General features: G+C 34.7%; 3 protein-coding genes across 3 annotated transcripts; 1 reads left to right on the top strand and 2 right to left on the bottom strand.

Moving 5' to 3' along the window:
* Positions 1-28,241: 28,241 nt before the first annotated feature.
* On the top strand, positions 28,242-31,259 carry LOC122592350. The gene is made up of 6 exons (XM_043764553.1): positions 28,242-28,533; positions 28,842-28,956; positions 29,050-29,628; positions 29,701-29,812; positions 30,304-30,365; positions 31,018-31,259. The coding sequence occupies exons 1-5, from the start codon at positions 28,451-28,453 to the stop codon at positions 30,327-30,329; spliced, it is 915 nt and encodes a 304-aa protein (XP_043620488.1). The 5' UTR covers positions 28,242-28,450; the 3' UTR covers positions 30,330-30,365; positions 31,018-31,259.
* Positions 31,260-35,147: 3,888 nt separating this feature from the next.
* Positions 35,148-36,254, bottom strand: LOC122594619 (DNA repair protein XRCC3 homolog). The gene has a single exon (XM_043767054.1). It carries the CDS (start codon positions 36,222-36,224, stop codon positions 35,319-35,321), a length of 906 nt encoding a protein of 301 aa, XP_043622989.1. The 5' UTR covers positions 36,225-36,254; the 3' UTR covers positions 35,148-35,318.
* A 3,997-nt stretch (positions 36,255-40,251) lies between these two features.
* Positions 40,252-46,919, bottom strand: LOC122591445. Its single transcript, XM_043763714.1, has 2 exons — positions 46,529-46,919; positions 40,252-40,743 (listed from the first exon to the last, which is right to left on the bottom strand). Exons 1-2 carry the CDS (start codon positions 46,833-46,835, stop codon positions 40,418-40,420), a joined length of 633 nt encoding a protein of 210 aa, XP_043619649.1. The 5' UTR covers positions 46,836-46,919; the 3' UTR covers positions 40,252-40,417.
* Positions 46,920-72,089: the final 25,170 nt, after the last annotated feature.

Below are 72,089 nucleotides of genomic sequence, written 5' to 3'. Positions count from 1 at the left end.
ATATTACAATAAATAATGAAGAAAGTAAATACTTGTCATATCAAATATATGAAAAGTGGAACAATGAAGGGATAAGTGCCCAGAAATGCAGTCAACTAATGCTCAAAAATTATTGTGTGTACGAACTCTTGGTCAGCTATATTGTGTTCACGAAACTTGTTATTATGTTTATTGTGAACATAAAACGGGATTATGGTTATGTGGGACCGGTTACTTTCACGTTGACCCGTTAACTGCTTACGTGGCATGCACACAATAACATTTTGGGATTAGTTTATGCATACAAGTAAAAAAAACAGATTATTTTTTTTCAAACTCGCCGAAAACTACAAATACTCGCCGGAAAACTTAAAAATCCGATTAAACCTTCGTTTCTTCGAATTAGACCACGAAATTCGCACCAAAATACTCAAAAATCAGCCGCGAACAAACCCTCGGCAAAAATTAAACCGACCGAGACTCGCCGGATAATTCACCAACTCGCCGGAAAAATTAAAATCACCATAACTTTGTTGTTTCTTCGAGTTTCGGACAATAATTTTGAGCAGTTTGGTGTTGGTTTCAAGTCGAAACTCAAAGAAACAACAAAGTTATGGTGATTTTAATTTTTCCGGCGAGTTGGTGAATTTTCCGGCGAGTCTCAATCGGTTTAACTTTTGCTAAGAGTTTGTTCACGGATGATTTTTGCGTATTTTGGTGCGAATTTCGTGGTCTAATTCGAATAAACGAAGGTTTAGTTGGATTTTTAACTTTTCTGGCGAGTATTTGCAGTTTCCGACGAGTTTGAAAAAAAATAATCTGTTTTTTTTTAATTGTGTGCATAAACTAATCCCAAAAAGTTATTGTGTGCATACTACATAACAGTCAACGGGTCAACGTGAAAGTGGTGACCGACAAACTTTTGACCCGGTCACTTTTGCATACTATAGGACTATTGAACAAGTTTCCTGAATACAATAAAGCTGACCTAAAGTTCGTGCACACAATAACTTTTGAGCATTAGTTGACTGCATTCTGGGGCACTTATCCCAACAACGAAAGATTGAAAAGGCGCTGCTTCATCCGTTCCGAATTTCCGATAAGTGATGATAATTCTTTTTTAATCCAATAAAAGGTACATACGTGCGCTTTTTATGGGTTAAGTTATATGTTTTAGTTTTTAGATAATTGTTAGAGTTTACAATATACATAAATAATTACACACGTATATACATAACAATAAAACTAGAAAAAATCGGGGCCCCCTAAAAAATCGGGCCTCGGCCCTCTCAAACATTACAGAAATACAAGATCAAGATGATCTTTTAATACAAAAAGCAGATGAATAAAAGATATAAAGAACTCTAAATAATCGATATAAACTGATTTTTCTCTCTGACCCTAATAAGAGAATACAGCAGAATATAAAGAGAGAGTTTTCTCATAAGTTTCACTTTGGTCCCTGCACATTTAAACAAATACAAATAATACTATAAATATAAAACACATTACCTTTTACCTGTGTGTGGCAGAATCAGTTCTTAAGTGATAAGTTTGTATCTCTAACAGTCCTTTTAACACTTATTTTAGAAGACTTATGGCTTTTTTTTTTGATTTTTTTCACAACAAGAGCCATTTAAGTGTTTGTTATAACTTTTTAGTTTAAGCTTTTAGCTTATAAAAGCCATTTTTAAAAAGCTAAAAAGTATAGCTTTTATAACAAAAGCCAAATGTTTCCCTTCTTTTTCCTTTCAAAAGCCAAAAGCTAATCCAAACACTAAACAATAGCTTATGAACTATTTAAAAAAAGCCAAAAACTGTCAGAAAATAAGATAAGCATCGACAAAATAAAGATAAACATCGACGGGTTCAGCTTCACATCATTTCCCTAATTGTAGATTTCACGAATCCTTTCCATCGAGACATTTAATATATTTCCATAATTAGGGACATTTGTATGTGTATAAATCAGGGATTTTTCCCATTGTAATGATATCACAGAATTCTCTTAATTCATATTTCATACGTCTTTTACTCATCTTTGTTAACATGGTATCAGAGACTATGGTTCGGGTCTCATCATTTACCTGTTAAAACACGTTTTTCTCATCAATCAAAACCCTAGCCACCATGGCAAATGGTGTCGGCGGCTTAAGATCAGATATCATAACTCAATTAGCCAACTTATTGCAACAAAATGTCAATCAACAACCCTTAAATCCAAAGCTGTATGACAGCCTCCAAATCAATATCAAACTAAACAGTCAAAACTACACTCTATGGACTCGAATGATTCGAGTCGTGATAGGCAGAAAATCAAAAACCTTGCTTAACCATTTAACCGAAATACCATCAGATAAATTAACAACAGCTAAAAAGGAAGTTTGGGAACAATAAGACCTAATCGTCTTTTCGTGGCTTATCCAAAATATTGAACCCAATATCGCTGGCAACCTAACCGAGTATCCCACTGCTAAGCCATTATGGGATGCGTTGGTGGTTACATACGGCAGTGGCAAGGATAAGCTTCAAAGCTTCAATCTCCATGTCAAGGCAAACGAACTCAAACAAGGAGATAAATCCTTGGAAGACTTTTGGATCTCTCTTCAATCGTATGGGGAGAAATTGACCGTATAGATCCCAACCCCATGAAGTGCAAAGAAGACATTCAAATGTATACCCAAATCAGATCAGAACAAAAATTGTTCCAATTCCTAAACGGAACTAATCGGAAGTTCCAACCGACAAAGAGGGACATCCTCCGGGTCGATCCATTGCCCACCATTGAAGCCGCTTACGCCATGGTCCGCAAAGAAGCCGCTCACCAAGTTATTTTGGGAGCAACTAATGACGGCCACATCATTGGTACTGGATTTACCATCAAAGAAACCGACGGTGTGGGTTTGGCTACCAAAGGTTTCCACAGGCAAGATGGAAAGAAGAAACCGGCAACCAAAGAAGATAAATCACATCTTCAGTGTAAAAAATGTGGTATGTATCGACATACCAAGGACCAGTGCTTCGAGATCATCGAGTACCTAAATTGGTGGACTAAAGGCCACAAAACGGCAAGCAAAAAACCGATTGTAAGTCCCAATTAATACTAGATGGGTGCTGAAGACACCTCTATGTCAATGGTGACAGTACTTTGCAACACTATCACTTAATCTGGACGTGACCAGTTTAGAGTGAGTAGTGTACCAGGTTAACTGGAAAGTTACTTATTAAGGTGACAGGCAGAATAAGTAAATACAATACAATAATGTAACTGACAAGTATGAAAATATGGTGAGACAATATGTAATTTTCAAGCGTATTTTATTTATTGATTGTTAAATAAAATACAAGGTTGTTGCGGAACCAAGATAATACAAAGATGTAAATATATCCTAACAACCTATGAAATACAATTGATCTATACTTGGAAATTTTCCTAACAATCGAAACACTTAAAGTTGTGAAATGTCCCCTTTTATGATTGAGAGAATATTACACAAAGTTCACCAATATTGCAGAATGTATGTGTTTGCAAAGTTGTTGAAATGCTTGGGCAAGGACCTCTATTTATAGTCGAAGTATGAGCATTAGGATCTCAACTTCGACGTACAAATATGGTTGACAGCACACAAAAGTATTAGTAAATAATCCTTTGTGTGTGCTAAATAAAGTAAGACAAAAGGTTACTTTATTCAAACACTCTACATCTTTGCACTTTTATCCACAGACAAGATTATTGTCCGGTTAAAAGGATGTAGTGTAAAAGGTCCTCCTCGTAATCAATGTAAAGCTTTGTAAAGGCATTTACACTGAGGGATTCTCCAGTTGATTGATCTGGCAAAATGTCAACTGGGCTTCGCTGCCATTGCCATTCTCTTTCTTCCACTTGTTATCTTCGACTTCAATTGGAATGTCTTCAGGTATATGTCTTCAGATCTCAACTGGAGGAAGTCATCAGTTGCATAAACTGTACATTGCAACTGGACTTCAAATATTTCGAACAATTCTTCATGCTCTCCAGATATAACTGGAGAGATCCAGTTTTCAGCAAAACTGGACCTAACACCGATCAACAGAACTCCCGGCCACCAATACCAGTAATCCGGCCACCAAAAATAACAATGATCAACAAAGTGGTTTCGGGGGAATAGCAGCGGCGACCGGAAAAGGAAAAGAGGTGGAAGGGTTTACGGTGGAAGGTAAAGGGGAAGAGGATTTAATTCTTGTTTTTTGTGATAGATACACTTCCCAAAATGGGATTCGTTTTTTTAATAGATACAATTACAAAAATTGGGGTGTTTTTAATATTTACAAAACCAGCCCTCCTACTTCTAACCTTAATCGGTCATATGGCCCTTTTCAAGCCCAACTAAACTTATGCCAAAACAACCTGCTAGTTCTTATAATGGCCCATCGAATTTAAATGGGTCTGCTTATATGGCCCAAACCTATTTTAAAAACCCAAATGGGCAGTGGATATTCGGCTGTGGAGCAACCGCTAAAATGACCTACGAACTCTCAGATTTTACCGAAATATCCAAACCTAGAAAAACCCACATCCAAGTTGCAAATAAACAAAAAATGGATGTAAAAACTGGGGGAACTATACAAATTTCTCCAAACATTAAACTCCCAAATTTCCTTCATGTTCCTTCTCTATCACACAAACTTTTATCAATTAGCCATGTGACAAAGGAACTCAATTGCTCCGTTCTAATGCATCCGACTTTTTGTCTCTTACAGGATATCAGGATGGGACAGATTATTGGGTGTGGCACTGAAAGGAATAGACTATACTAAGTTGATCAAGTGGTTCAAGGTGGTACTGTGATGTTACCTCATGGAACAACCGAATGAGAAACATGGTTATGGCACCGAAGACTAGGACATCCTTCAATTAGTTATGGCCCTTCGCCAGTTTTCCTTTTCTTGGCAACAGATGAGATTGGCTGTTTGTCTTCAAGATCAAGGCCTAATCTTTCTTCAATGTTTTCCTTGAACTTGATCAGATTTTGCAATACATATTCCCAGCCTTTTTCAACCTTGTTCTTTCGCTGCCTACTCTCTAGCAAGTTCAACATCTCCACATGCTCTGAATGACCATACTGATGGACATCAGGGTTCTCAGTGGTTCTTTTGGGTCCACCAAAGTATTGAACCTCAACAACAAAATGGTTGGCACCAGGTTTGATCGATACTTTCACATCAGTGATCTTACCTTTATTGTGCCTTCGACGCTGTACATCAGATAAGTATGTGCGAGCCTCTGATTCATTGGTCAGCTTGATCTTACTCGTGCTCAGTTTGTGAGTAGCAGCTCGAATATCATCAGTTGTGGGTTCAGATGGTTCTACTTAAGTCCTCAGATTTGCATCTCTTGATAAGGCTTTCTGTTTTCTTCCTTTGGACTTGGGTGGAGTTAATACTTTGCTGACCACTTTCTTAACTTGTTCAATCCGTTTGAGAATCCCTTCTGACCTTATCTCTTTAGCCTTTTCCACTGATACATTCAAACACTTGGCATCAAGACCAGCTTCATCGTCTTGGTAGTGTTTGTCCAGTTCTACTTCAAGCATTTCCTTCAGGGCATTGACAATCCTTGGATCTTCTTTTATTTTCTTATATTCCAACAGTTGCAAGTCAAGGAGTTGTGCGTCAGTTACATCAACAAGAGGGGTTGGAATATTTTTTCTTGATTCAAACTGATTGGCCTTCATTTGTTTCTTCCTTTCCTTGACCAGATACCCAACCCTTGCTAAATTCTGACTTTCGCTTTCAGTAACTGGAGGCAATTGGTCAACATTACCAGTTTCCAAAATAGGTGCATCAGCGGCAGGTTTCTCAGAGTCATCAGTTGCAATGGCCTTTCCCTTATCCATATTCCCCCTATCAACCACATCATCAAAAGATTCAATAACCTGCTCACCAGCCTCAGTACTGGTAGCAACAACCATCTCCTTCCCTGAACCTGAAGCTTCAACCAGAGTGCGAGGGATACGAACAGACCTTTCCCCCTTGGCAGCATCTAGTCCTTGCCTAATAGCTTCAAAATCGGCATGACTGGAGGGCAAGCGATCTAGAGGCTGCCACGATTGCATGTTCTTGCACTCTTTGGAGACTCCATATAAGATGCGAACTGTCCTCCATAGATGATTAATCTCTTGAGATTGAGTCATGACATTCCCTCAAGTGGTGTCTTGACTCTTTTGGATTGCTTGAAGTATATTTAAATTATCTAGAGAAAGACCAGTTCCCAGTACTTCCTTTTTAACTTCTTCTTCCTTTTCTTTCCCAGCTTCAGTGGTCAGTTTTGCAATAGCAATTGTATGATCAGATACCTTGTTGGTTAATGTATCCAAACTGCACCTCAACTGATTGATCTCAGATGTTATGGGGGTGAGATCAACATGGGGCGCTGCAGTTTTGGTGATCTCAGATATCACCCTTTCTATCAAGTTATTTTCCCTTTCAACCAAGGTATTTTCAATTTTTCTGACCAACTGAAGTGGCCAACTGGTTGCCAAGCTCAACAACATCCAGACCAGGTTTGTCAACAAGCAATTTGACCTGTCTTTCTAATTCTTTCAACTCAACCTCTGATGAGAGAATCAGCGGCCTGATGCCCTTGAAGAGATGCCATTGGATTGTTTGGATTTAATTTTTTTAATTTGAACTTATGGGGGCACCAACAGCATGAGATATATTTTCGGATGGAACATGCTCGACAGTGAGTAGATTCACATCACGAGAGCGAGATGAAGAAGATGAAGATTTAGGAGCCATTTGAGATTTTGGATTTAGGGTTTTGGATTTAAAGAAGAAAGAGAGAAAGAGATCTCGAATTGTGAATGATTGGAAGAGTAAATGAAAGGAATTTTTGTGCGAAGTAAATGAGAATATTATTTAGTGGGGGTATATATAGGCAATAAAATACTACCAATATATATATACGAAAGATATTTTAATCCCCAAATTTTACAAACAAATTCAAAATTTGATTTTTAGTAATTTTGAGAGTTCAAAAACATTTAATAGCTCCCATCAAACATTTAATGCTATGACGGCTGGTATTCCCACTCACCCATTAACTTCAACAATTCCCATAAAAAGTGCAATAATTTTCAGCAAAAAGTCTTGACACGTAAGACATGTCAGGTGACGTTTGTGAGTACGATACAAACACTCGAGTATCATCACATGTCACAAGTATTGACCAAGTAAAACATAACGTTATGAAATCTGGTTGACCACCAGTTTAAGACAAGACCAAACTAGCATACTGGAGAGATTTTCCAGGTGCCAGTTTCAACTGAGAAATTCACCAGTTGCATTTTTCAAAATAAAACGAATTTTAATTGGAAAAATATTTTGAGTCTTTCCCCCTAAAAATGTGATCCATTTGATCAATGACTGGTCTTTGAGTACATCAAGGCGTTCAATCTCCAACCAATCAAGGATCACCTGGACCATCCTCAACTGGGGGCCTCTCTGGTTTAATGAGGATTTAACATACCTAGTTCACTGATGAGATCTTTAAAAGTTTTCTTATCAAGAGGTTTTGTAAAAACATCAGCTAACTGTTTATCAGTGGGGATGAAATGTATTTCAATGTCTCCTTTCATAACATGATCACGAATGAAGTGATACCTGATGTCAATATGCTTTGTCTTTGAGTGCATCACTGGGTTGTGAGATATAGCAATTGCACTGGTGTTGTCACAAATGATTGGGGTTCTTGTGTATTTCATACCATAATCAAGTAACTGGTTTTTGATCCAAAGAATCTAGGCACAGCAACTGGCCGCAGAAATGTACTCTGCCTCAGCAGTTGACATTGAGACCTAAGTCTGCTTCTTACTGGTCTAACTCACCAGTTTTCCGCCCAGGAAGTGACAACCACCAGTTGTAGACTTTCTATCAATCTTACAACCTGCATGATCTAAATCTGAATAACCCATTAGATCTAACCCTGAGCCTTTGGGATACCAAAGACCAAGGCTAGGGCACCCTTTCAGGTACCTGAAAATGCGCTTAACAGCATGCAAATGTGATTCTTTGGATTAACCTGAAATCTGGCACATAGACATGTTGCAAACATTATATCTGGTCGACTGGCAGTTAAATACATCAGTGAACCAACCATTCCACGATATTCCTTTTGGTCCACTGGTTTACCATTTGGGTCAGAATCCAAATTTAATGGAGCTGAAATAGGTGTGGTTTTCGATGGGATAGAATCATATTTGTATTTTCTTAACAAATCTCTGACATATTTTTCTTGGTTAATAAAAATACCATCCATGGTTTGTTTAATTTGTAAACCTAAGAAAAATGTTAATTCACCCATTAAACTCATCTCATATTCTTGAGACATGATTTTTGAAAACCTTTTACACATTCCATCATCAGTTGACCCGAATATAATGTCATCAACATAAATTTGTACCGACAAGATATTACCTTTTTCTTTCAAAATAAACAAGGTATTATCTATTGCACCTCTTTGAAAACCATTATTAAGAAGATGTTTAGTTAGAGTGTCATACTCGGCTCTTGGGGCTTGACGAAGACCATACAAAGCTTTGTTTAGTCTATATACCCAGTGAGGATGTTTTTCGTTCAAGAAACCTGGAGTCTGCTTAACATACACTTCTTCTTCCAACTTTCCATTCAGGAACGCACTTTTGACATCCATCTGGAAGACTTTGAATTGCAAGTGAGCAGCATAAGCCAAGAAAATTCTAATGGCTTCAAGTCTTGCAACTGGAGCAAAAGTTTCATCGAAATCAACACCTTCTGCTTGACAATAACCCTTGGCAACCAATCTTGTTCCTGACAACATTGCCATCTTCATCCATCTTGTTTCAGTAGACCCACCTCGTTCCAATGGGTTCTTTCTTTAACCCTGGAGGATAAGGAACAAGTTCCCAAACATTGTTTCTTTCGAACTGGTTAAGTTCTTCTTGCATAGCCTCAACCCAGCTTGGATCTGCCAAAGCCTCGTCAATCTTCTTCGGTTCAATCAGTGACAAGAAGGTGACGTTCAAGCATTGTTCACTTGTGGATCTTCTAGTCTGAACCCCACTATCTGGATTTCCAATAATTTGCTCAATGGTTGAGCAACTGTCCATTTAGTGTATTGACTAGGTTGATATTGCACAACATCAGTGCAAGACACCTGACGATCTTCAACAGTTGTGGCAACTGGAGAGGGATCAGCCCAAACTACTTCAACTTCATAATCAGTGTCAGCTGGCATGTTGACATGATCATCTTCAAACAAAGGCATATTTTGAAGAACTGGAGAAGTTTGAACTGGTTCTGATGTTGTTGTGGCACGAACATCTGATCCAATCACCAGTTTCTGTGGTAAATTGAAACTGATGGAGGGATAAAATGGAGTGTCACTGGAGATTTTCTTCTGTGCAACTGGTTCCAAGTCTTGATGACTGGAAACATCTTCTGGTGTAGAAACTGATTGATGAACTTGATCAGATACACCAAAATCAACTGGGTCAACTGAAGATAAATCAAGGCTTGGTCTTTTATTGATTGCCTCATTCGATTCATCGAATGTGACATGAATTGTCTCATGTACCTTTTGGAGTCTATAATTGTAAACTCTATAGGCCTTTCTTATATCTGAATACCCCACGAAAACACCTTCGTTAGCTTTTGCATCAAATTTTCCCAACTGACTGGAATCGTTCAAAATATAAACTGGACAACCAAAATACATGAAAATATCCAATGTTTGGTTTACGATTCCTGAGGACTTCGTAGGCAGTCTTCCTATGTCTCTTGACATAAACTGACTGATTTTGGGTATGACAAGCTGTAGACACTGCTTCTACCCAAAAACTGGTAGGAAGACCTGATTCAGATAACATATTTCTTGCAGCTTCAATCAATGTGCGATTTTTCCTTTCAACCACACCATTTTGCTCTGGAGAATGAGCTGAAGAGAAGTTTTGAGAAATGCCAGTGTTAGTGCAAAATGACTCTAATTCTTTATTGATGAATTCAGTACCATTATCACTTCGCAACTGACACACTTTCTTGGTATATTTGAGTTCAATTCTTTTGATGAGTGAGATGATTTCACCAGGTGCATCACTTTTTGATCTGATGAATACCACCCAACAATACCTGGTGTATTCATCAACAACAACTAAAGTGTATCGTTTACCAGCTTTAGTTTAAACATTCACTGGACCAAAGAGGTCCATATGCAGCATGTGAAGAGGTTCAGTGATACTGAAGTTTTGCCTGGTCTTGAAACTGGCCCTTTTCTTTTTGCCCATCTCACACCCTGGACATCGCTTTTCCTTTTTAAAGGAAATTAAAGGAATCCCTTCCACCAGTTGTTTTCTAGATAACTTATTGATATTCTTGAAATTAAGATGGGATAACCTTTTATGCCACAACCAGTTGGTGTCCTCATCAGCTTTGGCATAGAAACAATGCTCTTTTAGAGCTGGTTCCATGTCCATTGTGTACACATTCCCTTTCCTTGGTGCAATCATCACCACTTTCCAATCCTTGTTAAATATGGTACCTTGAGCAATATCGAACAACACCTTATATCCATCATCACAAAGTTGACTGACACTTATCAGGTTATATTTCAAACCATTAACAAATGCAACTTTTGTGAACTGGACTTGTCCATTGTCAATGACACCATATCCTTCAGTTTTCCCACTTCCATCATTACCAAATGTCACTACCGGTCCATTTTGGACAGTGAACTCTTCCAGCAGGGGCTTACATCCGGTCATTGTCCGTCCAGCAGCGCTGTCCAGATACCAGATATTCTTCTTTCGATCGCCCTGCACACCCAAAGTAGATAATTAGTTATTTTTGTGAACCCATCTTTTCTTGATGGGTCCACCAGACTTCTCTTGAGAAGTCTCTGCAGATTTACTTGGGTTGGAACTGGAGGCTGGAACTGGAGGATTATTTCCAGCTTCAGCAGTAAAAACAATTGGTTTGATGGCAACAACAACATCCTCCTTTTTCATTCCAGATTTGCTCCTTTTTGAGCAAATTGATTTTGTTTTTGCTTTTGCTTCAAAGGAGGAGTTTTAACAATTTGTTCTTCAACTGAAGAAGACGAAGTTCCTTCCAAATTTTTTATTCTGGCAGTACAACTTTGTACTTGCCTAGACAAATTTTGGAGTTGACTCTCCAGTTTCAACAAAAGGTTGTTTTCTTCAGGCTGCTGAACCTTGGACTTGGGTTCAGCTGAATTCTGAGTCTTTGGAGTCTTGGGCTCTTTGGACTTTTGAGGTAAAGGATTATCACCAGCTTCCTTTTTAACTGGAGCCTTAGCCTTTTTGGCTCCAGTTTTGACCTCAACAGGGGTGGTCTCAATGGATTCAGATTTGGCAATGTTAGAGGAGTCATATGGAGTCTCAACTCTAACTGATTCTGGCATCTGGTGAATTATGGGTAAAACAGCTGCCATCTGAAGATCACCAGATTTCCAGGCAGTTTTTTGAGCATCAATGGTTTTAGAAAAAGCGTCATAATTTTTACCGGATGCTTGTACCCAGTATTTGATAACCATGTGTTCCTTTTCAAGATCAAATTTTAATTTTTGGTTATCTCTTTCCAATGCCTCATTTTTCAAATCTGACTCTTTGAGAGCCAACTGGACACTTTGCAAATCATTAATTTGACTTTTCATGTTATTAAACTCACTTAAAACTGTTTCCAAGTATCTTTCACAGTCAGTTCTCATAGTTTCAACAAATAACAAGTCATCATTTAATGATTCAGCAATATCCAGTTTTAGTTCTGTATCCAATTCAACATCATAATCTCTTACCTTCTTTAGAATGATGTCCACCCATCTTCCAGAAACAACATCATCTTTTACCACCCGGTTGTTGATTTCCTAATGCCATGAAACACACATCTCTAATCTCTTCATCATCATCAGATGAGTCATCAGAGAGTTCCCATTTCCCTTCAGTTTGAGCCATCATGCACTTGTTCTTTTCTTTCTCTTTTTCTTGTTCAAGAGACATGAGAGCAATTTGGGCCTTAAGTTTCTAGTATTTGGCCTTATAATCATCAGTTTTGACAAAATTTGGGACAATGGGACCAGTTTGGTTGTTCATCTGACTAGATCTGCATTCCTTCATGAAATGACCTTTCTTACCACACTTATAGCAGATAAGATTGGCCTTATCCAGATAATTTGAACTGGAAGCATTATTGGACCCATTAAATCGATTAGATTTATGCTTAAACCTGTTAAAGGTTTTAGCAATCATGGCTACCAGATCATCATCGTCAGTTTTCTCATAACCATTACTTAGATTTGTGGTAAGGCCGGAGTTCAGTAAGTTGTTTAACATCTCCTTCATTGAATGTAACTGGACATTCTCATCAGACATTAAAGCAGCACAAGGTTGCCCAGTAAGGCTGGCGACCTTGGAACTCTGAGCATGGTTTAAAGCATCTTGCTCAGCTAATATCCTTACAACATCATTATCTTCAGTGAATCTGAAGGCTCCATAAAGGGAAGCAAGAGTATGGCTGTGCAAGGTCTTACCTTGTCTTAAGACAAGAACCATGTGTGCCCATTTGGATGGCAATACATCACAAAATTTCTCAAGAAGAATATCCTTATCCTTTTCCACTACTAAGCCTCTAAGTTGGTTAATTAGGCCAGTAAATCTGGTGTACGTACCAGTTAAACTTTCATTGGGAAGAGCATAGAAGGATTCATACTTCTTGTTTAGTGCAACCTTTCTGGTGACAATGGTGTCATTTCCTCCTTCAAGCTGGAGAACTAATTCATCCCACATAGATTTAGCACTGGGAAACAACACAAGTGTTGGAATTAGTTCCTCAGGGACAGCAGCAAGGATCATGTTTTTCAGTCTGGTATCAAGATCAACCAGCCTGCGATCCTCGTCTGACCAATGTTCCTAAGACTTTTCCCTGGTACCTCTTCTCCCAGTTGGGTATAGAAAAGGACTAACACCACTGGACATGGGTATATATGGTCCATCCTTATTTTCAACATATACCTCTCTATCCCACCAAAATGCAAGAGCATTCTAGCTTTCCATGTACCAAAGGTCTCACCATTCCCATCGAATTTGGGAACTGGAGTATTGGAATAGTGTACATGGACATGGCTGGCTCCAGGTGTAGGAGGAGGAGGAGGAGGAGGAGGATTGGTGTTCAAAGAAGTTGTAACATTAATGTTAGGATTAGGATTAGTTTCATTTTGGGGACCAGAACCATTCTCACCTTCAGCAGCCATCAAGCAGACCTAGGTTATAGAATTGAAACAATTCAACCTGCCTGCTCTGATACCACTTGTAAGTCCCAACTAATACTAGATGGGTGCTGAAGACACCTCTATGTCAATGGTGAAAGTACTTTGCAACACTATCACTTAATCTGGATGTGACTAGTTTAGAGTGAGTAGTGTACCAGGTTAACTTGTTAACTGGAAAGTTACTTATTAAGGTGACAGGCAGAATAAGTAAATACAATACAATAATGTAACTGACAAGTATGAAAATATGGTGAGACAATATGTTATTTTCAAGTGTATTTTATTTATTGATTGTTAAATAAAATACAAGGTTGTTGCGGAACCAAGATAATACAAAGATGTAAATATCCTAACAACCTATGAAATACAATTGATCTATACTTGGAAATTTTCCTAACAATCGAAACACTTAAAGTTGTGAAATGTCCCCTTTTATGATTGAGAGAATATTACACAAGTTCACCAATATTGCAGAATGTATGTGTTTGCAAAGTTGTTGAAATGCTTGGGCAAGGACCTCTATTTATAGTCGAAGTATGAGCATTAGGATCTCAACTTCGACGTACAAATATGGTTGACAGCACACAAAAGTATTAGTAAATAATCCTTTGTGTGTGCTAAATAAAGTAAGACAAAAGGTTACTTTATTCAAACACTCTACATCTTTGCACTTTTATCCACAGACAAGATTATTGTCCGGTTAAAAGGATGTAGTGTAAAAGGTCCTCCTCGTAATCAATGTAAAGCTTTGTAAAGGCATTTACACTGAGGGATTCTCCAGTTGATTGATCTGGCAGAATGTCAACTGGGCTTCGCTGCCATTGCCATTCTCTTTCTTCCACTTGTTATCTTCGACTTCAATTGGAATGTCTTCAGGTATATGTCTTCAGATCTCAACTGGAGGAAGTCATCAGTTGCATAAACTGTACATTGCAACTGGACTTCAAATATTTCGAACAATTCTTCATGCTCTCCAGATATAACTGGAGAGATCCAGTTTTCAGCAAAACTGGACCTAACACCGATCAACAGAACTCCCGGCCACCAATACCAGTAATCCGGCCACCAAAAATAACAATGATCAACAAAGTGGTTTCGGGGGAATAGCAGCTGCGACCGGAAAAGGAAAAGAGGAGGAAGGGTTTACGGTGGAAGGTAAAGGGGAAGAGGATTTAATTTCAAATCCTTGTTTTTTGTGATAGATACACTTCCCAAAATGGGATTCATTTTTTTAATAGATACAATTACAAAAATTGGGGTGTTTTTAATATTTACAAAACCGGCCCTCCTACTTCTAACCTTAATCGGTCATATGGCCCTTTTCAAGCCCTACTAAACTTATGCCAAAACAGCCTGCTAGTTCTTATAATGGCCCACCGAATTTAAATGGGTCTGCTTATATGGCCCAAACCTATTTTAAAAACCCAAATGGGCAGTGGATATTCGACTGTGGAGCAACCGATAAAATGACCTATGAACTCTCAGATTTTACCGAAATATCCAAACCTAGAAAAACCCACATCCAAGTTGCAAATAAACAAAAAATGGATGTAAAAACTGAGGGAACTATACAAATTTCTCCAAACATTAAACTCCCAAATTGCCTTCATGTTCCTTCTCTATCACACAAACTTTTGTCAATTAGCCATGTGACAAAGGAACTCAATTGCTCCGTTCTAATGCATCCGACTTTTTGTCTCTTACAGAATATCAGGATGGGACAGATTATTGGGTGTGGCACTGAAAGGAATGGACTATACTAAGTTGATTAAGTGGTTCAAGGTGGTACTGTGATGTTACCTCATGGAACAACCGAATGAGAAACATGGTTATGGCACCGAAGACTAGGACATCCTTCAATTAGTTATTTACATTATTTGTTTCCGAATTTGTTTCCGTTGAATAAACCAAGTACTTGTGAAACCTGCATTTTAGCTACAAGTCATAGAAAAAATTTTAAACCCAGAAATACAAGGGTAAAAAAAACATTTTTCTTTGGTTCATTCTGATGTGTGGGGTCCAACTCCGATTACCGGAGGTCAAAATTTTCGATATTATGTAATATTTGTTGACGACTGCACCCGCATGACCTGGATTTATTTTCTGAAAAGTAAGGATGAAGTTTATGATAAGCTCACCAATTTCTATGCAATGATTCAAAATCGGTTTCAAAAATCCAATCAAATTTTCCGATCCGATAATGGTGGAGAATATGTGAATTCGCAAATGAAAATATTTTTTCAGTCTAAGGAAATCGTCCATTAAACCTCTTGTCCCCATACACCAGAAGAGAATGGTGTCGCCGAACGAAAGAACCGTCTCCTGTCAGAAATAACAGGAGTGCTCATTATATAATCACACGTACCCAGATCCTTTTGGCCAGAAGCACTAGCCACTGCCATATATCTAATCAGTCGCCTCCCAACCAAAATCCTAAAGATGAAAATTCCATTAGACACACTTTCTCAATATACTACAATTCCTAAACTCCTCACCCTTGAACCTAACGTCTTTGGGTGTACAGTGTTTGTACACATTCCCAAGTCCTACAAGGACAAACTTGATCCGTGTGCTGAAAAATGTGTTTTTGTGGGATATGGGGTAAATCAAAAGGGCTACAGATGTTGTAACCCACAAACTCGTCGCATGTTCACCACAATGAATTGTGATTTTCTTGAAACAAAGTACCACTACTCCCCTTAACATATTGGCCAGGGGGGAACAGAGCGACCCACTGAGTTGGTTAAGTTATAGTACTTCCGTAGGAACTGAGACTGAGATTCAAAATCACAGTACTACATTTGTTAAAGCTCCAAATATCAGTGCCATTCCTGACAATCTTGCCCCTGAAATGATATCTGAAGTAAGTAGCTCTTCTCAAACAAATCCTCCTCAAACAAATAATTATGATGAAGATATTTTCCAATTGGAAAACTTGAATAAAAAATACTCAGGAAAATACTAATGATGGCCAAGGTCCAATTGTTAATAGTGTGTAGGAACGTGGAGAAGAAGTGCAAAAATATGTTCTCCCAGCAAGAACAAACAAGGGAGTTCCGGCAAAAAGATATTCTCCGGAGAAAACCACTAGAGGAACCAAGTATCCAATAGCCAACATAGCAGAAGGGAATCTCTCTGATAGAGCAAAAGCATTCTCTGCAAGTCTCTATTCAGAAGAAATTCCATCAAATCTTGAACAAGCCTTAAAATGAGAAAAGTGGAGGAAGGCCTTAAATGAAGAAATGGAGGCATTAAAGTATAATGAGACATGGGATCAATGTGTTCTACCACAAGGAAAATCACCAATATGGAGCAGTTGAACAATACAAAACTCGGTTAGTGGCAAAGGGGTATACTCAAATTTATGGAATTGATTACTCAAAAACCTTTTCCCCAGTTGCAAAAATGGATACAATAAGGGTTTTGCTATCAGTTGCGGCGAATCAAGGGTGGCCTCTTCATCAGTTAGATGTCAAAAATGCCTTTCTACGCGGGGAATTGAAAGAAGAAGTATACATAGAAGCTCCACCCGGTTTCTCAGGACTTTTTAAACCTGGAGAAGCATGTCGTTTGAAGAAATCTTTGTACGGGTTCAAACAATCTCCTAGAGCTTGGTTCGGTATATTCACACTGCAATGAAGAGGTATGGATTCAAACAGATCAATTCAGATCATACCTTATTCCTTAAAGCCAGAGGAACTCGTGTGACATGTTTAATCATCTATGTCGATGATATAGTTATCACCAGGAATGATGAAGAAGAAATAAAGAGACTAAAGGAGGGATTGTTTACAGAATTTGAGATGAAAGATCTGGGGAGTCCTAAATATTTCCTTGGGATTGAAGTTTTAAGGTCACAACAAGGGATATTCATATGCCAAAAAAAGTATATACTAGATCTTTTATCAGAAGTAGGGATGATCAATTGTGAACCAGCTGACACCCCTATGACGGCTAATCAGAAGTTTTTTATCGAAGAAAAAGCTGAGCTGGCTGATAGAAACAGGTATCAGAGATTGGTAGGAAAATTGATATATCTATCACATACTCGCCCAAATATTGCATATGCAGGAGTTGTAAGTCAGTTTATGCACCACCCACAGGTTGCTCACATGAATGCAGTCTTAAGAATCATTAGGTATCTCAAAGGAACTACTGGACATAGTGTTCTATTCTGACCTAACGGACACTTGAACATTCAGATATATATACAGATGCTTATTGGGCTGGAGATAAAGGAAATAGACGATCAACCTTCGGGTTATTTTTCGCTAGTAGGAGGTAATCTCGTTACATGGCGAAGTAAGAAACAAAAGGTAGTATCATTGTGAAGTGACGAAGCTGAATTCAGAGGTATAGCCAAAGGATTAGTAGAGGCATTATGGATAAGAAAACTTGTGTCTGAAATTGGATTTCCTCAAAAGAAAAGTACTCAAATCATGAGCGACAATGAGGTCGCCTTTCAAATCTCATAAAACCCGGTGCAACACGACAGAACGAAGCATGTAGAAGTCGATCGACATTTTATCAAGGAAAAGATCGAGGCAGGAATTATTGAACTGCCATTTGTTAAATCGTCAGACCAACTAGCTGATATTTTAACAAAAAAGCAGTTGGGACAGATATGTTTTACAAATGTCTGAGCAAGTTGAATATTGGGAATCCCACCATCCAACATGAGGGGGAGTGTCAGAAAATAAGATAAGCATCGGCAAAATAAAGATAAACATTGACGGGATCAACTTCACATCATTTCCCTAATTAAAGATTTCACGAATCCTTTCCATCGAGACATTTAATATATTTCCATAATTAGGGACATCTGTATGTGTATAAATCAGGGATTTTTCTCATTGCAATGATATCACAGAATTCTCTTAATTCATATTTCATACATCTTTTACTCATCTTTGTTAATAAAAACTACTTATAAAATATAGGGATAAGTGCGTCAGAATGCAGTCAACTAATCACAAAAAGTTATTGTGTGCACGAACTCTAGATCGGTTTTATTGTATTCAAGAAACTTGTTCAAGAGTACCATAACATGCAAAAGTGACCGGGTAAAAACTTAGTCAGTCACCACTTCCAGTTTGACCCAAGTTTGACCCGTTGACTGTTACGTGGCAGGCATGTTTGGCTGATTTTATATAATTAAAAAAACTTCTATGTATCAGTTTCTCTATACAAATCTACACGCAATCAGTTTTTCTATACAAATCTAAATACACATCACAAAATTGAATCCCAAACACCAAAATCAATGAAAACAACTAGTTTATACTACGCACGTAAGCACTTGTTTTCCCGGCACACCTTGGCAAACCATTTTTCCATCGATAGTGTGATGCGGTGGCATCATTATGCACAGTGTGTAAGGATGTTGTGGTCGAATACAACGTCGTAGTGGCAGTAGCAGATCTACGATCAGATCTTGTTGGTAAGGATGATGGTCGGATCTTTGCTACCATTTTCTTCTGCAAGATCGAACATGACATGGAAGTAGATATAGATGTTTTTTTATTTTTCTTCACATCTTTCTCTATCTGCAAATACATATATAGATATAGATAGAGATGGGAGAGTGCCATCAACGTCGTGGTGGGGCGGTGGAGGCGGAAGAGAGGAAGAGACATCGGAGTATTTAATAGGAACATTTGTAGGTCAAAATCTGAATACTGGAATAAATTACTTGAATTTAGCCCCTTTGATCACCATTGGCCCTCTGATGTATATGTCATCTTGAAATGGAATGATTTTAATGGAGTTTGTGAGGATGTTTTAGGTGCAATTTGGGACATTTTTGTCGTAAGGATGTTCCAAATCTGAATGAGTATATGACACTTCATTACAATAAATTTGGTGTCCCTCATGTAATTCAAATTGTTATGTAAGTAATCTTAACTTTTGTGTATAAATTTTTTGTCTTCGATTTGTGGGTGGGATGTTTAAAGAGGATCGAATGAAAGATTTGTTCATGAATCATGATTATGTATTCTATTTTGATGACGATGATGCTAGATCTGGGTTTGGATGAAATTTAGAATAAACATACTTAACTTTATATATATACACTAGAACCCGGGTGATATCCGGGTAGTATTATGATAACTGAGTAATGTTACACGTAAACACATGACAACACAAATAACTACGAAATAAGTAGTAATTTAAAATAGAATGCACTAAAAGTTCATTGCAATAAAAAAATGTATATGTACTTAAGCAGTAAACAATGTAATACTTATACTAAACAATCTAAACATACAAACCGTATAAAGTTTCATAAATATCTATTTAATAACATATACCAATGATTTTGTGTTGTCAATGATATGGATTAGGATTTCGACGATCAATGCGATACATTTAAGCCTGGGTAATACACGGATGGTGTTATCATAATTCACATATAGTTTATATCAATATAATTGTTACCGTATAAAATTACTTAATGCAATAACTACTCTTATTTTATAAATTATTATTATGTTAGTTATTTTTTATAACATATATGGGTTAAACCGGGTTCATTCGCTATAATAAATAGAATTACAACGAACCAACTTAAGAGTTTAAAGAAAATATCAAAAGTTATAGATAAATTAAAATACTTTCTACCATAATAAACAAACATGATTTCAAATACTGAAGAGGCTAGCAACGATGGACATTTGAATTGATAGAGAACTAATTTTTTGGAAAAATCTTAACAGATTAAGAGAAACACTCATACAAATAATTAGGAAGTTTTTTTTTTAATAAATTTATGACATCATAAATATCTTTATTTAATGGTAATAGGTGAATGAAAAGATTCTAACCATGCCACATAAGATTATTTTTTGAAAAATTTTAGGAATGGACTTGAGTTTTATATATGAAAAAGATATCTGACGTGGAGGGTAACCGATGCCATATAAGCAAGGGTTAAGTGCTCGGAAATGTAATCAACTAAGGTCGAAAAGTTATTGTGTACATGAACTTACAAAAGGTTTATTGTATACATGAACAAAATCAGAAACGTTATCGAATACACGATTGACCTGTTATTCCCTTAGCCGATAACCTTTTTGAATTCTTAACTACCGGGTGACGTCAGCATGACATCAGCAATTTTGTCTTATTCTTATTCTGTCATTTTCTGCTCTTTTTTTTTACGATTATATATTTTTACTACTTAACTTTTAGGTTTTATCACTTTAATCTAACTTTTTATATACAAGTATAATTTATTTTTAAAGTTTTTAATTTTTATCAATTAACTTTGGATTTTAACATTAATCATCAATTTTTTTTTAATTTTTTTTTCTACTTTCTATCTTTTATGTTAACGTTTTTAACTTATTTATACCACTTAACTTATTGGTTTTTTAACTTTAGTCTAACTTTTTGTATACAAACTTAATTATAGTTTAGTTTTATACGGAGTAGTTTTTAATTTTTATCAATTAACTTTGACTTTCTAACTTTAATCATCAAATCTTTTTTTTTTCTTTACTTTTTATCTCTTATTTTAAGGTTTCTAACTAAACTATAGTAATTTTTAAGTGTCCAAACTTTTAGGTACTGTTGTATGTATAAATGCTTGCATGATACAGTGTCGATCCTGGGTAATGTCACCCTGGGGTCAAAAAACTAGTTTTAACTACACATATTCATCAAAATTTAGAACCATAAGAATTTAAAAACAAAATCGGATCTTATATCTTGATGATGAAAATGTCAAATAAATGAATAACAAAACTGATGAAAAACGATGTCAAACCACCCCACATATTCCTTTTTCTGTATTTTATCATGAAACCGACAAACAAGTAATTCCTTCTACACCCCGCCGCCGAGAGATGTTGTGGGAGATGTTGGTCGTCAACTGTTATTGTCTTTTGGTTTTTCTTCTTCTCTTTGATATTCCTTTTTCTGTATTTCATCATGAAACCAACAAACTAGTAATTCCTTTTACACCCAGCCGCCGAGAGATGTAGTGGGAGATGAAAAAAATTGGAAATTGTAAAAATCTTGATACAATAAATATTTATTATAAGTTCATGCACGCATTATTACATTTTCATGCACTTAACCGGCCCACATCAAGCCTTTAGCCGGTTTCGGTATACAATAGAAAATTAGCAGGGTTCATATATACAATAAACCTTTTGTAAGTTCATGTACACAATAACTTTTCAGCTTTAGTTGATTACATTTTGGTGCACTTAACCCTATAAGCAAAATCCAGCCAGGTCGTTACAATAAATATAGTTTCAGGTTTCCTGAATACGATAAAGCCGACCTACAGTTCGTGCACACAATAACTTTTTGGTATTAGTTGACTGCATTCCGGCGCACTTATCCCAATAATAGTAAAATATAAGCATAAGCTAAAAAATAAAAGTTAGGACAAATACCCCCTAAGAAATAAAATTTTTAAGAAAATGACAAACTGCAGGCACAATTATTTGGCGATAATAAATAACGGAGGAGTATTATATTTTATAGAAACATATATACGAATTAACAAGATTCTAAGAAATGAAATAGTGGATCCTACACAGTCTTATACTAATACACTAATACTAATGGAGAACAATGATGAAAAGCAATAGCCAACATAGTTGTTGTGGTTATGAATAAAAAGAAAAAAGGATGGTCTAGAATTGAAGGAATGAATATTTCTTAATTGTTATTTTTTTTTCTAAATTGTGTGGTCATTTTGAGATGATAAATTTATACATCCAATACCCACTAATATGAGTTGCAAGATCATATGATATCATGTCAGGCTTGTTAAAAATGAGAAAGTTGACACATTATAACCTATTTAAATTTTTTTTTTTCATGAATAGTGAAGTAGTTTGGTTGGCTATTGGTTCAACAGCTAACTTGCTTGCTTTTATTATTATTTTTTATTTATTTCTTAGCTAGTGTATTGTATAGATAACAGTTGTCTTCTTTGTGTTTTATTGATGTTACTTGCCTTATTTGTATTTTTATTTTTTATTTTGATTTATATCATTACTTTTAGACATTGTTGTAAAAGTCAGCGTGTAGAGTCGAGTACTCTCCGAGTACTCGCTACAAGGTTAGGTATCGAGTCGGCCGATTACTCCGAGCACTCCCCGACTTGGCCACTTTGACCCCTGAGTACTCAACGCATACACCCGAGTACTCCCAACTCACTTGTCAACCGACCTGGGAACGATTAGCGACTTCTGCAACCTTGCTTTTAGAGTAGTGTTGTTTCATAACTTTTTTTGTGTAGATGACAGTTGCCTTCTTTGTGTTTTATGGATGTCACTTGCCTTATTTGTGTTTTTATTTTTTATTTTGGAAAATGCTAAATACAGCCCTAAGGGCTGTATTTAACGTGCATAAAAAATTTGTACCTTTCATATTAAAAGTCCGTCCCCTGATTTTCATGGTAAATGTACAAACAATTTATGCAATTTAAACACAGCCCTAAGAGCTGTATTTAGCAAACCCCTTTTTATTTTGATTTATTTCATTACTTTTAGAGTAGTAATGTTTCATAGCTTTAAAAAAAAAAAGCTTTTTGTATTTTTACCATTAAAGTCTTATTTTCGATGATTCATTGTACTACAATGATACAATTATTATTTCGCCACCAAAGTTTTGTGTTTTATGATTTAAGTTGTATTGTTTAACGATAAAAAAAAAAAATTATCCGATGGTAACGATTAGCATATTATAATTATGACCTGCATTAAAGTATATGTCTAATTGTTATCCCCGGCCAACGGCCGGGTATAACACTAGTAAAAGTAACAAAGAAATTACTTTGTATTTCTATTCGAATTATTACTTGACTCGATTAGAAACTTCTATTGAATCACTAATTCTATTGACCTTAAGTTACTTTGATCCTACAAATACAATAATATATTATAAAAAAGAGTTTGCTAAATATAGTTTTTAGGGTTGTGTTTAAGGTGCATAAATTGTTTGTACATTTACCATAAAAATCAGGGGACAGACTTTTAATATGAAAGGTACAAGCTTTTTTATGCACGTTAAATACAGCCCTTAGGGCTGTATTTATCATTTCCCTTATAAAAATCATATATAATAAAAAAACAACGTACGTCAATCAATAAGTTGTAGATTGCACTTTAACAAGAATAGTATACCGTAACAAATAATAAAGAAACGAAGAAATACTCCATCATAGATTCCGTATGCAAAATGTATTATTTAATGGGGAAAAAACGCATATAAGGTTGTCCAGCATCTAAATTTAGATGTGGAACTCCTTACATACTAATATTTTATTATTTTTTGTTTAATGATAAATGCATGAGCCTCATGATTTTTATGGATTAAAAAAATAATATGTGAGTGTTCCACATCTAAACTTAGATACCCGACAACCTTATGTTCTCATCCCCATTATTTAATTGTTGGTGTGATAGGTGTCATTTCCAGCTCACCACATAACTAATCATATGTTCATTGTTTATTCACTATATCTATATTTATATTATATTAATAAACAAATCACTCCCCTTTTTTCAACTCTCTACCTTTAAAATATCCAAAATACTCTTAATTTTTAACACATTCCTAACTCTCACACTAAATTTTTCCAATATATATCCCTAAAAATTTGTACACTCATATTTATCCAAAGTATCTATCTTCTTTATTAATTAATTTATATATTTCCACCTAATATCTCTATAATATTCTTAATAAAGTTATTTACAAAAGATACATTTCTTAACTAAAAAAAAACTACACTACCATATACGTCAAATACTTTTAAATTGATAACCACATCATTACTATCACCGCCACTAGCACCACCCGTTGCCGTCACTATCGCCGCATTACGTGGGTACCCATCTCGTATTTGTTATATTTGATTGAAGCTATTTTATTAAATCATCTCTCCTTACTAATCATTGCTTCAATAAAATTGTAATAGAATAAATAATTATTATTTAATGATAAATTTGTATTTAAAAGTATTACTTCTTCTTACGCTCAACTTTAATATTAAAAAATCTATTCTGAAAAAGTTCAAATATATAATGTATGGCTTTCTTTATCCATAATTGAATAAAAGTTTTGTGAATCATAAGCAGGTTAAAATTTACTTCTATAGTTTCTAATTATTTAAATGATGATTTATAGTCATGTCCTGCATTTTATATAACAGTTTAAAATTAATAAAATGGTGCAAGCTTCTTTTTTTGTTCAACATATAAATCAACAATTTTATTGATGATGAGAAGGTTAACAAGAAGCTAGATTACAAGCAAGAGAAAATTAAACAGAGTTACCTAAGGTCATAAAAGTTGAAACTGTTTCAATGTTTTCAATCCATGATGAGTTTGATAGTCCTCCATATGATCTTGCAACTCATATTAGTGGGTATTTTTAAGTTCCTTAGCCGTGAACCTGGAAGATGGTGATTTGTTGTTGAAGACACAATCATTCCTTATTGTCCAAATAATCCAGCAGTAAGTTAGGAGGATCAGGCTGATAATTTTCCTTTTGTTGAGGGCAATGAGAGGATCGTTGTGTAGTTCGAACAGCTCTTGTGATTGCATGGTTTCGCAAGTGGGAGTGCAAGCTAATATAGCCCCCGAAATGACACTTTGCCTCATTATGGTTCTAGTCCTTTAGACATCTCGAACAAGAGATTAATAAAAGATTTTTTTTCTTTGTAAAAAAGTCATTTAAAAAGGCTTTACCATTATAACCAAAAACTTTTTTTCAATTGGGGTTCTCTAAACTATTAAAATATTACTTATTTTATGAAATATTCATTTTAATCTCATTTCAGATACTTTCTATCTCTTTTCATTTTATTTCATTATAATAGATTTATTTACAAGTACATTTTTGAAAAAATAAATCTAACTGTAAGTACATTGAAAAAACGGATCAATAAAAAAATGACGTCACTAAAAAAAAGTTAAAAGATTTTTGTTGATGGAGATGTTTTAAGTATGTTAACTAAGACTATCGGCATCAGTTCAAATGATGTTCTTACAAACAGTTTTATCGAGAAGTAATGAGAACAATGATAGAATGGATTGCTACCTATGTCTAGATCGCGGATAAATGGAAATTTTATTGATAAAACCTTTTCGATTATAGCCAATATCTTATTATGAATAATTCCAACAACTTATTACAGAGATGGTGCGATTTGACTTTTTTTTTACTCTCGGTTTTACGAGAAATATTCATGATTTGTGATCGGGAAAAAAAGAAAAAAATCTACACTTGTAGAATGTAAAGTTTGGAAATAGAACAATTCCTTCTGTCGTGTATCATCGATTAATGCAGCCTCAGATGCTATGTTTCAATTCTCGACTCAGTATGTCACATCAATTTTACATACATTTTTCTTACAAATACTTTTTTAACTACCAATAACATATTCATCATTCCAATAAAAATTCAATAATATGTATATACGCACACACGAACAAGATCATCTCTTTTACTCATTCCTCATCCCTCTCCACAAACACTTATAAATCGACAACCTCCATTTCATTAGCCATACCAAAACATATTCATACATCTTCCTCGTCACCATAGATCTCCCTCAAATATCCTCATTGTGGGTCATGTAAGAAAGAAAATAGTCTAGATAACCAAAATTCATTTTAAATATACCAACATACCGAACGAATTTTCAAAAAATACCTACAAAATCGCAACAATACAAGAATGCCTTGCAATTCTTGACATAATCGCAAGTAGTCCTTGCAAATCGCAAGTGCTTGTGATTCCCACCCAGATTTGCAACACATCCTTGTATATTTGAACAAAATCGCAACCCTATTTGCGATTTGTAAGGAATCTTTACGAATTATAATGAGCGCTTGCGATTTTTTCCATAAAGGCAAGCGTATTTGCAGTGTTGTAATTTTGTAGGTAATTTTTAAAACTTAAAAGAAATTATATATTTTAAATATATTTAAAATGATTTTTTGTTATGTATAGGTTATTTTCTCATAAAAGAATCAATATTATAGTTATAGTCGACACTTGACATTATATGGGTCCCTGTCCCAGTGGTTCAAAGTTGGTTGCTGGCGTAGATACATGATATAACTTACGTGGAATTGTTCACCACATATTTCTCAAATCCCAGCTCATTGTTTTAGGGAAATGATAATTTTTTTAAAAAAATAGCCTTTTTTTTAATGGCTAACAAAACTTTTTATTATTTCATCGAAAATGCTAGCCAGAAGCTAGCGAGTATATAATACATAAACGCCAAGACCCCAAAACGCCTGTATTATATCCTAGGCATATCCAAAATTAAAAAAATAGCATAATAATCTTTTTAATAATCTTTTTAATAATCTTAAAATATGTATGTTATTTATATATTCTTTCTCCTAATTTTATCCATATCCATTGATTTATACACATGATCTAATTTTCAAAAGGATAATTAAGCTATTCTTTTATTAGGATCTATCATTTCTTTCTTTTCTTTTTTTAATCCGGCATAGTTTACAATTTCCTTTTTAAAGGTTTTTTCTTTAAAAGAGAATTTCATTAGCAACAACACATTTTACATAAGCTGATTAGTACCAATACAAATATATGAGCTATATATATGCAAAAAGTTTTCCATACCTCCCAGGTGAGATTCAATCTTGAGCTCCGATTCTTAATTCATAAAAACCCAAAGATTAAATGTCCTTTTGTATTTGGGCAAAGCATAATATAATTATGTAGCTCTAACAAGTCAGTTACCGAGAAAGCATATATTGGGATAGTTTTACACCATGCTCCAATTCGGTAACAGACCTCATTCGCCGACGAACATGCAATCAACAAATGGTCAAGCGACTCGAGGGATTCATTGCACATTGCGCATAGATTACAAGGGATCTCGACATTCCTTTTCTCCAAGTTTTCAAAACAAATATGTATAGTATAAATCCCTTATACATAATACACCACAGTGGTATTGTGTTGTAGGGTGTCACCACTTAATTATACTCCGTAGTTGATTTATGCGACCATGTAGCATATCGTTACGATTAACCTTTTAGGTGGTGCAATTGGTACAATTTATTTCACTATTTCAAATAAAATCTTTTGAGCTTTTGCATCTTAATTTAGTGTACACAAATAAAAGAAAAGCCATTTACGTCATGTGAGAGGCTCAAACTAACAGATCTAGAAAAGAGAGACGTGAGATTATGAGGGTGAAAACTATAAGATTATCTATAAAATCTATCTTATAAGTTTCACTACTTCAATTACAACCAAAATATTCAAAAATAACCGAAATAACCCAAATTCGACATCTTATAAGCTTCACATCAAACACACCATGATCAAGAATCTATAAATTACAAGTTATCATAAATTGAATAATAATGCTAAATAGTCTCATGGGATATAGCAAAAAGCTTATTTTACATGTGATAAATATTGATAAATTCATTTTCACTTCTTCTCACCCAACAAATAAAAAAAAAACCTACTATATTATTTTATTTAGAAAAACTACATAAATTAAAGTATGCTTATGATGACAACCGTTGTCAGTAATGCATTATTTTACATCGATAAAACACCCATTTTTCAAGTTTTTATGGAACTATCGAAAGCTTCAAATAAAAAAAATTTATAAAACAACCTTTCGATTTTCTTCCTTCTTTTCTTTATTATTACTCCCTTCGGTTCAAATTAAATGTCATGTTGACTAACTTTGATCGTAAATAACTTTGTTTGTGTTATATGTTAGCTGATAAAACTTATATGAACGAAAGGTACACTAAAAACCCAATTCATTCATATATTTTATATCAAGTGTTATATGATACAAACAAAATTATTTACGGTCAAAGTTAGTCAATATGAATAATTAAAATGAGACGGAGGGTGGGAGTATTTATTTATTTTCAGTTGCACCAATAAAGAAATGAAAAAGAAGCCATTATACTTGTCTCTCCCTATCTCTGTCTGTCTCTCTCTTTCTACCTTTGCTTTCTCAGTTTTCTCTCTTCTTTTCTTTCTTCTTCTTCGCTGCTTTATTAAGCGAAGCGAAAGGGGAGAAAAAGGAAGAAGAGAAAACAACCCTTCAATTTCTCACAATTAAATCAAACACCCCCCAAAAAAATTATAATCCCTTTTTTTCATTTTAAAAGATATATATAAGAAAGAAATATGTTGGTAGCAAATACTTTTGATCTATGGCAAAAAGATATATTTTTTTCAGCTGCAGAAGAGGTTCAAGCATCTACAGATATGTATGTTTTCTTTTTTTTTTTCACAATTTTATCTATTTAATCTTTTTTTATGAAGATTCTTGTTGATTTTGTATAATTGTTATTTGGGTATGGTTTAATTTGCTTAAAGTTGTAGTCTTTATTGATTTATTTATAATTATGAATAAGAATTAGGAATATTGTATACTTTCTTACTTTGACCATATGTATGTATTTGTTAGGGTAGTTTTTTTTTGTCTTTTATATGTCATTAATTTTTTATTATTTTTGTGGGTTCAATTTAATCCAAAAAGTGACAGTTCTTATGATTTATCTGTAAAAATGTTTAGTATGGAGTCAGCTTACAGGACATGGGTTAGACAAAAGAGGGAAGGGCTTAAATCCAGTGATTTAGATGAGCTTTGTAGAGAGCTGCAAACTGCTTTAGGCACTGCAAAATGGCAGGTTGGTTACTCGTAAATATCGTAAACAACTAATTTGATCCGAGTAATATCATAGAGTACTAATCATTTTTATAATTTTGGTTATTGAATTCAGTTGGATGAGTTTCAAAAAGCTGTTAGAATGAGCAACAAATATACTGTCAATGATGTTAGGACTACGAGGCATGAACAATTTGTATCTGTGATTGCGTCACAAATTTCTGGGGTTGAATTAGCGTTGAAAGAATATTACAGTGATGAAGGCAGGAAACCGCTTCGATGGGTAAATTTGGATGAAGAAGAACGTGACGATTTAGCTATGTTTCTCTCGGGGAGTTCAGTAAGCTCAAAGAGCACAAAAGATTCCGATTCTGATATTACAGATTCTTCAAAATCGAGTAGCTCAAAACCTTATGATATGAGAAATGGTAAAGAGGGTAACTACGATGACTATCTGGATCATAGTTATATAATAGAGATGGAGCCAATTGAAATATTGGGAACTAGTGATGGTTCTTCGTGTCAGGCTGATAGGAAGGCTGGTCCACGAAGAACACGGGGTTCTCCTGATGTTGGCATTTCAATTGATTTTGATGATGACCATAAGAAACCAATGATGTTGGATAATGAGTCAATACCGAAAGATAAAGGTCATGTTTGCAGACCACAATTCGGGAATTATTGGATTAATCAGGTTAGTATGTCAACGTGGCTGGTATTCTTTTATTGAGATTAGTTTAGTATTCTAAAGTCAATGCTTTTGTAGATGTTTAAAAGGGCTGCTGGAAGTCAAAGGCAGTTACAGACCTCGATACACCCGCAAAGAAGAAGCTCATTTCTGTTCATGCTTGTTTTGATGCTGACTATCTTTTTGCTTGGTAAGTTTCTTATCCAGTTTCTTAAATTGTATTTCATCTCCTAGATTTGCTCTTGCAATCTTATTGCACCTTCACTATGAACTCATAAAGATGTAAACTAAAGTTAAGTAACTAGAAAGATGACCCCTCTTGTCTTAAGTTGATTACCCTAACAAGCTAAGTGTGATGTAAAAGATGGAAATATTTTTTGCAATTAGGTAATCATTGCAAAAAATGCCATATGCTGAAATGATCTGTCCAACCGATTGTTAAATTTTTATTGTTTTAAAGATGGTTTTAACAAGTAAACAAGCATGCCCCATATGAAATACTCATTAAAGAATGTCATCATTCATGTGTTACTGTCAATTAGTTAATGAACCTTTGTGATGAAATTTCACGAAACACTTGATCCTCATCAGAAAGTATAAAGTTATAGTGCAATTTTATTTTCCCTTTTTTTATATAGATGACACTAAACTGACTAATGTTTGTTTCCTTTGTGTTTACAGTGCCATTCGTCATGTATTCCAATTGAGTACGATATACGCTGCTCTTGTCATCAAGATGCAAGGTAAATCTTCAAAACCTACCAGAATTGTGATCATTTTAATCTCTCTGACACTTAGCAAGTACCCTTGACAACTCTGCAAAAATAGTTCCTTGTGCCTGTAACTTCTTCCGATAGTCCAGTCATCCCTTACCGACATTCCTTTATCTGTCCTAAGCGCCAATTTTTATGTTTGTTTTGTGTTGACTTTCTTCTATGGGCAGAGCTGTCAAACCATTTTGCACGTTGGAAATAGGGGTGTCTGGATTTAGGTTTCGAAACAGATTCTGCTTCTAATTTTGTTATTGTTTCTGATCAAGTATATATTAATTGCAACAAACTAGTCATCGAAGGCTAAAATGAAATTTATTATTTACCCTTTTTTAAACCTCACTGGAAAGACTTTTACTCATTTCACAGAACGTTCTTTCCCCTTGAATCCAGAATTTATTCAACACTCAACATTTGATAATGTAATTTTTACAACAAAAACATCCAAGCCCCCCATCTTCTACTGATTAACTAATTCTTCTTTTCAAGTTATACAATCACTTTCAAAACAGATATCCATACATTGCCCTACGGACCTACGGTGATGCAATAAAGATGATACTGACAGTATAAAGATTGGAAAAACAGATGACAAGCGGAGACTAAAGCATTTTCATTTTTGCAGGTGATACTAGAGGTTCAAATGAACAAGGCTGTTAAGGAGTTTTGAGTAACTTGCCTGCAAGATCTCATTACTTCTTCATCTATTGTTCAAATGTTACTATGAAAAATTAAATTCAAGTTTTCAAGATTATATGATAGCTTCTAGGCCATGTAACAGCTGACAATGTAATGTGTGAAATCATAAATGCAGTTTGTCAAACAATATTCTCAGAATGGCAATTATACTCAGATCTGTACAATATACTTCCCTGGGTACTTTGTCTAAATTTGGATCAGTTTGTACAGTCTCTCATGAACGATGAGTCGACGCCAGACATAAAATGTCTGTATAGAAGAATAAACACTTCTCTGATTTCAAAATTGCAACAGCAGACGTTCGAATTTCTGCATTGCAATAGTTTTACATAAGCGGCTTCATGGAATTTTACATCTATAGAGCTATTATAACAGATCAACGACATTATTCAACCTTAAAGATCATCAATGTCATTTCCAGAAAACATATCTGAAATTTATACATTTTAGCTCGAATATCATAAACTTTAAGATATCCAGGAAAGGGTTGACGCAAACCATTAATCAAATATATCGATTATCACAATTGCGCTAGAAATTGACGAGAAAACTAAATCAACTACTACAAACACTACTAGACAAGCGAAACCTAACAACCTAATATTAACCAATAAACATAATATGAAGTACTCGTAGTAACTAATGGGTTCAAGTCCTACTGGGCGTGTTTGAATTCATTTTGCCGTTCCAAAAGAAAACAAAGTAGAAACTAAGAAGGCAATAATATGACTATCAATATCTTTGCAAGTGAAGGTCATCTTTGAAACTCCCAAAACACCTTCCCTAATGAGGTAAATGAAAAGCAAAATTAACATGAAGCTCTATTCTTTTTCATTCTTTAACAAAACAAATGTAATTATCACCAGGTAAACCATATTCCTTGCCTTCAATCACCCCATGTATCAACATAAACAATCTCAAGAAACACAATTAGCCCAAGATAATCCAACAGCAGGCAACCCTGTTTCCCAGACATATACAACCCTTGGAAGTTCCAAATTCAATAATGCCACATTGTCAAAACTGCTTAGATCAAAAAGATTTTTCTTCACAAATCTGTGAATATGTAGAATAACAAGACTTTGTCAACATTTTAATTGTTATTTATATAATTAGTACAGTGTCAGCTATTAGCATTAGAATAATCTGAACATTATCTTCTACCCAAAACACACATTTAACTATCCCCCTATTCTGATGCGGACATGCGGTAAAGATGCTACAAAAAGGATAAAGATTGGAAATGCGAGGAACTAAAGCATTTTCATTATTTTGCAGGAAATACCAGACGTTTGAGTGAATAGCACTATTAATGAGTTTTGAAATCTTGCCTGCAAGATTTCACATAACCCCAACGCTATACATGTAACATAAGACAATTTATGTATGAACTCATAGTCTCATATATGCATCGAAGAATATACTTTCCTTCGTATTGTGTGTGCATTCGGATTATTTTGTCCAACCTCTAACGATACACACTCAAAGTGTCTGAACCAAAGCATAGATATTTCCCTGGTTTTAAATCTGCAACAGCAAATATTCTAAAACCTTAGCTTATTGGTTACTCTTGGGGCATTTCGCATAGAAGTATACGACATGAGTAACAAGCTTGATGGGTGTTCCCTCTTTTTTTTTTTGTAGCATTTTATTCATTAGTAGAATTTAACGGGGATAACCTCTCTACCCATATCCATAAATACATCTAATATCATCTCTAGAGCATATATAAACGAAGGAGGGCAAAGTACAAGGACTATTGCATGTAACCTATGACACCGTCATGTCATATTTACATGCTCACCTTGTACACTAACAACACATATATGGATCCATATAAGCTAACAATCATATCAATCACATCTATCGGGATTCTTAGGCCCCGAAGGTTCCTAGGCCTCATATCATATCAACTATCGAGATTCTTAGGCCCCAGAGGTTCTTAGGCCTCATAATCACAACATGAGCTTAAGCCACATCAATTACCACACATGGACAAATAAACTTCAACATGATGTGGTCAATTGATCCAACATATACATAAAGGTATGCAAGAATACTCACTAAGCGTTTAGCTTATTCTTTTTAGTTGTTTACCCTTTTTATAGGTTGTCCCGGAAGTGGAAGCAAGTTAAGTAATATACAGATTGAAGTTCGAAGTTGCTTTATGGATTATTGATTTCTTTAGCTAAAAGCGGTAAATGGTAAAGTGATAGGACCCGTAGAGACCCCTTTAAACTATTGGCTCATGATACATTGATTGTTTTGGTATGATTATTGTATTCTCAAGTTTTCAAGGAGTTTTGGTTATTTTATAATAGGTCATTTTTATAAAAGTAGTGTATAGATCATGATCAATTGTATTTTAAGAATTCATTATCCGTAACAGGTTTTTGGATGTAGATTTTACGAAAAGGTCATGCCGAAATTTCTAATTTTTGGTGCATTGTCTTTTATAACTAATTTTACTTTTATTAAGTTTATTTCTCTGTCTAAAACTTGTTTGAACTCAGAAATGACGTAAAATGAAGTTTGGTTTTGAGTTGGATGTGTTGCAAGTTGATTTTAAGTGTCAAAATAGGGTTTGTGCAAAAGTTTGTGGAGTATTAGTCTGTTGTAGACTAATATGCAGGGTATTAGTAAAAAAATGTCGTTTTCTTGAGTTGAGTCTTGGGGCGTTTCAAGGACAGAGTTTTCACTTGTTGAGTCCTAAAAAGAAAATGTACCTAAGTGTGTTAAGCAAATTATGCCACTGGAATGAGTTAAAAATACGAAGTAGAACTCCAGTTATGAATTTTTGAATTCAGTAGTGTCATGCTGATCTTTCAGCAAAAATGATTCTGTGTCAGTTTTTAAAGCGAGTAAAACTCACGTATTTGGGTCAAATCTTGTGTTGGTCACTGAAGATAAAATATGTTAAAATGTGTTAAGTAGAAGTGGCCACTGGAATGAGGTCAAAATATTGTGTAGAACTCAAGTTATGGTCATTTGAAGTCAGTAAGGTCAAAGCTGTTTAACAACAACAGTTTTGGTTTTTAAAACGACCAGAAGTCACCTTTGAAGGACAATCCACGTATTGATCACTAAAGATAAAAGGTAGGTATAAGTGTCATGTAAAATTTGGCCACTGGAATCATGTTAAAAGAGTAAGTAGAACTTGAGTTACACTCGTTTGAAGGCAGCTTGGTCAAATGATGAAAATGGTACTTTTTGTATGAAAGTGAGCTGGCCATATGAAAATGATATAAGAGATACATGTTATGTGAACTAACCTAAGATTAATATAAGAGTGTAAATGATGGGTTGGGTGTTGGAATGCTATTGATTATGGCTAGGTGACCTTATACGTGATGAATGACCATATGTGTGTTTTTAATGTGAATTGATAGGTTGATTGTAAATACGTTGTTTTATGGTCATCTTGCAATTGTGGTCGCAAATAAGGTGAGTGTATATGCATATAATCATATTCTGGTTATTGAGGTCATAGGTGGGTAAATTCCTATGACCCATAGTTGATTGTTTGTAAGAACTAGTAGGTGGGTAAATTCCTACTAGTCATGTTGTATGTAAGAGTTAGTAGGTAAAATATCCATGGCCATGTTGAAATTGATTGTGTGAGCTAGTAGGTGGGTAAATTCCTACTAGCCAAGTTGATTTTGTGAGCTAGTAGGTGGGTAAATTCCTACTATCCAAATTGTTTATGAAAGCTAGTAGGTGGGTAAATTCCTACTAGCCAAATTGTTGATTACGACTAGTAGGTGGGTAAAGTCCTACTAGTATTATGAATGATATGGATGAGATGCCTATCAATTGATAGGCTATAATTGATGCACTTTTGTATGGTAACTTGTTTATGATAAGCTCAAAGATCATAAATTTCAACATTTCAAAAAAAGGGGATGATAAATCGATATTGTAGACTACTCCCTCAAGCTCAAAGATTCATAAATTCTAAATTTCCAGAAAAGGGATGACACAAGCATCACTATAGATCAAAAAAAGCAAGTATACATCCTATGACATATCGTAAAAAAGGACAGATAACCCCCAGATTATAAACACTACTATATTAGCAAAAGCTAAGGACTGTGTTTCCCCATAATATAATAATATGATTAAAATAGCTGAAAACCAGAAGGGTATGCTTGAATTGTATTCGAATATGCAACTTACAAACAGGGGCCAAGAGGACAAAAAGATGACAATTTTCTTTGCTTATGAAGGTCATCTATGAACTCCGAAAACGCCTTCCTTTCTTATTAAAAACTCACAAGATGAATGAGGTAAATGAGGAGCAAAAACAACATGAAGTTCCCTCCTTTTTCGTCTATTAACAAAACCACCATTTTCATCAACAGGTAAATTATTCTCATTCCCCACGGCTTCAACCACCTCATTCATCGACAAAAATAATCTCGAGTTAACACAATTAGCCCAAGACAACCCCAAAGCAGGACAAACCCGTCTTCCAGACGTATACATCTCTTCCAAATTCCCAACCCGAACACCACTCAGCCCGTCATTATCACCCATCAAATCAACAACTTGGTTAGTTAACACAACTGCAATCCCAAATCTATTAGCATACGTCTTCAAAACCGACGAAATCTTGAAAAACAAAGACGCCCGTTTCTTTAAATCACCAGCATTGTTCTCAAAGTCACTTCTAAACAACGCAGCAATCGAGTCAATAACAATTAACTTAACATTTAACCGCGTCTCGTTCCCCTTCTCAAGACGCGAACCTAACTGAAGCAATACATCGAGCAGGTGGTGTGCAGTTTGACAATCTCGGGTGAAAATATGATCACAAGGGTCACGAGAAGACGCAAATAAAATCGGGTGAGAGGATCGAAAAGATTCGAGTAATTGTTTAAATCGGCGGTGAGGAAATGGGAATTCGGTGTATAGATATAGAGATGAACCGGAAAGGCCTTTTAAGTGATGAGGAAGTTGGGCTGTGAATAAGAGTTGAAGTGAAAGTTGGGTTTTGCCGCAGCCGCTTTCGGCCACAAGTTCCGTGATCGAGTTGGATGGGATTCCGCCGCCGAGAAAGGCGTCGAGAATCGGGCAGCCAACTGTGCAGAATTGGGTTGAGGTGGGGCGGATGAGAAGATTTTCGGGTCTCATTTTGGGGGATGGTGAAGAAGAAGAAAATAATAAGAGGGAAAAAGTGTGATTGATTTTTGTGTTTTGCTTAATTGAATTTTGAAATGAAATAATTCGCGGGCTAATTTTTTTTTTTTTTCTAACATTAGGCGCATTTATTTATTACTTCGTAATTCTTTAGTCTCGTTGTTACATTAAAAATGGCTTGACTTTATAAATAAACAGAAAATAAATAAGCAACCAATTTATTTAGGTTTGGAAAATTAAAGAAAATAAGTAAAATTTACTTTAAAAAAAGTCAATTATCATAATATTTTTTCTAACGATAGAATATCGGTTAACAGTTAACACCACTAGAATTGGTGTGCTCACCCCAAATTCGAATCCTAATATATCTAAATGGTATGACATCTCATGTCTTAGTCACAGAGGTGGAGCTAGGAATTAGAGTTAGAGGGGGCTCGATAACGACAAACATGCTATCTCAACATTATAGCAAAATTTGTTTCAGGGCCATTCCTAACTTCTCTTTATGCCTTGGCCAAACTTACTATTTCAACATTATAACAAAGCCCGTATCTTTTGATAATGTTATAGGATGCTAGTTATAAATCTCAATCTACATATTTTTAACATTTTTGGTACTTTCTATCTACATGATATATAATATTTACATCTTTTAAACAACTTTTAATCATCCAATTTTATATGAAAAAAGTTTACTAATTATATCTTTATAAAATAATAATACTATTTTATAGATAATTTGTTGTCAAAATCATTTTTCAGATAATAGTCGATCATGTTAAAAGTTTCAACATTCAAATTATTGTTATTAGTATAAGATATTTATTTGAAAATATACTGAAAATGGAAAATCTACAAAGTTAAGGACTAATATAAATATTAAATGAACTTATAGAGGGTTTTGTAGAAAGTGGGTTATACATATGTTTGGAAAAAGTTGTCATCTTCTCAAACACTCTTAACTTCCATTGAAGATACGATACCATCACCTATTCACCTACATCTTTTTTTCAACATTTAGTTTAAAACATGGCATAAACATACATCAATCACCACAAAGATCGTATACTTTTTCATATGATCTGAAAGTCAGAACTTAGATCTAGGATGAATTTTGATCTACCTTGATTTGGAGATGATTGGGGTGGCTTGATTTGCAAAATTTTTGGAATTATGAACCTTGTAAATGAGAAGAACAGCCGGTTGGGGGTGGCTAAGCACCGACCAGCCCCCTGTTGGCTCCGCTACTGGTCTTAGATAAATATAGATTACAAAGACCTCTGTCCAAATGTCCTTGATATAAACTTGGATGAAATCCTTTTAAGAGGCAAGGGTGTAATCGTCAAACTTTTATCGGTACATTCTATTGCCACTTTTTGGCACATTGGTTCCTTACACCTTTTTTTTCACAAATCGACAAGGCTTCATCGGCCTAGTAGAGCCGATTTGTGGCACATTTTGGCATCTTTTCAAGCATGTGACTTCGTCTTTATTTTTTGTTTTGCAACTTTTGTCACTTTGTCATATCGGTTTTTTTAGACCTTTATAATTTGGCTCTTATCACAAGTATAGGAAGTGCCACATGTCAAAAGCTTATTGGTTTTAAGAATTTGCCAAAACTTGTTAAAATGTAATTTTTGCCACTACAGTACTACACCTTTGCAACTAAAAGAAAAAATCAGGATATAATCCTTGATATTTACGAATTTAGGAACATTTAAAACCGTTTAGTAGTGATTATCTTTTAAAAAAATTAATAATAATTACTCGTCATTTGTAAAATGTTTGGTTTGACTAAAAAAAATTCATTTAAATAATTCAATTTTCACACATTATTTAAAGACAAATTTTCCGTCCCATCAAACAACAATTAAACCAACTCAACCCGTAAACAAAAGACCAAATGCCAATGGACTATGAGTACATACAAATATACTCAAATGAGCTTTTGTATCATGTGTATTTCTAGTGCTTATATTGCATCGAAGATAATCAACTTTTAAGGGTGTTGACATCCCACATTTCTACCTTTTACTCACTACTCACCTCCAACCAATTCTTTTATATCACCTCAACTCTATTCCTCACTCATGACTCAACCAAATTTTGTTGGCAACCCACAACTAACCCCACACCCTATACTATCCCTTATAAGAAAAGACAAAAAACAAAAAGAAAAAGTAAAAAGGGAAGAGGGAGATAAAAGGAAAGGGAGGAGAATAAGCAACCACTCGTGGATGAAATGAGTGGTAGAACCACTCAATGCGTGAAAAAGGAATGGCGGCGGTGTAGTGCCATTTCAACCACTCGCCCACCACCCATACAATGCCAACACCCTAAGGGCGTGTTTGGTTCGCGGAATGTTTTTGCAAGTAATGGAATCTGATGGAATGAAATTTAAATCTGTCATGTGTTTGGTTGGCAAGAAGCTAAATGGAATTTAATTTCTTTTGTCTGTTTGGTTTGTAAATCTGTCAACGGAATTGGAATAGAATTTTGATAAAAGACTAAATTACCCTTACTCAACAGTTTTTTTAATTATTATATATTTATAGAAAAACATAATATTAAATGCCAAATGCCAAGTATAAAAAAACATTAAAAAATATTGTGGATATCTTTTTTATAATCTGACCATCAGAATTTGCATAAAAAATTTTTTTTCTAGAATTTGCAAAGTACAAAATATCATTCCAACAGATATATAAGTTCATACAAATTTTAATCAACTAGAAAGGACACATTATTGTTAATAAACTAGGACACCATCAAAATAAAGCATTTTAGTACAACAAAATAATGAAATATGATGCTTTAAATCACATCTGATATCATGGTAATGCACTGCAAGTTTAGAATAAATATAACAGCAGCCACAAGTATCATCATACACAAAAGCTTCACAAAAGTATTTTGATTACCAGATCACTCTTCTAGCATGAACTTCACAAAAACCTCTCGGTCATCTCCTAATAAATAATAACAGCTTAAAAAATAAATAATAACAACATAACAAAAGACATAAGATAGAATTAATATCAAACAAGATAACTACTATGGATTCGTCATTATAGATCAGTGATTATTACGAAATGGGTTTGTGTAAACTTCATATTAATTGATCATGATAACATAGATTAATAATTTATATATTATTTATAAAAGTTCTTTATTTTGAATATCACCTGATAATGACTGAGGTAAGAGATGAATGAAGAAAATGATTTCAGATTTGGGATGAAAGTGAGAAGAAAAAAGATGGAGGCTACAATTAAGTGTTGTTTATTTGTTTAGGTTACAAGGTATTTTGATTTTTTGGATATTCCTATGAAAGATTTCCATCACTTGACCTCAAGGAATGTACATTCTTCAAATGAGGTAATTTTTGAATTCCATAGTAATTAGCTTCCTTCAAATTTTACCAACCAAACACACAATATAATTAAATTTAATTAAATTTAAATTCCATTAAATTACATCACATTCTCTAAAACAAACGCGCCCTAAAAGATGGAGGCACACCTGAGGACGTGTTCCCCCTCTTAACCTCTTTACCAACTGGAACATCACCCTACCAGGCGACTTACCACCTTAAAACTGTTACTAGTCTTCAAGACTCTTGACCCAAACAATTATAACACTGTAGATTGCAAGAAAATAGGTCCAAACCACCATTATCCCTACTTTGATATTAAACCATACAAACATGTATCCAAGCAAAGGGCACGACACCGAAAACTAACTAAACACAGAGGGCTAGTACACCTAGCACCAAGCTCAATAGGCAAAGCACACACCGCATGACGCTGACAGTCTTTGTTTAAATGAAAATCGAGAGATAAAAAAGAATTAGTACATCTAACACGAAACTCACATCCTTCCAAGTTCCAACCAGCATTAAAAAAAGATAGTTGTCTTGCCAAAGCCTATATAAACTGATGATTATGCAACCACTGATTTCAATTTCAATTCCAATTTCCAAGCAACACGTATTTCATATGAAACTAATACAAGACAATAATTGATATAGAGAAACATATTCATTCACTTGAAATACTGAAAATCAACATTCAGTTACAGCAACATATCATCATAATACTAACTACACACAAAAGCTAAAACCAGATCTGAACCTAAAAAAACTAATAGTAACTGCAGCATAAGCAAACCCTAAAAATCCAATCGAATTAACCACCGAAACCATAGAGAGTACGGCCCTGGCGTTTCAAGGCGTATACGACATCCATGGCGGTGACCGTCTTCCGGCGAGCGTGCTCCGTGTAAGTCACGGCGTCACGGATGACGTTCTCCAAAAAGATCTTCAACACGCCACGCGTCTCCTCATAAATCAAACCGCTGATACGCTTCACACCGCCTCTGCGAGCCAACCGGCGGATGGCGGGCTTGGTGATGCCCTGGATGTTGTCGCGGAGGACCTTACGATGTCGTTTTGCTCCTCCCTTTCCCAACCCCTTTCCTCCCTTTCCTCTTCCTGACATTTTCTTATTCGGATTTTTTCAGAATGAAATTTGGGATTTTGAATCTGAAAAAATAGATGAGAATGAATTGTGAATTTGGGGGTGGGGTTTGGACGGGTATATATATTGGTTGGGTGAAAATTTGTGCTTTCTGAAAGATGTCTATTCACCGTTAGATTAGAGATGTATGGTGGGTTAAGAAATGAGAGCGGTAGGATTGTGATCCGTGTCCTTTCATCTTATTGGTGGTTACTCTAAGACACGGATCATACTTAAGTGGAAAATGTAAGGTAGACTTTACGTTTGATAAATGGGAGAAAAAAAAAAAATCACTCTTATAGACTCAGTCTTTCATTTTCTTTTTTTATTTTAGTTACTTTGGTCACCCATCTTTTATACTTATTAAAATGAGATATAACTTTTCATCTTTTTACCACTTTAGTCACTCAATTTTTATTTTGTTAAAATGAGATATAATCTTTGGATTAGTTTTTACATTAATTACTCACATTGTAAAAAAATACTAAAAAATGGTATTAAAGTATACTTGAACACCAACATGTAATTTGGTAACTTATAAAATGTTCATCTTAGCTTTCATGTAACTTGTCATGTCACTTAAAACAATTATTTTTATCATCAAAACTTAAGATGAAACATCAAAACCTTATTAAATCCATTTATACCATTTACCGTTTTTATTTTTAACCTAAACTTTCTTTGTAAATAAAGGAATCAAAAACCTTTTAAATATCTTTGTATATAAAGTCATTGTTGTTGTTGTTGTTTATATAATAATTTTTTAACTTTAATTAATGAATAAATGGTTTATGATAAGTATTACTTTGACATCATATATGTATCTTACGTTATGCATCATATATATTTTTATATATTATTTTTATGAATCTAATGGTTAAAACTAAAATTAAAATAGGTATTGATTTTATGTGAAAGAGAATAGATAATGGGTAAATATTAATTATCATTTTAATAAAAATAAAAGTTGGTGCTTATAATGGTAAAAAAAGTAAAAAGTTGCATCTTATTTTAATAAAAATAAAAAGTGAGTGCTTATAATGGTAAAAAAAAATAAAAGGTTACACCATATTTTAGTAAAAATATGAGTTAATGACAAAAAAAAATGAAAGGTTAGATCTATATGAGTTATTTCTCTCGAAAAAAAATCACATAAATGGATAAAAGTCATGTCTTGGTGGTTTTTTCTCGATTAGTTTTGGTTTTGTAAAACAAAATTTTGTGATAAACAACGTGACTTAAAAAAGTGGTGCAAGCTTGACTTCAAAATATCTAATATTTATATTTATATATATAAAAAAATATTAGTTGAAAAATTAATGTCATGATTTCACGGATTCACCAAACTTAAGTCACATGAAAAAAACAATATTATATAAGTTTGAACATAAACTTATTATAGAAATTCATCATTTGGTTCTCCGAATAATTGTTTGCAATTCGGTGACCAAAAAACCAATATATTTATGCTTCATTGATTGATAATAAATAGAAGTTGCTACTGATCACAAGCACTCTAAAGTCTCAACAAATTTCCTTTTATCAATAACACAAGCACATCCACCAGATGTCTACTTTCAACCCTTCTTTTGTAATTTCTTCTTAACAATGGGGTGTCTGCACAACTTTCATAATGAAATGAATGTATTTAGAGGATATTTGGTAAGGGTGAATGGAAAGCTTAAGATTGGAATTCGTTTATTTTCTCTTGTTTGACTAACACATGGAATGAAAATGTTGAATTAAAGTATGATTTCCAGTCCATTATATCACTCTCTTAAAACAAGTGAAGAGGGATCAAATCTTGTTGGCAAAAAATAACATGAAAAGTGGAAGTGGACCCAACGAATATGGTTTTATACTTTTATCAATCATACGTAATTCGAGCTCTGCATACTATCAAATTGTATGTCATTATTCATTATGGTGTCTCAAATGCAAACTACGCTAACTAATAACTCCTTTTTAAAAAGACCCTCTCTGAAGCATCATTACTAGTAGGGGTGTAAACGAGGCAAGTTTGCTCACAAACTATTCAAACTCAATTCGTAAAAAGCTCGTTTCGAGCCGAGTTTAAACGAGTTTGAGTCGAATTTAAGCTTAACTGTTAGACTCATTTACCAGTCGATTTCAAGCTCAAACTTTGAAACCATAACTCAATTAAACTCGCAACCTAAACGAGCTTTCATACATTAATTTAGTAATTATAAATACACATTATTATATTAATAGAGCTTTCATATATTAATCGAGCCGAGTCTTAATCACTTACCGAGCTCAAGCTCAAGCCATGCTCGAACTTGTTTAGTATTTTTTGACAAACTAGCAGATCTCGAGTCGAGCTTTCTTAATAAACCACGAGCTGAGCTCGAGTTATACTAAGGTTCGAACGAGTTCGAGTCGTTTACACCCCTAGGACGTACACGTTTATGCTAGACGTTAATTTGGGGTCAAAGAATTGAAAAGCGCCTCTCCAAGAAATGTTTTGGCAACCGAGTAAAAGTAGTATAGCGGTACGTATAGCCATTCTTATTTAAGCCCATCATGTATATGGATACACTATGAAGTCATAAGAAATCAAATTCCATTCCGATCAAAAACTTGGAGGTATAAGATCAATATAGACCATAGTAAAAATAGACCAACACAAACAGCATTAAACTTTAATTAAAAGATAACCGAGAAATTCCCAAAGATCATTAAAACGAGAAACATAAAAAAGTAATTAAACAAAAGCAAGCAAGCAACACTTCTACCACCGATTTCTTTAAAATCCTATATCTCAGTCTAGTCATTTGTAAACTTAGATCTAACATAAACACCAATAGAATTCACAGAGTCAGTGAATTTGGTGCAAGTTCCATGAAATCCACCAAAATCGCACGGCGGTCGAAAGTCATACTTGAATTCTTCAAAGTTAGAAGGAATACCAACACGATTGGGAGTTCCTCCAAATGGTCCATACGTCTTTTTGTTGGTGTGAAATACAATCGAAGCCAGATTACGATTAATGTATTCACCACTTATAGAGATTAGAAACTCATGAAGTGGAACAATCGTCACTTGTTCATTTTTACAATTAATAAACATCACAATTGATTAAAAAAAAACGACAAAACAATTGAGGAACATCACAATTGTAACAAGGTACACATGATAATGTATGGTGTACCATACACTAATGCCCCACAACTTTCAATTTTCATTTTCATCTCTCTCCTCATATCTTAACCACTCATTTTTTTTTTATCTCTCCTTCATAAATCATTTTATTCTTTTGATTTATTCAAAATCTTTTATCTCAAAAACCGTATATCGATAAATTATAAAAATTATATGGGTATTCTTAAAATTTTATGTTTTTTCATTAGAGATGTCATTCGATATATTTTCGACTGATTTTTAAATCCGAGTGTGAAGCCCGTACGGCTAAGACATTTGGCTATTATGACCTAACACTCTATGACCTATCACCCCCACCATCTCACCGTCGCAACGCGCGAGTACTTTCTCTCGTACATTATAAAGCATTCGAGTAGGGTTTTATTTTTGGAACTTTTTAAGAACTATATCAACAAATAAAAATACAATTCAAATCTGTTCAAAGAAAAACTACAATTCAAATATGGGGTTAATTAGTATGAATCTAGCAGCATGCTTCTACCATGATTTTCAGATGAGAGAGATTTTATATTCAAACATGTGATTTTCATAAGGGGAGTTTGTAAGGGGGTAATATATTTCTTCCATACTTCTAACAGCATATTGGTTTTTCCCTTCAAATATATCTGTTTATTAGATAACTCAAACCTGAAGATCTAAAATTTATAGTTCTACTTTTAAATTCAATTAACACTAAAATTTTTTGAGAAACCATCAACAACTAATCATGGGCAGTTACTATTCTAGTAAATGATAATCAAATTAAAACAAATATTGCTTAAAAAAAATTCTTGAATAACTTCCTTAATTATAACTGATTTACCGTGTTAAATTTCAAACCAGTATGTTTACCAAAGAAGCCTCCAAAGGTGTTCGAAAGCACGTGTTACCCATCTACATCATACAAAAACTGGATGGAGTTGATGCAATCTTGTTGATGCGAGATAAAAATTTGCAGAATGGAAGACTTGCCACCTTCATCCCAGGTCCATCCTTCAATTCCTTGTAGACCAACTTTCACCATATTAGCCATTTGACAATTAATATATCAGAGAAATTAAGTTTGATTTTACAGGTAATTGTATTCTTTGTACTAATCTGGTAGCTAGAGAGATGTGTTTTGATGGAATATGATTCAAAAATGATGAGTAAATTTAAAAGTATATTGTGGGTGAGGTGAGAAATTAAAAGGTCGAAGTGTCAAGAAAATAGAACGGTCGCATTGAAGGAAATTGGAGAGTTTAATTAATAATTACTCCCATCAAGACCAGGGGAAAGAAGTACTTCTTAGTTAGTTCAAGTGGTTGAGCACCGCCTTATAAGCAGAAGGTCTTGGGTTTAAGACTTGAGAAGTACATATGAAGTCTTTCTATGAAGGCTTGCCTTGGGTATACCTAGGTTCAAGTCTGAGAGGGCAGGGTTTACCCCTATTGATCGTTGTGCCTTCTGGCGGATTAGTAGGGGGTTTTCCCTCCATCGGGTATTTGAAATAGGCATTTCTACTTCGAGGGAGCTCTCTAACGCGGACCCGCTTAAGACAACGTATGTTAGACCTCCCGCTGTCGAATCACGACACAAAATTCTTAAGCGAAATTCACCTTTAAAAAAAAAAAAAACCAGGGGAAAGAGAAGGCACTAGCATCTCCCAAGTTTGTAAAAATTAAAAAGTTAAAAGTAATTAGTGTGTATTTGTTTCTAGTAAACCAAAGGAACCCAAATCGAAATGAAGTGCATACAGTTAGACACTTACAACACTCAATTGAGCTATGAGATTAAGGTGTTTAACCGTGAAAATAAGCACCGCTCAAGGATCCAAAAACTATAACTAGTTGACACAAATATTATACGAGTAATAAAAAGAGGTCACCAAACCACCACCGTCATTCCTACTTTGAGATAAAACCATGTAAGCATGCATTTTTCCTCCTTGACAGTCTTTGTTTGAATGGTAATCGACTGACAACAACGAATAAGTATATCTAACACCAACCCGAAACCAAAAGATGATTTTGGCCAGAGACTATGTAAACGAATAACCCACACATGAAAATCCAAATGCATCATTCAGTACTTTTTATACATAATTTGAACTTCAGTGACCAAAAAAACGAAAATAGTTCAACTCGAATGAAACAATGAAAGTTCCTAGTAAAAGACTGATCACAAGCACTCTAATGTCTGAGCAAATATTCTTTTTATCAGTAACATAAGCTCATCACAAGATGTCGAAATTCAACCCTTTGAAAATGAGACAAATCCACATATGGGCTGTGAGTTCAAGTTTTAGAAAACTGACTGCACCATTCTCATAATCCAATGGATATATTTGAGTGTCCCTTGTTAGCACAATACAAATTAATTAGATATGCAAATTATCACAAAACACTGCAAAACCCCAATTCTAATAGCAACAAAAAAAGTACTAGCAAAACTAATTACATACATATTCGAATCATACAACTATTTCTATTTCAAGCACCACATTCATTCACTTGAAAAACTGGGAAACGATATTCGGTTACGATACCAAATCATACAGCTAATTACACATAAAAACTAAAAACAGATCTGAATCTGAAAATACTAGCAGCACAAGTAAACCCTAGAGTTTCGATTAACCACCAAAACCATAGAGGGTACGGCCCTGGCGCTTCAAGGCGTAAACGACATCCATGGCGGTGACCGTCTTCCGGCGAGCGTGCTCCGTGTAAGTGACGGCGTCACGGATGACGTTCTCCAAAAAGATCTTCAACACGCCACGTGTCTCTTCATAAATCAAACCGCTGATACGCTTCACACCGCCTCTACGAGCCAACCGGCGGATGGCGGGCTTGGTGATGCCCTGGATGTTGTCGCGGAGGACCTTACGATGTCGTTTTGCTCCTCCCTTTCCCAACCCTTTTCCTCCCTTTCCTCTTCCTGACATCTTATTTGGATTTTTTTACAACGAATTTGGAATATTGAATCTGAAAAATTGGATGGGAATTAATTTTTATCGTTGTGTGTGAGATTGTGAATTTGGGGGTGGGGTATATATATTTTGGTTGGGTAAAAACTGTGCTTTCTGAGAGATGTATATTGATCATTGGATTAGAGTGGTATGGTGTATTAAGAAATGAGAGCTGTAGGATTGCGATCCGTGTTCTTTTATCTGATTGGTGGTTACTCTATGATGCGGATTATGTTTAAGTGAAATATATAAAATTGAAGAAAATCACAAAAAGTGATGCCTTGGTGATTTTTTGCGATTAATTATAGTTTTGTAGTCAACCTTTTGTCATTATTTAGAACTCAAAGTAGTCTCAAACATTTAAAAGTAATCTATAAAACTTGGCTTAAAAAAGTAGTGCAAAACTACAACTTATCACAAAAACGATATAAGATTTTATAATTAAAATATCTAGTGATTTTAAAGAAAATCTTGTTAAAATTTATACCTGAATTTCGTCTTTTATGTTATTATATCGATCCCAATCTTAAAAAAAAAAAAGCTATAATTCGAAGTGGAGGACAAAAGTAACTAAAATAATTGAGATTATATAGTGTCACCAACTTTTACAGGACAAAAGTAACTAAAGTAATTGAGATTATATAGTGTCACCAACTTTTTGGGGGATTTGAAGGCTTTATATGTTATAATTATAGTAGATGAAAACTGATTGTAACAAGTTTGGTTTTTTTATTTATTAAAAAAATTATATAATTATTAATAGTCTTAATACTCGTGCGATGTACAGATTCACTATATAATTTATTAAACTTGTTTTTCTTGTAAATAAACTAGCATTGTATCCGCACAATGCGCCGGCGGTGACGGCGACAGTGGTTTAGTGGTGTCTGTGACGGGTGGTGATCGATGACATCGACAATTGGTGTCGAGTGGTCCAACCGTGTAAGTTGATACAATGGTGATAGTGATATTTTAGAAGATAAGGGTTTAAAGTGTAAATTAATTCATTAAGGGTAATTTTGGTAATATCTAATAACCCTTTCGTTAAGAGTTGTTTATTAAGGGCAATCTAGTAATTTCTCATCTAACTATTTTCTAACCCTTTCCTAAAATAGGGGGGTGAATAATCATTATAAAGGAGTAGTAGATAAAAATACTTACATGACGGTTGAAAATTGTAGTATGTATTAAAAACAGTTCTAATTTTCAAAATTGTAATATAGTTTCTTGTTAGGGTGGGGAGCACTTTGCCAGCGCTCCCCTCCCCGATTTTTCTTCTCCTCCTCGCCCTCTCCCTAATGCTAGGAGCGCTTTGCCACCCCTCCTCGTCCTCCCCACCCTTTTCTATTTAATTAAATTTCTACTTATTTTATTTAAAATAATAACTAAAACTTTATATTTATTAAATTAAAACTAATACAATATTAAGCTAAAACACCAAACTAATACAATATTATTAAAAACATTACATAAACCTAACACTTGTAATAGTCTGAGTCCACAGTACTGTCACCGTCGTTACGATGAATGTACCGATACGATTCAGGAGACCCGATAGCAGCTCCTGGTTGACGAGATACGTACTCCTCCTCCGGGTCAGAATAGTAGTCTACATGCTGACCACCACTGACATTGTCTTACGTGAACAACGCATGGTCAAGTGTGGCTGTGAAAGTGAAAGAGGCAGCGGTAAGCTGAAAAATAAAATTTGTTTCAGCCAGTCGATTTTTCTGTTGAAAATATACAACATACTGAGCTTCGACAGTGTTTTGAGGCCGATTAGGAGATTCAATTCGGTTGATTTCGACTTGGTAAGTCACCTTCTCGTCGGATACACTCTGAATATTGGTGTTCACCTCGGATCGGTGTTTGTAATCGTTGAGCATGTGAGCTTGCATCGCTATCTTGATTTCCCTTAGGTCCATATGTGTGGTGTTATGAGAGAAAGGAAAGAATGAAAAAAATGGTGGAAAAAAAAAAGAACAGCAAGTGTGAAGAGAAAAAGAAAGAAGAAGAAAGAGAAAAGTTAACGTTGCATGTAGGGCCCATTTATCTTTTTTTTTTTTAATTGCATAACGGTCGAATAACATAGGCACCACAACCGACACATCCTCCCCAAAACGCTCCCTACCCTACCGGTACCGGAGGGTCGGGTGCCTATACGTTCCGTCCACCCTTAAATTTATTTGCATATTATAAAAAGGTTATCGAAATACCAAATGAATAATACAAAATGTTAATTTCCTGTTACGTAGTATATGTCACGTTGGACTCAAATTTTATTATTGTAATACAATTAGATTAGTTATGGAAAAGAATAAAAGAAAAAAAAAAGTTTCCTTTTAGATATACTTCAAATCGATTCACAATGTTAGTATTATAACACAATTAGATTATTTATTTCTATTAAAAAATAAAATAAAATATAAGTTTACTAATTCAAAAAAGACACATGTTGCGTAAAGAAGATGCCACATGTTAGATCAGTTGTTTTTTAGGATAAGTTTTTAAAAAAAAATAATTATGTAGTTTATTTGATTTCATCCTTTCGTTTTTTATATATAGAAATAGAATTTAGTGATAATATATGTGATAACACGATTTCAGCACTGAATTCACAGATTCAATGGCAGATTTGGTGTGTGTGTGTGTGTTCTTGGTGTTTTAATGTGTGTTTCTACAGAGAGAGAGAGAGAGGAATTAGAGTGAAATGGAATGATTAATGTGTAAATGGGGAAAAGACTTATGATTTCTAAGGTGAGAGGGAGTATTTATAGTCTAACTATACATTTATGCTAATTATCACATCTAGTCCCTCATCCTTAGAAATTATTTAACTATGACTTAACAACAAGTAAGTCCACTAACTTAAATTACAATTTATCACTATTTTTGGATTTCTAACATTCTTCCCCTTAGTGATATATATTGTAATGAATGAAGTACGTGTTATCTTTGTCTTCTAGGAATGAATTTGATGAGTCTGGTGGTGAAGACAATTGGTATGTAGACACAAGTCTTTGGCGAACTTGATTCAGTCTTGGTCTTGGACTTCTTGAAGTTAAATCATGAAGAGATTCTCAATGTTCCTTTTTTTTTTGAACAGAGAATAAAATGTGTGTGTGTGTCTTGAATCTTTGAAGATTGTTGAATCATGAATCAGAGTTGTCTTTTGAGGTGCGGAAGGTATGAACTTGTCTTTGATTCTTCAATCTTCAATTCTTGAGTGAAATTCAACTTCTTGAAATGAAGTATCATGAACTTGTACTCTCCCCCTTGATATATGCATTGGAGCTTCTTGAACAAGTGTTATTGTATGACTTTGAAGATCTTCAATGAAGTATGTTGATGAAAACTCTTTTGAAGCATTACTTCTTTGTCTTGAATCTTCTAACCAATCTTACAACTTTTTGTAGCTTTGATCTTTGTTACATTGACTTGAACACTTTGGAGAGTAAACATCTGAATGAAGTTTGGATAAGGCTCTTATGAAGTAATCATGCTCCCCCTCAATTCATGAGAATAAACCTTGTTGGAGCATCTTTGAACATTTGTTCCATCTTGAAAGAATATCCTTTCATCTTCGGTTTCATTCTTATCTTTGTATTCATCTCAATTCTTCTTTTTCAAGTCAAGATCTCAATCAACTAAAATCTAGTGAACATTTGAGCTCAATTGACTGAAATGTTTTGAAAATCTTTGACACATTATCTTGAACGATCCATAGCTCGATTTTGTGTAATTTTCATCCGATTTTCGAATTTTTATACACAAACAAACACCTTTTCACATACTAGCTCCATAATTGCACAAACCAAGCACAAACTCTTCTCCATCAAATTATTCTTATTTCTTTCCTAATCAATCATAATCTTTTTCTCCCCCTCATAATGACAAAGTTGGAAACCAATGTCATTATGCAAACATTGATTGATAAAATGCTAAAAGAAATATCACAATCTAAAACTAGATTCACATGGAGAAATATAAACCATCAACGCATCAACCCAAACCATTAGCCCAACCCAAAGAATTCTAAGGGTAACTAAAATGTAAGGTTGAAGTTGTTGATACAAACGTTATAGTATGGTGTTGGTGGTTTTTGTGTTTGTGAGATGAGAAATGAAACTGGATAAGAATGATCCGTTAACACGTTCAAAAATCAAAAGGATTAATGAAATGACCGATAGAAATGTATAACATTTTTCGAATTTCCTATGTATCATTGAGACATGCACAAAGCAATGTTGCAACATAGTTCGGTCTGCAGCTTTTCAACCACTAGATTGCTTCAAAGAATATAAATCATGATTAGTACAGCTGAAGCGTTCGATAATCACAATCTATTATCCTTAAAGATTTTTAGGTAAAATCCGAGGTCACTGTTAGACTTCTCGGTAACTCAATAATCACATAAATGTAATTATGAGACCTACGTTCAACGTTGGAAAAGATGTTAGCACTGGTAGGATTTCCATTTGATCATCGTGGAATATCAATTAAGATATCACTACAAATGTTCCGGCTATATCACATAGATAAGCAATAATATCACAAAGATATGACTCGAATGTGTCTTAAAGAAATGAATAATGATCAAATTAATGATTAATCAAGATAGCTCTAGACACAACATGATCAAATGAAGTCGGGGACTGGAGCAGAATGTCGCCCTTATTCAATATCAACATCTTCCAAATGAAGAGTCAATAGAAATGTGAAAATCTCCGTGAGAAATGAAACAAGTATTTGTTAAGAAACACTTGAGTGGTTAGGTAAAGATGTGCATCGCTTCACTGGGTCCATGAAGTCTTTATCAAGATATCAACAAATGACATCCGATATAAATGTGTTTAATCCGGCGATTTGAGAATTTAGGGAAGGGTATCATTTCTTTTAACCCTTTTCTCACAACATATCACCTTAACGTCTCACTTTTCGACTTTACTCCCTTCATCTTATTTGCACGAAACCATCATCACTCAAAATACCCTTACAATCTAATGAAAGATTTGAATACTCCGGGGTTAGAACTCATCGATGATGATAAAGTTCATGGAGTGAAAGGATTGCTCATGTGCAAACTAATCACCGAACTTTAATTGATGAAAAGTCATTTTGAAAATCATCAAATGTGTGTATGAAAAAGATTTAAAACACATTTGAAGTTTTAAAATCACAAACTCCCCCTTAATCTATGCAAAAGTAGATCAAGAATGTTTTTCATAGAAAGGTAGAGCAAAAATTGGTTTGTGTGAAATCAAAAAGAGTAAAATCTTTGTTGTGATATATACACAAAAATTTGAGAGTCTAAAGTGAACAAAATTTTAAGAAACATAAAGTTTTGCTTCAACAACAATGTTCATAGTAAGATTGCTAGGGAGTATACAAAGGCGTTCAATCCTTCGCATCTTACATCAACAAGTTGGATGCAATAAAACATTTAAGCAAACTTTTAACTCAATCAATTGTTCAAGATGAGATAACTAGGGAGTACACAAAGGCGTTCAATCCTTCGCTTCTCATATCAACAATTAACTTTATTTGAAAGCAAGTAACAACAGGATTTTAAAATGTATAAACATTTCATCATAAATATAACATTTAAGAACGGGTTACATATAGATTATATGTAAGCCTCTTTGAAATAAATAAAACTATGAAACACGGGTTATACACAAAGTATGGATAAGCCACTGTGAAATAAATAAAACAATGAAGTACGGGTTACATACATGGTATATATAAACCATATTGAAAGAAAAAAAAATCTTTTTGTTTGTTTTTCAAGATTTTCTATTTTTGTATTTGCTTTTATCTTTTCAAATTTGGTATTTTGTTTTTCTAGAATGTATCAAGAACAAAATAATTTAAGATTCAAGATTTAGCATACCAAGCTTGGAGATAAGAAAGTTAAACCTCTTTTCATCCAATGGTTTCGTGAACAAATCTGCAAGTTAATATTCAGTTCCCACAAAGTAGAGTTCGATGTCACCTTTCTCAATATGATCTTTGAGAAAATGATATCTAACATCAATATGCTTTGATCGAGAGTGGTATACTGAGTTAACTGCAATAGCAATGGCACTCTGAGAGTCACAATAGATAGGGATATCATCATATTTTAGACCATAATCAGTTAGTTGTGTCTTCATCCATAACACTTGAGCACAACAACTAGCCGCAGCCACATATTCAGCTTCAGCCGTTGATAGTGACACACAATTCTGTTTCTTGGAAGACCAACTCACAATTTTATCACCTAAAAATTATAAAGTACCGGAAGTGCTCTTGTGATCAAGCTTACAGCCTGCATGATCTGCATCTAAATAAGTAGTTAGATTGAATCCAGTATCCCTTGGATACCAGAGACCTAAATTGGGTGTACCCTTCAGATAACGAAATATTCGTTTCATAGCTTGAAAATGTAAATCAGTTGGAACAGCTTGATACCTAGCATACATACATGTTGCAAACATTATATCTGGGCAAGATGCTGTAAGATACAACAATGAACCAATCATACTTCTATATCTCTTTTGGACAAATGGTTTCCCATTTTTATCAGCATTTATGTTTGTTCGAGCAGCCATTGGGGTAGAAATTGAAGAACATGAAGTCATATCAAACTTTTTCAACATGTCATTTATGTATTTACCTTGTGATATAAAAATACCATTTGGTAATTGTTTGATTTGAAGACCCAAAAAGTAGTTCATTTCCCCAATCATACTCATTTCAAAATGATTAACCATAAGAGATGAAAAGTTTTGACAAAATGTTTGACTGGTTGACCCAAAGATAATGTCATCAACATATATTTGGACAAGAAGAACATGCTTACCTTGTTTGCGAATGAATAGGGTAGGGTCAATTGTGCCTTTGGTATGACCACCTCTTAATAAGAAAGTAGTTAAGGAATCATACCATGCACGGGGTGCTTGCTTAAGACCGTAGAGAGCCTTGTCTAACCTGTAGACATGGTTTGGCCTCTTAGGATCAACAAAACCTTCTGGTTGTTCAACGTAAACTTCTTCTTTGAGGTCACCATTCAAGAAAGCTGTCTTCACATCCATTTGAAACACAGTGAAGTTTTGGAATGCAGCATAAGCTAAGAAAATCCGAATGGCCTCCATTCTCGCAACTAGAGCAAAAGTTTCGTCGAAGTCAACACCAGGTTGTTGGCAATAACCCTTTGCAACAAGTCGAGCTTTGTTCCTTACTACCACTCCATTCTCATCCTTTTTTGTTCTTGAAAATCCACTTAGTGCCTATTGGATCATCTTTTCTCGGATTTGGAACTAATCTTCATACTTTCAGTCTTTCAAACTGTACGAGTTCTTCTTGCATAGCCTTAACCCATTCTGGATCATGAAGAGCTTCAGAGACAGTTTTGGGTTCGATGTTGCTGAGAGAAAGTGCAACAAGACACTCCTTTACCGAAGTACGAGTAGTTACAGCAGCTTGTGGATCTCCAATTATTTGATCAGTAGGATGATCTTTGAGCATACGTGACCATTTGTGATCATGAGGAAGAGGATCTTGTTGTTGAATATCGACATCATCATCATTAAAACTTGAGTTTTGTTGAGAGATGGAATCATAGCTTGGTAGAACTGCTTCCTCATAAGATGGATGATCAAAATCAAGTGGCACATACACATTTGGAGTGTTCATCGGATTTGTTGTCTGAGTAAATTGGGTAGATTGTTCTTGAACATTTACTTGAGAAGAATTATCAGGAGAGGGTGGTGAAGAAGAATCACTAGAAGAGGATGAAGAACTACTACTTGAAGAAGTAGCACCTTGCTCAGAAGAACTTGATGATGATTCATGATTGTTGTCAGGAACTGGATCATTTGTCTGAATTGGTTCAACGATGACTTGAGGTTCTTCATCATGAATCAGTTTGGAATTGTAGAATTCTTCTAAAAGAATATCTAATTCATCACTTGTTGGAGTTGGAAACTTCTTGAATCTAGATGCTAAAATAGAAGTCCTTGTAGAAGTACTTGAAGCACTTGCATCATTACTTGTTGGTAGCAAACTTTCTTGTTCAAAGATCATGCCCGACATCTCATCAAACCAAACATTCATTGTTTCTTGAATTGTATTTGTTTGGCGATTGTAGATTTGGTAGGCAATTGATGTCTTAGAATAACCAACAAAGTAACCTTCATCACCTTTCTTCTCGAACTTTCCAAGGTTCTCCCGATCATTCAAAGTATAACAAACACACCCAAAGATATGAAAATAGTTGATGTTGGGTTTGCATTTGTTAACAACCTCATAAGGAGTCTTCTCGAAACGCTGATTGACAATGGACCGATTCTGAGTGTGACAAGCAGAGTCAACAGCTTCAGCCCACATATTTGATGGTAACTTGGAATAAGCAAGCATTGTCCTTGCTACTTCCACTAGCGTTCGATTTCTCCTTTCAACGACACCGTTTTGTTGTGGGGTACGAACCGTAGAGAATTGGTGAGTAATGCCCTTGGATTTACAAAACTCATCAAAGACGGCATTCTTGAATTCAGTTCCGTTAGAACTGGTAGTCGAAGATTTACTTGAGTAGAAGTGATGAAATCAATCAAAATCTGAGTTGTTTCATCTTTGGATGCAAGAAACTTGACCCAAGTATATCTTGAATAATCATCAACAATAACCAAGATGTATTTCTTCCCATTTCGACTTTGTACTTTCATCGGCCCACAAAGATCCATGTGAAGCAAATGAAGAGGTGCTAACGAATTTGGAGATTTCTTCGGTTTATGAGAAGCTCGCTTAATCTTCCCAACAGCACAAGAAGGACAGACATGCTCACATTCATACTTATAGTCCGGCAAGCCTTCAACAAGATGCTTGTTGACTAAAGTATTGATTGTTGGAAAATTTAGATGAGAAAGCCTTCTATGCCATAACCAAGAATTCTTTGACGTAGCCTTTGAAATGAGACAAATATTATCGGTTGGTTGGTTATCATCGAGATTGACAGTAAAAAGATTATCATCGCGGTCGCCACAAAGAATGTCAACTCCATCTAGAGTTTGGACTTTGCAAAGAGATTGTCGAAAAAGAACTTGAAGATTGTTGTCACAGAATTGTCCAACACTGAACAAGTTATGACTTAATCCTTCAACATAATGAACTTTCTTGATGACAATTCCATTGCGTTCAATGTCTCCATAACCTAAGATAAGAGTGAAATTGTTGTTCCCAAATCGAACAGTTCCCATGAATCGTTCGATAAAGTTCTTGAGCAATGCTTTATTGCCAGTCATGTGTTTTGAACACCCGGAATCGAGTATGCAAACACAGATGGTTATTTCCTGCACTCAAAGAAATTTAACCGACTTTACGTACGCACTTGAAGACGGGTCCTTTGTGGTTAGTTAACACAGGCAGGGTATATAACTTAGGAATAGCATTCAAACATGCTTTGGAATCAACATAAGCATTAACAAGCACATCATCAATAAACACATTTGAATAAAAAGTACGAACATTCACACATGAACTAAAAGTAACATGTCTACAAGCATTCAAACCAATCACACGAGAACAGGAATTAACATTGTTTACAACCACACAAGGCCTTGCCTTGGCACCATTAACATTGTCTAACAAAGATGACTTAAAAGATGAATTGTTTGATTTAATAGAAGCATTCTTCTTCTTACTACCATCCCTTCTCCTTTGCCTTTTCTTCTTTTTCTCAACATTAGTGAACTTAGGTACTAATGACTTAGCTACCCATTTAGTATCACTAATTATGCTCTTTCCACCTATTGAATTGACACTAAGAAGATTAGAAAAAGGAGTTTTGAAAACTTTCATCTTTTTAGAGTCTTTTGGAGGTGAGGAAACTTCTTGTTTCTTTGGTTTATCATGAGAAAACCATCCATATCTATCCCAATATCTAGTTGCACCATTAGATGTATCCCTAGTTAGCAAAACTGAGCTAGACTTAGATACCTTAGGTAAAGAACTAGATTAAGAGTTAGATGAAGAAACGTTAGGATTGTCTTTCGGAAGTTTCACTTTGGTGTACTTTGTTCTGGGAGTGGTCTCAGCTTGTTCCTTTTTGACATGTTTAACTGGGGTAGTGTTAGAAATTCAAAATAGTGCTTAGTTGTATTTCTTTACATTGTTAATTTGTATGTATAATATAAGGTTGAGGGGGAGCTTATGTATTTTACTTAGAGTATAAATACCCCTCAAGCCTTAACCTTTTGTAACATTAACATTTTTTTCTTAATAACAATTTCCAAGTTTTACACACGCTCAAGCCTTAACCTTTTGTAACATTAACATTTTTTTCTTAATAACAATTTCCAAGTTTTACACACTCTCAGATCGTCTCTCTCATTACACACACTAACACACACACATCCACCATTGTTATACACCTTACTTCCGCACCCGAACACGAACGATTTCTGGTATATTACATGTGGTATCAGAGAAGAACAACAATCTGTTGACGATCCAGAACAAATTCAACACAGATTCGTTGAATTTTTGTTCAAATTCTTCTTCGTGTTCAAAGCAAAACTTTTTGCCGCCATTTCTGTTCTTCAACAATTTACCTTCAATTATCATTCAAATTTCCAGTTTTTGTTCACAAATACATTCCAAATCATATTTCAAAACATCCTGTTAAGTTTCAGAATGAAATTCAAAGTTTTGATTAAAAATCAAAATTTTAGAAAATTTGATCAAAAATTGATTTTCACAATTAAGTTGATTTGAGATATGGAATTGTTTCTATGGTTGTGCGCGATCTCTGTTGGAGGAACTAAAACGATCTCTTTTAGATCGTTCTAGTTTTTGGCCATTTTGACGTTAAAACGATCTAATTTAGATCGTTCTAGCTTTTGCGATTCAGTGTGAATTGTGTGGTGTGTGGATCGTGATTCTGAAGTTGTTGTGATTGGGAATCACACACTTCCTTGGGTAACTGATCTCCTTGAGATTGGTTTTGCTCAAAAATTTCCAAATCATTGTGTTACTCTGCCCAAATTTTTAAAGTTTTCATACTTAGAAAATTTTTCACCCAAAATTGTTAAAACGATCTAAATTTAGATCGTTCTAACTTTTCTTTACAATTCCTCAAAACGATTTCTTTTAGAACGTTTCATTTTTTTCTATTCTTCTTTCTTTTTCATCACTTAGAAAATTTTTTCAAGATTCTAAAACGATCTAATTTAGATCGTTCTAGTTTCATTTTTTTAAATACTTAGAAATTTTTTCAAAAATCTAAAACGATCTAAATTTCTAGTTTCATTTTCTAAATCAAGTTTTTTCAAGTTGTAATTCAATCATTTCAAATGACAACAATCAACATCAATTCAGACATTTCATCAGGAGAGGTACAATTTTTTACTCAAACTGACTACTTGTCTCTTCAAACAACTGCTGATACTTTGACAAAGCAAAATCTTACTTTGAAAACAAATTTGAAAATAGCTAAACAAGAGTTTGATAAACTTAACGAAGATTTTTCTCAACTCTCAATAGCTCATGATGCTCTCAAAGTTAACTATGACTCTTTGAAAGAAATGCATTTGTCAAGTAACAGTTCTCAAGTTGTTTCACCCAATGCCCATTTAACCAATAAATGCCAAGACCTTGAAAAGACTGTCCATTCACTCAAGCAAACCATTGAGACCTTACAGCAATGGATAAGAGCAAATACAAGACAAGCAGATGTTGAGTTTCTCACAAACAAAATGAAAGATATGAGACCAAATTGTGAAAAACATGAAAGACAGATTTCTGACTTAAACAGTTCTTGTTTTCTCAAAGGAGTTGAAATTGAAACTCTTCAAAAACAAGTTGAGGATTTGAAAGCAAACATTTTGTTCTACCAAGAGAAAATCTACAAAATAGAACAAAATCCTTTTTTGGATTTCACTGCTTATTACAATAAATCAAAGATTGATAAATCAGAACTTCTTTTTGGTTTAGGTTGTGAGAATCCAGCACATTTAGAGAAAATTCAAAAAGAAGATCTTGGTGTTTTGTATGATGAAAAATTTCTTCGCCTTGGCATGATTCAAGAATTCATCAGACCATCTAAGGATGACTTTGAGTCAGATGATGTTGAAAGACCAAAACCAATTCAAATAAACATTGATAATGTTGCTATTAATGATACTTACAAGAAAACTTATAACAGATCAATTTATGAGTTAGAAGAAATAGACAACATTTCAGTGAAAGAAAATGAGTCTTAACAAGTGTCTTCACAATCAATTTCTCACAGAGCTTATATTCCAACTACCATATTGAAAAAAGAAATTGAAAACCTAAAACAAAAAATTGAGTCTCAACAAAAGGTCATTGAACATCTGAAAACTCAAGATTATTCCCCAAAGGTAAGTGAGACCACCCCTACCCATATGATGACTAATCATAATTCTGATGATTGCTCCACTCCATCCAATGGGAGTGAGAATTCTGGAAAAGTACTGCAGGATGATAGCATCTCTTCTCAAGAAATTCAAGATATGACCACAACAATGTTATTTTCATTTTTCAAGATTGAACAGAAAATTCAAGCTTTGAAGGCTAAACGTCTTGCTTCTGTCAAAAAGGTACTTTCTTTTGAAACCCCTGTGATCACACCTAATGACCAAAGTAAAGTGACTTTAGAGCATAAAATTGAGATTCCTGAAAATTTTAAGGCTAAAGCAAAAGCATTGATTGAAAAAATGACTACCAAAACTGGTTCTCAACCAAAAAGTCAATCAAAAATTGAAAAAGAAGTTAAACAACTTTCTTTCAAAAAGCCTAAAGTTGAACCAAAGAAGGAATCTAAATCTAAGATTGCTCCAACTTCATTTTGCTCACCCAAAAGTAAGCTTGCACCAGCTGTCAAAGGTAAGAACACCATTAAGGTTTATGTTTCATCTGTTCCTAGAACCTCAGCTCTTAAAACTATCTCTAAACATAGTTCAGTATCCAAGATGTCAAAAACTAATCAAGTTTTCCTCACAAAAGAAACATCTAAGGGTATAACTAGTTATAGGGATCAGTATGGTTGGTTCACTGTTAAAACTCCAAAGAAACAGAATCCCAAATCTTCAAACAATAAAACAAAAATTCACCATCAAGTGAAAAGTTCAATTAGTAAACCACTTGTTCGTAAACCTCATTTGTATACCATGACCAATTTTTCTAACCCAAAAGGACCCATTCAACAGTGGGTACCAAAAACAACTTAATGTTTTTTGTAGGTAATAAAGGTCTGTGTTACGTATTTCTACTTTGGAAGATATTCAACACATGATCCTGGAATGAGTTTCTGTTAAAAGAAACCATCTCAAATAAGTGCTCATTACTAATACGCTAACTCGCCTCTGCATGTTTTGTAAAAATCCTCCATCTCTCTAATTTCATTCATTATCTGTCAAACATTGATGCTATGCTTACGTGCAATATGTTTTATATCATGCAATGTTTGAGGGGGAGAGAAATGATAATTCATAAATCGAGGGGGAGTTTGTGTATTTGCACTATTTGATTAGAAACTAAATGTTATTTTAGAAAAACAAAATATAAAATTTGAAAATTTAAAATTCATAAAAATATTTTTTTGTTTGTTTTGTTTTGTTTGTTTATTTTTGTTTTAAATTCTGTTATAAGAAAAAGCCCAAAAATAATTGAGCCCAATACTAATTTAATCCATACCCGACCCAGATAACCAAAATCCGATCCAGTCAGCCTTACCCGACCCACTTTCTTTATCTTCTTTAAGGAGGGAAATATCCTTTTATTGTTTTTATCTGATCACATTTACCCGTAAACTCACACACACTCACACACCCAAAATCATCATAAATTTTTTTTGTTGCTGATCATCAAATGAAGTTAAGGGTTTTGTTTCAAATCATTCTGTGATCATTTCTTTCCATAACATCATCAAATTTCAATCACATCTACAGGTACTATTTCGAATTGAATGTAGATTTCATTTCTTCGATTTTTCTTGAATTTCTCATTTCTGTTAGTAATTCTGTGTTGACTGTGTAAATTAGAAGCATGTTTAGGATATGTGTAAATGATTACAACATGTTTAAATGCTTTATTTGATGTTTTTGAAAATTCAAAAACCCTTCCCCCCTGTTCTTGTGAAAGTATGATCAGTGTTTGATCTTCAAGTTCTGTTAAGTTCATTTTAGATGGTTTATGTCATTGTGATGTTGGTTATTATGTTTCTAAATGTTTTAGCTATGCTTAAATTTTATTTTGATACATTGTGTGTGCTGAAGTAATTGTCTGTTTGGTAATATTTCGTGTTTGGCAAAGTCATTTTATGTCTAAATTGTTTGATTCTAAAACGATCTAATTTAATCGTTTTAGCTTCTAAATGACTTGGAAATAAAACGACTTTATAAAAGACCATTCTTGATTCTCATTTCATGTTATTTCTTTGTTAAATCCCTTAAGACTGAGACCAAAACGATCTAATTTGGATCGTTCTTGGGTCTGTTCGCTGTGTGGTTTGAAAGTGTGTTTGGAATTCGATTGATGGGTAACTGAATTCTTATGAATTCGGTTCGCTCAAATCTGATACTTTTAAGTGTAAGGAGAGATCATGAATTTGATTTCACTTTATATTTTTAAGTGTTAGAAAATCTTTAAAGGTGAAGTGAAGTTTTTCTCAAAATTTTTCCAAAACGATCTAAATTAGATCGTTTCATTTTTCTTCACTTCAAAAGTTTTTTCCAAAACCTAAAACGATCTCTTTTAGATCGTTTTACCTTTTCTTTCCCATACTTAACATTTTTTCTCTCACATGAGAAACTTAAAACGATCTCTTCTTTTTCCCATACTTAAACTTTTTCTCAAATAAAGGTTTAACACGATCTCTTTTAGATCGTTTCACTTTCAGTTTTCCATACTTCTTTATTTTCTCCTTAAAGTTTTCAAGACGATCTAAATTTAGACCGTCTCATTTCTTCAACTAAGTTTAACTTAGAACGATCTAATTTAGATCGTTCTGGTTTTCTATACTTAGAATTTTTTTTTCCTTCCAAATTTTTTTAAAATTTTTTTATTATTGTGTGGTGTGACAAACTGTTTTGTATGATCATATAATTGTCATATTTTGGAATACGAGGAATCGAACGCCTTTGTGTACTTCCTTATTATTCTGAAATATATCATACTTATATGATTATATCTTATTTTCAAAGTTCTATACATATCAAAGTATATAAGAGTACAAAGAATTGACCGCCTTTGTGAACTTCTTTGTAAACTTATATATAGAAAATATGTATTTAACTATTCTGTGTTTATTTTCTCATAACAAATGATTTATAAAGGATACACTGAGTTGATCGCCTTTGTGAACCTCCTTGTATCTTATATAAATTGTTTGTGTTAACCTTGTTATTTGCTATTCAAATATTATTTTTCTGTGTGTGTTAAAAGTTTTTATGTCTTAAAATCAGAAAAATACAAAAATAATGGATCATCAAGAAGAGGTTGGACATGATGAAGAGATTGCCATTAATGAATCAATTGAAGAAATTCTCACAGCCGAAAATTCCATCAATATGAGAAATAATAGATATCTGAATGATCCTTTCAATGCTCCCGGCTTTCCAATCATTTCAGCAATCTTCCACAATCATCCTCTTACTCATGCTCTCACAGTAGATGTTAATCTTGCTGAATCATATTTGTTTGACATGTGGAGATCTAATATCTTTGTGCAACCACATGATCCATCTTCATCAAGGACTAAAGCCAAAGTTAAATCTCCAGAACTTCGTCGACAAGGCCATTTTCAATTTGAACTTCGTTCTGGAGAGAATACATATGACTTCGAATTCAATTTAGATGATTTCAGAAGATATTTAAGGCTACCAGAAGCAAACTCAAATGGGAGAAATGATTATGATGTATTTGAGTCAAATGATGTGACGTTTGTTGCTTTGATTTCACTTGGTTATGATGGTCCTTTGACAAAAACAACTGATTTCAAGCTGAAGAAGTTACCAAGAATTTGGTACCATGTGTTTTCTGTTCTCAGCAACTCTTTTCATCCATATACAAGAGGAATGGATAACATGACCCAGACAATGCTGCACATTTTATGGGTTTGTGTTCAATCAACACTATGATATTACTCAACTTCTTTGGGATCAACTGATAGTTGCAGTAAATGGAAAAATATCTGCTCCCAAGAAGTATATTCCTTTTATAAGATTTCTCTCAGCAATTGTTCGCAGTATAATCAAGAACAAGAAGCATATTCCAAGACTTCTTGAAACAGGGAAAGTTGTTACTCATCCTTTCAAGTTTGTTAGAGACTTTGGTATTCCTAACTATTTTTATCTGATTCCATCATTCTTACTTGATATGGTTCCTGATTCTGATGATGCCAAGAAGGCATATCTGGACTGGATTAGAACAACTCTGGGACCGGAAAGCCTCTCGGTTCCTACCCAAGTTGTGAATAGGTTGCTAAGTGAGGGGTCTAAGAGGAAAAGAAAAGAGAGTGAGGGTGAATCCAGTTCAGGTAGGCCAAAGAGTAAGAAACAGAAAGGTGAAATGTTTGTGTTAAAGTTAAGTAAGAAAGTGCATCAACAAAAGAAGAAGAAGGGAAGTTCTTCAAAGAAAAAGCAGTTGAAAAGAAAAACACTTGCTGAACCTTCTTCTCCTACATCTTCTGAGAATACTATCTCTGAGTTTGGGACTCCAAGACCTATCCGATCACCACCTCCTAAAACTTCAAATATCAGAAGATCACCATCACCAAGAACACCATCACCACAAAGACATTCATCACCATTTCAATCAACACCACTTCCAGAAATCATCACCCCTAAACCCCCAGCAATGCCTCAATCACAATCAATTCCAACTCATATTCCTTCATCAACAATAACTACAACTGTTTCACTATCTCCTCCACCGACATACTTTCAAGGCCGCAGGAAGTCCATTCCTGTTAATATCAAAAGAAAACATTTAAAAGATCTCGCTTTGAGTATGATCGTTTCGAGCAAGCTGAACTAGAAGATGTGGCTGTTTCTGATATTGATTCATCTGATAATGATGCCAATCAGTTTGCTAATGATGTCATGGACATCTCGGAGGAACAAGGAGGAAATGAGGGAGGAGACGAAAATGTTAGAGAGGATGAGAGGTCCGGGCTAGGTATAAGGCATAAAGAAAACGTTGTCCTTCCATTAGTCCAAACCACATATACTCGCCGGGTTCGACCTAGGGTAGAAAACAAGAGCTCCCAACTCTTGCAAGGTCAAACCTCCTCTAGCCATTCGGAAGTCTCTCTACAGACTGACGTCTCATTTCTACATGGGCAAAATCCACGTAATCCATCCCAGTCTCCTTCAGAGACTGTGGATGTTGAAGATAAAGAGACATCTGCCCCTCTCTTGCCTATCGTTTCTGCACGTTTGTCTAGAACCCCTAGGACACTTACACCGATTGTTATACCATTTGCACATCTAGGTGATGCTGCCGGAACAAACATAGAGAGCTCGGCTTTAGTGCCCTCTCAAGGATTGTTTGGAAGTCCTTCCATTGCTAACATTATGCCAGCTTTGAACGAAGGCACCCGTGTAGCTGAATTGGCTCAGCGACAGTTTGAACTCTCTCGAGCTCGAGCAGTTGCTGCGGCTATTCGTGCTTTGGGTTTAACGGTTGATCTAAGTGACACCGGTGTTATGTTTGTCCACTTTCCAAAAGATTCTGGTTGTGAAGCCGAATCATCAACTGTTGTTCAAACTCTTGAACCGACAGGAAATCCTGTGACAGTTATGATGTCGTCAGGTCACTCAGTAGAACCACTTGGAACTACTGATGTGTCAGTTTCTGTTACTCCTGATTCTCCGATTTCTGAATCTCCAGTTGTTTTAACACTATCTCCGATTGTTCGTAATCTTGTGACTCATTTGGTTGAAGGAATTGAACAAGGACAAGAAAGTGTATTACGTGCTTCAAGATATACTATTACTGGTAAACTTCCCATGGCTCAAACCAGTTCATCACCACGTAGATTGCCTACTGGTGGTACACTTAGAATTGGTTCATCTGTTGTTACTCCAATTTCAACACCTTCTACACCTCATATTTCAACTGTTACAACTGTTATTCCTTTGTCTTCTCAACCAATCATATCAACACCACCGAATATTCAATCATCTCCAATTTCATCACCAACACCCCCAGAAATTCCAGCTATTCCAATTCAACAATCATTTCCCGATCCTGATTCTCCTGATTATTCTTCAAGCTCTTCATCTTCGTCAGACTCTGATATTAGTGATACTTATCTGGATGACTATACTGCTAGTCGGCTTCATGAAAGTGGTATATCCACTGATACTCTCATTATGGTAGTACTTCGTAGATTAAGATCTGAAGAGCCTAATCTGAACCCACCAAAGAAAGCCATCTGTCATTCAATTCTTTCATATCTACATTTCTTGGATACTGATACTACTCATAAGGCTGAAACTGAAGCTCTTCAAAAGAGAATAACTGAGCTTGAACAACAATGTCGACCGACCACTATCTTAAGGAGTCGGGATGATCAAAATCCTGATGATCAACCTGATGGGGAGAATATTCAAGATAGTGGAGAGGGTCATAACATAACACAAGAAGCAGCTGGTCAAGAAAATGTTGCTCAAAATGATACAACAGAAGGAAATCAAGATCAAGAGATACCTGAGCAAGAAAGATTTGAAAATGTGGAAGAAGTTGAAAAAGAATTTGAAAAGCATGATCAAAGTCAAAGTGTAGATATTCCTTCATCATCTCAAGCTCATCAAGTTCATAATTCTGATTCAGATGATTTGCCTCCGCTTGTTAAATACATCTCTCATTATTACTCAACAACATCAAGTTCTGATCAATCAAGTGATCCTGATCCGTTTCAACCAGAGAATGGGGCTAATAATGATAGTGATTCTGATTCGGATGATTCTAATGATGTTCCACCAAGACCAGCTATGTCTCAAGAACAATTTGAGAAAGATATCTTTGAAGAGATTATCTATGATCTGAGAGATACAAATAATCTTGATACTCCAAGAGAGCTTAGCATGGGAATTAGACATCCAAGAATTACTCGAGACAGAATTTGGCAAATAAATGAAGGATATTTCTATGAGAATTATGCACAAATGCTAGATTTGAATACTAGGCCTGAAGAGTTAGTATGTAGGGCAAGATACATTGAAGAAAGAGCCTTCCCGATTTATTGCTCATCTGAGGAAAGACTCAACATGACCTTGAATAGGTTGAGAGCATTCTTTCTATTCAGACATCAAAATCAAAGGGATGCATACTTAGAGATGATGAATGCTGAAAGTTCAGTAAGAAGTGAAGAGTGGTATAATCAGTTCCAGAGTCCGATTACAAGTGTGTTAACATTGATTGCTCCTATCAAGTATCAGAACCAAAGACTTGTCCGATTTAGAGTTCAAAGAGCTGATGGTCACATTTATGTTGTTCATGAAGAATCTTTCCAATACTTGCCAATCTCTGACATCCTCTTTCTCTACAATCAGTATGCTCATTTGATTACAAAGACTCCAGATCAACTCATTGCTTATGAAGCTCTAAAGAGTCACATTCAGGCTTTAATCAGATATTATGAGTTTAATGATTTCCAAATTGGTCTAGAAAGGAGAACAAGAAGAATCAATCTCACGAGACCAAATCAGAGAGCAGGAGGATATGAGTTGAATTCTTATCAGATTGGAGATCCAATAGAAGAATTGGATGGATTTGTTTTCATTAACAGCTTCAGAGGAAAAATCTTTGTCCGTGCATCTGATTTTCCCAAGTATTCAGATGGCACTTTGAAATATTGTTTATTCTTCCTCAGAGCCATACATGATAATCCTGATCCTTGTGAAAATGAAAGCATCCAGATTCAGAGAGAAAGACACATAAGAAGGATCCAAGAGACAATTGATATGCGTCAAAGGGTTAGAGATCTTTTTGCTGCCAGAACAATTAGACCAAGAGAAGGAATTATTCATACTGAGACAGGTTCATGGGTTCTTTGGAATCCAAGTCATGAACGAGGTCCTCATAATATTCCTCCAGTTAACTTTCAAGATAACATCAGATTGCCCGATGAACGTCCAGAAGGTGCTAACTGGCATTTCATTCCTAAGAGGTATTGGAATGACTCTTGGAATAGTTACAAGAAAAGAGCTTTTTGGAAATCTATGAATGATAAGCCATCTACATCAAAAGCAGCTCAAGATTACAAGAAAAGAAAGAACAAGAAAAGACGAGCAGAGAAAAGAAGGAGGAGGAACAGTAGGAACTGATAAAAGACAACCAAGCACTAAGGGGGAGAATGTTAGAAATTCAAAATAGTGCTTAGTTGTATTTCTTTACATTGTTAATTTGTATGTTTAATATAAGGTTGAGGGGGAGCTTATGTATTTTACTTAGAGTATAAATACCCCTCAAGCCTTAACCTTTTGTAACATTAACATTTTTTTCTTAATAACAATTTCCAAGTTTTACACACTCTCAGATCGTCTCTCTCATTACACACACTAACACACACACATCTACCATTGTTATACACCTTACTTCCACACCCGAACACAAACGATTTCTGGTATATTACAGGTAGGACACTTCTTTGGTTCAGTTTTGATGAGTTTGGTCTTAACTCATTTCTTTGAAAAATATGAAGTTGGAGCCTTGGAAATTGGATTTTGAGGTTCGGATTTCTCTTTTGTTTCAACTTTGATTTTGCTAGATTCAATCTTTTTCTCTGTTTCTGAATCAAAAACATGTTCTCCCTCCATGAATTTATCAAAATCATCTTTAGTGAAATCATTTGTAAAATTAAATTGCACTGGAGAGTGAATTGTTTTAGATGTTTTCAAAAGTTTTGAACAATTAGAAATCTTGGTTTCCAACTTCACATCACGGGTAGTCTCGGAAATTAGGTCAACTTGAACCGACACATCTTTGGTCTCACTAGAAAATTGAGTAGAAGTATCAACACCTATACAAGCACTAAGCTTAGGGTGAACAACTAACTCTTCAAGAGTATTGCATGTGAAAAACCTATAGAAGTATCATAGCAAAACTAAACATGCGCAAGTTCTTCATTAGATAAATCAGATTGCACATAATTATCAGCTATAAATGTAGTAGTATTTTGACAAGTACACTAAAGAGAATCAGTCAAGGTCTGAGTGGAGGTATCGGTAGATGAAACACAAGTAGTCTGGGTAGAATGGTCTACTAAAGAACTTAGGTCAGTTTGAGTAGAAACATTCACACAAACTTTCTTAGTATCAACAACAATAAATTCATCATCTGAATTCGGACTTTGAGACTTTAGGTGATTAATTACATTTTGTTGAGATTCCACATTTTGTTGCAAACCTTCTATTTGTTTTTCCAAAATTGTGGTTGGAACATACATTTTAGTTGGTTTAGGTGAATTACCGACGGACTCTTGATTTTGAAAATTTGATGCTATTTCTTCCAATTTAAAAATTGAAGATTCTTTAGATTTGTACGAAGCATTTATAGCATCATAATTAATCAAAAATTCATCTTTAGGTATTTTCTCAACTTCATCAGTCTCAAATTCGTTATTCAATGGACGAATAAATTGTTGTACCATACAAGTCGAAGAAATTTTTCATCATACAAAGGTTCAATTTCCTCTTTGGCTTTTTTTAATGGAGTGATATTCTCAAATCCCAACCCGAGAAGAAGATCCGTTTTGTCAATTTTTGACTTGTTAAAATAGGCAGTGAAATCCAAGAGAGGGTTTTGTTCAACTTTATATAACTTCTCTTGATAGAAAAATATATTCCTTTTAAATTCCTCAACTTGTTTTTCAAGATTTTCAATTTCAACGCCTTTTAGAAAACAAGTGTGATTTAAGTCGGAAATCTTTCTTTCGAGTTCAACACTGTTTGGTTTAGCTTCTTGGAGCTTTTTATTAAGAATATCAATATCCATTTGTCTCGCATTTGCCCGAAGCCATTCATTGGTCTTTTGAATTTCAAGATCTTGATTGGCTTTTTCAAGATCATGAATGGTCTTTTCAAGATTATGACATTTGTTCAATAACTTAGAATCAGGAGAGACATTCAACTCACATTCTTTAACCAACACTTGGTCTTTATATGTTTGAAAGTCTTGTTTAATAGCATCATGTTGAAAAAGTAATTTTGAATGTTCTTCAAGAAGTTTTGAAAATTCACTTTTAGATAATGAAATACTATTTTGCAACTTTTTGTTTTTGTTGGCTAAAGACTTAATATGAGTTGTCAAGTTTGACAAAGCTAATCTACATGACTCTTTATCCTTAATTAATGAAAAAGTAGAGTCGAGATTTACCTCATCATCCGGGTACTCATCATCAGTGCTTTCTGCTTCAAAGACTTTGTCCTTGGCCAACCTCGCCATAAAGCAAACATTAGCAGAGAGATCTTCATCTTCATCATCCGAGAGCAATAGCCATTTGTTATCTTCAGCAAACAATGCATGACCGACTTCCACTTGCTTGGCTAACAACATCTTCTGCTTGTAGTACTCATAGTTCTGCTTTCGAGGTTGCTTGCAATCAATAGCAAAATGACCAGGAATACCACAATTGTAGCACTTTTTATCTGATGTTTTACCCTTCTCAATAACTTGTTTCTCAAATCCTTCCTTCTTCTCACCATGCTTTGATCCACTTCCTTCACCTTGCTCATAACTCTTTGAATGATAGTGTTCCTTCTTTGGAAATGCACTTGTAGAAGAAGTGCGGAGATTGTTGTTTGTTGGCCTCGCTTTGTAGAATTTCTTCTTGAAATGCTTAGTTACTGCGGCAAGAGCTTGATATAATTCATCTGAAACACCATCTCTTGAAGCCATCAAATCATCTCCTTCCTCATCAGATGAAGAAACAACTACCATTTGCCTCTTAAGAGCTTCAGAAACCTTCTTTTCAACAATCAAAGCCAAAGGATCAGTAGATACAACTTCTGACATTTTGCTTGATGAAGCTTTGTTAAGAACTTGATGTTCATTGAGTTTGAAAGATTCATGAAGATTATGGATGGTGAACTTGGTCAGATTTTGATGTTGCTTAATCTGTGTTCCAAAATCTTCCCATTCTGGACCAAGAGCTTTGATGAATTCGATGTTTAACTCAATCTCTGATTTCTTGACATTGTTCTTCCTGAGTTCATTTATGACATTGCAAAACCTACAGTAGACAGCCTCTAGAGATTCGTTTGGTAATTTGCTGAAGCTGTCAAACTCAGTCAACACATTTGTCAATCTTATTGTTGAAGTCACACCCGATCCTTACATTTGTCTTGCCACCTCATCCCATATCTCCTTGGCTGTATCATAAGAATCAACAGAGCCATAGATTTCATCTGATAGTGCTTTATACAAGCATGATCTAGCTCTGTTATCTGCAGCTGTTCTATCTTTTTGTTCAACATTCAAAAGATCAAGAGTGAGTATTGCACCAGTAGTGGGATGGCAATAAACTGCAAGTCCATTAAGGATGGAATCTTTAAGAAGGTGACCATTTGGTTGACATTCCATATAGTCCATAAATCTTTTCTTCCATAGTCCATAGGAACCACGGTAGAGAACTGGAGGTCTTGTATCTGAACCCAATGCCAATGCTTCACGAGAAGCCATTTGAAAGAGATTTGATTTGAAACTTGAAATGAAATAAGATTTGGAAAAATCAGGAAATGAAACGATCTTGAAAGAAGATCGTTCTAGGCAAATTCGTTCTGGAAGATCGTCCTAGTATGAAAGAAGTAAGACGATTTTGGAGTTAATCGTCTTGGAGAATTTGAGTGGAATTTGGTTAAGTATGAAATGAAATTGAAATTGAGGTATGATTTTGGATTTTCAGAAATGGAAATTGAAATGAATTAAAGAAAATTGTTTTGGAATTTTGAGAAATGAAATTTTGGAAATGAAACGATCTTGGAGGAAGATCGTTTTGAACTTTGGAAATGAGACGGTTTTGGATGAAGATCGTCTTAGAGTACTTAAAAAAATTCTAAGTATTTTGATGAAAATCAGACAGAGTGTTAATATGAATTGGAAGGAAAAGAATTGAGTAAAACCAATCTAAAAGATCAGTTACCCAAGAAGTGTGTGATTCCCAATCACAACAACTTCGAATGATCAACCAAACACACCAACTTTCAGAAAAATACTGAGGCGATCTTGATGAAGATCGTCCTAGTATCAGGGAGCTGAGACGATCTTGGCAAGATCATCTTAGCTTTCTGCCTTAATATTTTCAAAGTATAAACACTTTGAATTGACCAAACCAATCCATAAGGATTAGTTAGCCACAACCAACACTTTCCAACACACAACACTTGTCAGAAGGATCTTGTGAGGATCGTCCTACAAGCCTCTAAGCACAAAAATGAAAGTATGAAGTATCAGACACTAAGACGATCTTGGGAAGATCGTCCTAGTGAGGATCGTCTGGTGGTCATCTTCTTCATCATGAAACAAGTCATTTTCATAACTCCATTAACAACTTCTTAAAACTTCAATATCTTCAGAATTACTTGGAGTTAGAACTTGAAATAACTTGCAAAATTCTCGTTTTCACCTCAGCTACAAATCTACGAACAAAATTCAACACAAAACACAACGGATTCGAAACCCAAAAATCGCGCCAAAAAAGCTAAAATTTGAACTAGAGATTTAGATCGAATTGGAACTTGAAATTTGACAGGAATGTGTTTTAAACTATCACGAATTTATTTGTAAACAAAAAAAACTATGATTTTATGAGATTTGGTAGGCGAAAAATGAAGAAAAAGTGACGTGAAGAAAAACGGTTTTGTTTTTGAAATTTTGATGAATCTGTGATCTAATTCAGTAATGGATTGATATCAGAATGATGTTTTGCTCTGATACCAAATGTGATAACACGATTTCAGCACTGAATTCACTGATTCAATGGCAGATTTGGGGTGTGTGTGTGTTCTTGGTGTTTTAATGTGTGTTTCTAGAGAGAGAGAGAGAGGAATTAGAGTGAAATGGAATGATTAATGTGTAAATGGGGAAAAGGCTTATGATTTCTAAGGTGAGAGAGAGTATTTATAGTCTAACTATACATTTGTGCTAATTATCACATCTAGTCCCTCATCCTTAGAAATCATTTAACTATGACTTAACAACAAGTAAGTCCACTGACTTAAATTA

Source organism: Erigeron canadensis, chromosome 3 (assembly GCF_010389155.1).
Source record: "Erigeron canadensis isolate Cc75 chromosome 3, C_canadensis_v1, whole genome shotgun sequence".
Lineage (NCBI taxonomy): Eukaryota > Viridiplantae > Streptophyta > Magnoliopsida > Asterales > Asteraceae > Erigeron > Erigeron canadensis.
Note: the sequence above shows the minus strand (reverse complement) of the source record. Positions and strands in the feature narration are given on the sequence as shown.

Bases quoted from the DNA above. Each gene is read 5' to 3' on its own strand.
- LOC122592350 (XM_043764553.1), top strand. From the start codon at position 28,451: ATGTTGGTAGCAAATACTTTTGATCTATGGCAAAAAGATATATTTTTT. The intron at 28,534-28,841 runs GTATGTTTTCTT...AAAAATGTTTAG, and splicing joins GTTCAAGCATCTACAGATAT to TATGGAGTCAGCTTACAGGA. The intron at 28,957-29,049 runs GTTGGTTACTCG...TATTGAATTCAG, and splicing joins TAGGCACTGCAAAATGGCAG to TTGGATGAGTTTCAAAAAGC.
- LOC122594619 (XM_043767054.1), bottom strand. From the start codon at position 36,224: ATGAGACCCGAAAATCTTCTCATCCGCCCCACCTCAACCCAATTCTGC.
- LOC122591445 (XM_043763714.1), bottom strand. From the start codon at position 46,835: ATGTCAGGAAGAGGAAAGGGAGGAAAAGGGTTGGGAAAGGGAGGAGCA. The intron at 40,744-46,528 runs GTTAATCGAAAC...CATTCTGAAAAA, and splicing joins TACCCTCTATGGTTTTGGTG to ATCCGAATAAGAAAATGTCA.